The sequence below is a fragment of the Elephas maximus genome, chromosome 5, assembly GCF_024166365.1.
Source record: "Elephas maximus indicus isolate mEleMax1 chromosome 5, mEleMax1 primary haplotype, whole genome shotgun sequence".
NCBI classification, from domain to species: Eukaryota; Metazoa; Chordata; class Mammalia; order Proboscidea; family Elephantidae; genus Elephas; species Elephas maximus.
This window is the reverse complement of record NC_064823.1, coordinates 32,149,215-32,221,303: the sequence shown is the minus strand read 5'-3', so window position 1 is coordinate 32,221,303 and position 72,089 is coordinate 32,149,215.

Sequence of the window (72,089 nt, the reverse complement as noted above, 5' to 3'; positions counted from 1 at the left end):
TTAATTACCTTTTCAATCTCTTCTTTTGTTATGGGTCTATTTAGTTGTTCTACCTCCGTTTGTGTTAGTTTAGGTAGGTAGTGTGTTTCTAGGAATTCATGCATTTCTTCTAGGTTTTCAAATTTGTTTGAGTATAGCTTTTCATAGTAATCTGATATGATTCTTCTAATTTCAGTTGGGTCTGTTGTAATATCGCCCATCTCGTTTCTTATGGGGGTTATTTGCTTCCTCTCCTGTTTTTCTTTTGTCAGTTTGGCCAATGGTTTATCAATTTTGTTGAGTTTTTCAAAAAACCAGCTTTTGGTCTTGTTAATTCTTTCAATTGTTTTTCTGTTTTCTATTTCATTTAGTTCAGCTCTAATTTTTATTATTTGTTTTCTTCTGGTGCCTGTGGATTTCTTTTGTTGCTCTCTTTCTATTTGTTCAAGTTGTAGGGATAATTCTTTGATTTGGCCCTTTCTTCTTTTTGGATGTGTGCATTTACTGATACAAATTGGCCTCTGAGCACTGCTTTTGCTGTGTCCTAAAGGTTCTGTTAAGAAGTGTTTTCATTCTCATCGGATTCTATGAACTTTTTTATTCCATCCTTAATGTCTTCTATAATCCTACCTTTTTTGAGCAGGGTATTGTTCAGTTTCCGAGTGTTTGATTTCTTTTCCCTGTTTTTCCTGTTACTGATTTCCACTTTTATGGCCTTATGGTCAAAGAAGATGCTTTATAATATTTCAATGTTTTGTATTCTGCTAAGGCTTGCTTATGACCTAATATGTGGTCTATTCTAGAGAATGTTCCATGTGCACTAGAAAAGTAAGTATACTTGGTTGCTGTTGGGTGGAGTGTTCTGCATATGTCTATGAGGTCAAGTTGGTTGATTGTGGCATTTAGATCTTCTGTGTCTTTATTGAGCTTCTTTCTGGATGCCCTGTCCTTCACCAAAAGTGGTGTGTTGAAGTCTCCTACTATTATTGTGGAGCTGTCTATCTCACTTTTCAATGCTGATAGAGTTTGTTTTATGTATCTTGCAGCCCTGTCATTGGGTGAGTAAATATTTAATATGGTTATATCTTCTTGGTGTATTGTTCCTTTAATCATTATGTAGTGTCCTTCCTTATCCTTTCTGATGGATTTAACTTTAAAGTCTATTTTGTCAGAAATTAATATTGCCACTCCTGGTCTTTTTTGATTGTTGTTTGCTTGATATATTTTTTCCATCCTTTGTGTTTTAGTTTGTTTGTGTCTCTAAGTCTAAGGTGTGTCTCTTGTAGGCAGTATATAGACGGATCTTGTTTTTTAATCCATTCTGCCACTCTTTGTCTCTTTATTGGTGCAGTTAGCCCATTTACATTCAGAGTAACTATGGATAGGTATGAATTTAGTGCTATCATTTTGACGTCTTTTTTTTGTGTGTTGTTGACAATGCCTTTTTGCCACTTAATTTTTTGTGCTGAGTAGATTTTCTTTATATATTGTCCTTTCTTCATATTTGTTGTTGTTGATTTTGCTTCTGCTGAGTCTCTATTTTTCACCTGTATTTTATTTTGATGAGTAGGATAGTTTGTCTCCTTTGTGGTTACCTTATTATTTACCTCTATTTTTCTACATTTAAAACTAACTTTTATTTCTTTGTATCACCATATCTTCCTCTCCATATGGAAGGTGTATGATTACATTTCTTAGTCCCTTTATTATTTTAATGTTGTCTTCTTTTAAATAATAACATCGCTGTTACCCTGTGTTGGGCTTTTTTTTTTTTTAATCTTGCTTTGTTTTTTTTTGGATTTCCCTGTCCAGGCTGACTTCTGGTTGCTTTGCCCAGTGTTCTAGTCTTGGGTTGCTACCTGATGTTATTGATTTTCTAACCAAAGAACTCCTTTTAGTATTTCTTGTAGATTAGGTTTGGTTTTTACAAATTCCCTAAACTTGTGTTTATCTGGAAATGTCTTAATTTCACCTTCATATTTAAGAGACAGTTTTGCTGGATATATGACTCTTGGCAGACAATTTTTTTCCTTCAGTTTTTTAAATATGTCATCACATTGCCTCCTTGCCTGCATGGTTTCTGCTGAGTAGTCCCAGCTTATTCTTATTGGATCTGCTTTGTAGGTGACTTTTCTTTTATCCCTCGCTGCTCTTATAATTCTCTCTTTCTCTTTGGTTTTGGCAAGTTTGATTATAATATGTCTCGGTGACTTTCTTTTAAGATCTACCTTATGTGGAGTTCGATGAGCATCTTGGATAGATATCTTCTCATCTTTCACAATATCAGGGAAGTTTTCTGCCAACAAATCTTCAACAATTTTCTCTGTATTTTCTGTTACCCTTCCCTGTTCTGGTACTCCAATCACTCATAGGTTATTTCTCTTGATAGAGTCCCACATAATTCTTAAGGTTCTTCATTTTTTAAATTTCTTTTATCTGATTTTTCTTCAAATGTATTAGTGCCAAGTGATTTATCTTCAAGTTCAGAAATTCTAGCTTCTACTTGCTCAATTCTGCTCCTCTGACTTTCTACTGAGTTGTCTAATTCTGTAATTTTATTGTTAATCTTCTGAATTTTTGATTGCTGTTTGTCTATGGATTTTTCCTGCTTATTAAACTTCTCATTATGTTCCTGAATAATCTTTCTAATTTCTTCAATTGCTTTATCTGTGTGTTCTTTGTCTTGTTCTGCATATTGCCTCATTTCCTTCCTGATGTCTTGAAGGGTTCTGTATATTAAACTTTTGTATTCTGCATCTGGTAATTCTAGGAATGCACTTTCATCTAGAAGATCCCTGGATTCTTTGTTTTGAGAGCCTGTTGAGGTGATCATGGTCTGTTTCTTTATGTGAGTTGATATTGACCATTGTCTCTGAGCCATCTGCAAGTTATTGTATTAGTTTATGCTTGCTTCCTGTGTCATAGCCGTTTGCTTTGTTTTGTTTTGGTATACCCATATGGGTTGCTTGAGGTAGCTAGCTTGATTATTTTCACCTTTGGAGCTCTGGTATCCTGTCCCCAGCTGGCTAGAGCTGTTATCATGTATATCACTCTAGGGGTCCATTCAGTTTTCTTGTATGAATTCAGCTCAGGTTTCCAGGTAGCTGATCATCAAGTGCATGGTACAGGCTCTGTCCTATAGTCTTAGAAGGGCAGGGGTGATTGGCGTATATACTGGTATCTGATTGCAGCAGGGGGTCACGCTCTGAACAATGCAGGACTTGAGAACCGGCCCCCAAGTGTCTCTGAGGAAAACATGTCCCTGTTCCCTAGAGCATGTTGGTGGGTGGGTTCTGCAGAGGGACCATGGGCACCCAAAGTTTTTGGTTGTAAGGACTGGGAGGTACCAGTTATCTTTGGACCCCTGTCATGGGTGGCTGGATGACTTGAGTGGAGCTACCAGTCCTTAGGCCCCTGATGTGGGTTGGCAAGGACCTTGTTTAATAGGCAAAGCAATGTCAAATATCAAACACCCACCTCTCCACCACACGGCTGAAATGGTTTGAGTTTGCCAACAAGGGCCTATTCTCCAAAATAGGCTCACACAGGTTCATGCAGAAGGGGAAGGTGCTCCAGGTCCACGGACAGTTTATGCCTGGACAGGAGCCACTTCTGTCCTGGGCTCTCCAAGTTAATAGAGCTAGCAAATTATCTTTTTCCTCCAATTGCAAACTTTTTCCTTCCCTAAGTCCGGGAGGATGGCTTTAGGTGCTCAGCAGGGCCTAGCTCAGGCCCAAAGATTCAGCCACCGAAGCCGGCTTCGGGGTGGGGGAGGCACAGTAAAATATACGCAAGTACTTAGCTTTTACCTAAAGCGCCGTTTCTCTCAGGTTCCAGAGGTGTGAGTAGGTTGTGTGGCTGGCTGCTTCTCCCTGAGGTTAACTGTGGCTGAATGCTAGTACCAGCCCACTGCTGCCGCTGCTGGGGATGGTGCCTGAGGGCTCCCTACGATTCAGGTCTGGTAATTCGTCTCCACTTCTGAATGGTCTCTTCCTCCGTCTACCCTCAGTTCATTGTCTAAGCTTGCCTTTGATGCTCGGGGCTCCCAGCTTGTCACAAATATACTCACTTCACTTGTTTTTTTGGGTCTTCGCTGTAAAGATGGCTCGTCGGAAGTGCCCGTCTATTCTGCCATCTTGGTTCCACCTCTCAGGTCAAATTTCTTTGTAAGAATTTTTTCTAGTTCAAGTGGTGAACACAGTGGAAAAAAAAAGACTTCACTGGACATATCAAAATAGCAACTTAAACTCAAAAGAACCTGTACAGTATCATTCAACATCAACATATTGTATTTGTAATTTTTCTTTTTATTGCATTGTAAAAATTCATTATAAGTAATTGAGCTAGAACAAATAAAGTGGAAAAGATTTTTTTTTTTTTTTTTTTTTTTGCGTCTAGCAATAATTGAATTAGATGTCCACTTAGTGTACGTTTCATTAGAACAAAATGTTACTCCTTTCCGTAGTGGAAGAAATAACCTTACTAAGTCATCAAATAATACATCATCGAAATGGAATTTAAGGACCAATGACTGAAAAATTATTAGGGTTTGAAGTGATTTCTTATATAACTACAAATAAATGGTGATGTCATTAATATTCATCACAGAATATTTGTATATATGTTTTCTCCATTATTCTTATTTCATCACATAAAGAAATAGATTAAATGTACAACTGCACCCGGGGTTACATCACTTTACCGTTAGTAATAATATCAGCATGATAGTGCAAACAAAATGTTATACATCACATGTATTAAATTGAAATTAAGGTTTAATTGATTTTATTTTGTTTATATTCATATACATGAATATGTGTATACGTATGTGTGTATACTTGTATGTACCCTTTTTTCTTATACTTGAGTAAGAATTAAAAAATAGCTTTACTTTTAATGTAGTTATGCATAATAATAATTTTGAAAATGTTATCAACTTTTGGAAAAAAAGTGTTTTTGTTGTAGAGACTACTAGTTGCCCTCCACCCCCAATTCATTTTTTCCTTCTACCATAAAAAAAAAAAAAAAAAAAACCATAGTGGAACAATTTTTTAGGTGGGTTCAAAGCAGCCCAGTGATTAACACTATTTCCCAGGCTTGTGCCTGGTAGCCAAATGTCTAAATTCTGTATTACCTGATGTGAATGGAGGTGGTGTGTGAAATTTTTGTACCACGACTTCGAGGTAAGAGGACAGGCCCTTCTTTCCCACTTTCTTTCTTCTCTCTGGGAATGATTGCAAACCACGTGGTGTTCATAAGCCTCTTGTACAGCAAGAAAAAGGGCAACAAGTGCTGTTAGAGAAGCAGAATAGAAATGGTTTCCAACATAGTGGAGCTTCTGTATTAACTCTCTCCAATGCTTAATCCTATATTGTCACATGAGAGAAAAACAGAAAACAAACAAACAAACAAAAACTCTGTTACTTGAGCTATTAATTTGGGTATCTAACATAGCAGGCAGATACAGAATTTGGTACATAGTTTTAATACTGAATGGAGTAGACTTTAAAAGGGCCGTAAGGCCTTACATGTTGCAAGCTGAAAATTGATGACATGCTTTGCTGTAGAAAAACTACTGTTAAAGTTGCCATTAACAAGTTTTACACACTTGAGTATTTACAAATTTGGAACAATTCTAGTATTTGACAGATTTTTACAATTACTTTTAGCTGTGGGAGGCAGTTCTACTCTGTCCTATAGGGTCGCTATTTGTCAGAATTGACTCAACGGCACTGGGTTTGGTTTTTTGTTGGGGCTGGGAGAGAATCTGGCAGAGTTGGCATTGCCTGTGCCACATCTGGACCAAATGGAAAATTCTTCATTAAATTCAGCTATCCAAGCCTTAGAGCTGGAAGTAGTATTTGCGGGGAACCAAGGAATTAACTTACCTACTCAGGGTATGAATATATTTTAACTGTGAAAACAGTAACACCTTGAGGTGTAGCCCCTTAATATTTGGATAAACCAAAACCCTCTGCTGTCGAGTCGATTCTGACTCATAGCTACCCTATACAACAGAGTAGAACTGCACCATAGAGTTTCCAAGGACCACCTGGCAGATTCAAACTGCAGACACTTTGGTTAGCAGCTGTAGCACTTAACCACTACGCCACCAGCATTTCCAGTATTTGGTTAGCAGACGTTAATATTTGTCCCCCATTAATTCTATTACTTTTCAGCCATTATTGTAATAATTCTAGATGGCAGAGTCTTTCAACTAACAAGTGCAACATTTTAGGGAAGACAGGTAAACATGATGATAGAATCTGGATCCCCAACTAGTTAGAACTGCCAAAGCGGTAATAGGCTACTCACACCAGAACTTTTAATTGCGAGAGATATAAACTATTGAATTTAACCCACAATTATTCTAATTCTCTACCACAGTGTCTAAAGTATAGCACAGCTAATATGCATTTTTTAAAAGCATTCAAACATTACTCAAAATTATAATAATTTTAAAAATTAAAATTTCTTAGCATTTTTATAAATGTTTCATAAAACACAAAAGTTGCTCAAAAGCAAGCCCAAAAATGATGCTATAACAAGCCCTGTATCTAGTAATTTTATTATTACTAGAATAAATTCCCCAATCATTAAATAAATTTATTAAAGAAGAAGTGATTAACTGGATATGTTGTGATTCTGGGACCACATTGTCTATTTTAGGATCTGATGATATTTCCATTGTAAATACCAATTTTAATAGGCTTATTCATCTTGTTATTTTACACAAGATTGGCTTTTTTTTTTATGATGAATATGGGACTTTTTTGGTCCCAGATTTAATTAGTGCATTCTGATCTATTCTATGTGTTGTCAAAAATCACAGATGAATAGCCCTAAAAGCAAGCCCTAGAAGACTCTTGTTTATTACTTTGACAGGAAGAAAACCACAATGCAACCAATGTATAAGGTTATCAGGAATTTCATGTTTTCCCTTTAAAATACATACTTACATTATTTGAGAAATTTCTCATGGGAACAGTTATTCAAGTATATTTATAAGAGTATTGTTTCCAAGTTTGTTGTTATGAAAAATATATACTGATTCAGAAACTGGGAATTATGACACAAAATGGTAATCTGAAATATTGATGTCGTGTCTTCCTGACTGATGACTTACACATTTTCCAATAAATCCTGGCTAATAATCCATGCCTAATATATATATTTTTTAATATAGCCATCAAAGTGACTTTACTGACAAAATTACAGCATTAAAAGCTAGCCTAAGAATACAAGTAGAGGAGAGGTTTTAAAATTTTGGATACATATATGTGAGAAGGACATATAAGAAGCTCTATGAAAAGGGATACTACAGAGACATGTTACAAAAGTAGGTTCAATTTCTCTCCTCCATGCTTTAAACTTTAGTTTGGGAACATGGCTATATGCATAAAAAAGTATTGTTGTTGTTTTTATGTGCCGTCGAGTCGATTCCAACTCTCAGCGACCCTGTAGGACAGAACAGAACAAAACTGCCCCATAGGGTTTCCAATGAGTGGCTGGTGGATTCGAACTGCTGATCTTTTGGTTAGCAGCCAAGTTCTTAACCACTGTGCCACCAGGACTGCAAAAAAGTATTAGTTGATTTAAAAAAAAAATTGAGTCCTTATTTTAACAGAGCCATTAGAACAGTAAATATTATTTAAAATTCCAAGATATCAAATTAACAACTTTTAAGTGTCACGTGAAAAATTGGATTTGTCATGCCCAATTCTTGTTTTATTCAGATGTGTTTTAGCTTTTATGGGTACATATATTAATATATTTATTTAAATTGGAATGTGAAATCAGACTTTATATTATAGAAAGTAAATCCGATAAAGCTGGCTAATTTATAATGGGGACTGACTTTGCAAATTAGTTTAAAGAGCTGACACTTCCTAAATTGAATGAACAAAAGCTACCAGGACTTGATTTTAATAAAAATAAATGTAAAGAAATTGATAAGACAAAATCATCCAAAAATACCACATTGACAAATATGTGTTCAAAGCAACGATATTTCAGTGTTCAACACTCTTTTTGAGTATGTCGCCTTCAGTAAGATTTTTCTAAGAGAAAGTTCAATAGGTCATTTAAAAAGAGTAATAGTTCTTTGACCAGCTTTGGTAAAGTTGTTTGACATCCATTACAGGAATTGGAAGAGTGATTGAATTATTGTGAAAGAAATGTATTTGCAAATCAGGTGATTTCCAATTACTTGTTTACAAAAAGTAGAAAAATTAGGTATTAATTGTTAGCTAATAGATCATTGTATTTGTTAGGATGCAGTCAGTAGAAAAAAGCCCATGCTGGAGGGACCAGTAAAAGAAATTTATTATGGGTTCTAATTATGAAAGAGTTAGAAGATCTGAAAAGCAAAAGAGATAACACGGAACAATCTGGATATGAGGCGCATCAGAATACTGTTAAAACCCCTAAAGCTGGAGGACAAAGGGAGAAGTTTTGTCACTTGAGCTACTACTAGCTGAATCTTGCAAGACACCAGCTGTCCTGGGATCCAGAAAATTTCATTCACAGCAAGTATGGAAAATGAATCTGAAACAAATAGGCAAATTGCCAGCATAATCCATATCTTTCACTTCTCAACATCCATTTTCTTCCTCTCACCCTTATTTAACTCCCATTTAAAAAACATGAGGTAACTACCCTTCATACATAAAATTTCTTTCATGATTTACCACAAAATAGGGTGGCGTCTCCCACCATTTTCCCTGGTCTACAACATATAGCCAATGTAGCTCTTCTCGAGGACACTGCTACATCCCATCAAGTTATTTTTCTTAAATTTATACTATCATCATGATGTAGAGATCAATTAGATTTTCTGCTGTTTTTTAGTTTTTAATTTCTAACTTTATAAATAAATATTTCTAAAATTAGATTTCTGAAATGTTTTTAAATAGCAAAGCATCTAATATCATGAAGTTCAAATAACCTACATTTCCATTTCATATTTGCCCTTTTAACTGTTTCAGGTATGTAATTTCTAACAGTTGAAAATGTTCTCACATGGAAATATTATTTAGTAATCAATCATCTCTTGAATATCTTATTGTCAGTTACATCATATTTATGAGCAACAAACACTTTGTGAAGTAATCATATAGCTTTAGTTTGGGAAAACAACATCAGAATATGACACCCACATTATTAGCAAGTCATTATTTTTTATTCTTTTTGTTAATAATGATTGATACCAGCACAGTAGGCAACACATCAAACATTAATAGAGGGACATCTTCGCTCCTAACAGATTACTGATAATTGTATAACCTCTTTGTCTCTAATTTCTATAATAAATTAAGGCAAGACAAAACCAGCACAACAGCCAGGAAATGGGTAAATGGCAATGTCATTCTTCATATCAAAATCTAGTTTAACTTTGTCAATATTCAAAATGTTGGAATTTTTGTTGTTAAAGAAAATAAGCTATTTTTATAAAATGAACTTTTTGCTAGTTAATTAGCATAGAAAATATATAGGTTGCAATAGGAAAGTATGGATTGAAAAGGTGAGGTAAGACAAGTTGACAACAAGAAGGAATCTAAATAAATATCTTTAATAGCTTGGCCTATGAGAGTTTATCTAGAATTACTTTTTCTTTTAATGGTGTCATTTTAAATGAAATACTAAGTCAGGAAAGATAAATTAATTAAATTTTCAATAATTTGATTAGCATCTTCTTAACGCTTAATTTAAAATCTGAAAATCATTTGATTTTTATAAAATTGAGTTCCAGGCCCTTAAATGTCACTGGGCATTGACTGAAATATGTCAGGGTTAAGTGGGACAATCTTTCCAGTAGCCTATGTTTGTGTTTGAAATTACACTAAAAAAATTATTGCTTTAGATGCAGAGGATTTTCTTAAAGTAGAAGATCACTCATCGCGTAAAGTCAATTCTGACTCATAGCAACCGTATAGGACCCACAAGAACTGCCTCATAGAGTTTCCAGGGCTGGAGATCTTTATGGAAGCAGATTGCCACATCTTTCTCTAGAGGAGTGGCTGGTGTGTTCAAACCGTTGAGCGCTTTTCACTTAGCAGCTGAGTGCTTAACCACTGTGCCATCAGGACTCCTAGAAGATCACTACTATACATGTTTTTTTTTAAAAAATCGGACATTGTAATAAGCTTGTATTGTATGAACAAAACAATGTAGATGAATTAGGTTTGTAATCTCTAAAAATTTTTGATTTGTGAAGCATTTTTAAAAATTTTACCGTGTAAAATACATAGAACAAAATTTGTCATTTTAATTATTTTTAAGTGCACATGTTAGTGACATTAATCACATTCACATTGTTGTGCAACCATCATCACTACTATAAAACTTTTTCATCACTCCAAGTCAAGTACTTTCGAGTGCACAACTTCAACTGATAGAAAACCAAGCTGATAAGCCTTTAACCTCTAATGCAGTCAGGCAACCTTACGATATGTCTCAACGCTGTCCACTTTGGCCCCTTGGCTGATTCACACTTCACATAAACTTATAAAACAAAACAAAGAGCTTCCCATTGCCCCTTCCTGTGTTTGAAGAGGGATGTGCCTCATTCTATATGTATAAAACTTTATATATAAAAGGCCCTTTAATAATGTCTCTCTGTAGCTCTATAAATTATCATTCCTGCCCCCATCCCATAAAGCCTGGAGCCTGGATCAAGGTTACATACTCTCCTGGCACCTGTTAACCAGGCCCATCACCAAGCCAAAACAGACAAAAAGCTGCCAGAGGTTTTATGGCACCCTTGATGACCTGAAAATAGTCTTGAATGATTTATCTTACTTACAGTATGCTGTTAACTAGCATCATGCTTATGTTGAATAAAATGATTGTTTTCTGAAGTAAACCTCCATTGACAGATGGATGGTGGCTGGTATGAGGTACATTGGCCAGGGATAGAGCCTGAGTTCATTGCACAGAAGGTGAGAATTGTACCACTGAACCACCACTGCCCCACTCCCTCATAACAATGCAGCTCAAACAATGGACACAGAACCACAACTGGGCGTGTCAACAACCACAGCTGGAACGACCCCTCCTCATGCTCCCAGCCTATGCACTGCAGCAGCCAGACAGTGTTTTAAAAATTAATCTAACCAACTCATCCTCACTGAAGCCTCCCAGATTCCCTGGTTGGGTTCTTTCATGTTACACGTTATCACTGCTTCGTGAACCCCTCCTTCCTTGAATGGACCCGGCTGAAATTAGGCACTCTGATCTCTGAGTGGTTGAATAAAGTCCGGCTCTGAGCAACCCAACCTCCACCACCACAGGACATCTGCCAGGCACTTTACCGTACAGTGTATTGTTCACAAGTATCATACTTATCTTGGATGAAGTGATTGTTTTAAGAAAAAGCACTTTTAGTAGCAATAAGCAGCATGCAATATGTTTAGTATTCATTTCATGCAACTTTTAATTCATAAGTGAAAACGTACGTTCCCAAAGGAAATGGCTCACTTTCTGCACAAAGTATTACATTTTTGTGATTTACTGAGATATTAACATGGAAATGGTGATGTTAAACGATACTTTCGATAGCTCTGAAAGTATAGTGGGAATCATGATTTCATAAGAACAAAATTAGTTATGTAGGTAACATTATTTTATAATTTCCCACAGGATCTCTACATCAGGATAGGTTTTATTATATCCTAAAACAAGTTGCCTACATTCACTTTAGATATAAAGTAATGCTGAATACAACAATATCACAAGGCAGCTCAGAGTGTGAGCAGAGACATCTGTTAATGGTATCATGAATAGTTATGAACTGAGGTGCTCAAATGGCTTTGCCAGCAAAGCATTGCCTCCTAATTTATTTTTATAGCAAATGGAAGCCTCATTTTTCATGGTTGGGTAGTTTGCATTCAAATGTACCAATAACTTCAAATGCAATCACTTCTACACAGCATGTTTTATTGTAGAACATAAGATGGAATTGTTAATGGTTTGCTGATGGGTAGACATCTTCTCCATCAGCAATTTTGTCTCAATCTTTATTTTTCTGTTTTTAAAATAATTTTTAAACAAGATCTACTTATTTATACTAATATTTTTGCTGACTGATTTTGTATGAAAATTTTATAGTATGTCCAAATGTGTGAATCTGAAAATAAAATATAAATATTCTCTCTTGAAACCCTGAAACTGTTTAATATATATTCCATTACGCTACAACTGAAACTTAGTTTAAAGGTTTTTTTTTATGTAAGAAAATGAATCTACTAAAATATTTTTATGGTTTAAACATTACTGAAAGGAATTTGTTTATAAATAAGAAAGCTATGAAAATGACAATTTCATTCGTAGAACACAATTGTAGATGCTTGAACAAGTACACCTACTACTCACTTATCGACTGTCTCCTTATTTGACATTTCATATTTATTACAATGGTAAAAAAGATTGCTATCTATTTTGCACGTTTATGATGTACGGCTGGCAGTAGTGAATGCCAAAGTTCAAGGCAAGAGTAACACTGGCTGTGCTAGTTAAGGTTGTATGTCAACTTGACTGGGCCAAGATTCTCAGTGGTTCAGCAGTTATATAATGATGTGGCTTGGCAGTTATGTAATGATGCAGTCATCCTCCATTTTGTGATCTGATATGGTTACCTTCCATTTTTGCATAATGCTGATTTTCGCATAATGACCTGGTCTTTGAAACCTAACCATGTTAATAAGTGAGGAGTGGGAGTATTATATTATCAAAGATGCAAATTTAAGATATTTCAAAAGATTACTTCATCTACCACTTTAGAATCACTCTTCAAGAATAGTGATTGTAATTTCATATGTGTATATTTGTCTATATCCCTGATTCAGAAAATAGGAAAATAAAATAATTTTAAACTAAAGTATATAACTCATAAATTTCCAGTCAAATATAATTTGTTCACTTAAAGCATTCTATATTAAGGAATAAAAACTTTGGAAAACAAATTATTGTTATTTTGCCTATGAATTTGTAAAGTTAACCTTATTATTGGCTACATATTTCAGGATGTTTAAATATTAATTACGCCATTAAAAATGCCCAAAGATACAAATAGCAGTGGTTAAATTAAAACTAGAAAGGAAAGAGCTATCACACTCATCAGAATTTATAACAATAATGAAATGATGATAGTGTGGGGCACTTTTTTTTAATCAATAAGAAACTTGGCCCCGCATTTTAGGGGAGAAAGGAGGTAGGATGAATCTGCAAGTCAGGTAGATGGTGGAACACAACAACAGCAACAACAGCTATTACGTTTTACTTGTATTTCACACTTACCATTTGCTACAGTTGTAAATCTCACTAATTTACATCTAGTATCACAAAAAAAAAAAAATTTTTATCACAAAACACAGAAACCCTGGTGGCGTAGCAGTTAAGTGCTATGGCTGCTAACCAACAGGTTGGCAGTTCAAATCTGCCATTTGCTCCTTGGAAACTCTATAGGTTTGCTATGAGTAGGAATTGACTCAACGGCAGTGGATTTTTTTTGCATCTCAAAACATCTTAAAGAAAAATACCATTGTTATGCACACCATTATTCTTACATTTTATCTTCCTTTGAGAAAACCAAGGTTTGGAAAGGAAAAGTCACTTACCCAAAGATACACACAGGTGGAAAATAATGAAGTCAGGATTACAACCCAGGTGGACTGTTAGCAGAGACTGCCAAGAACCATGTGCTGCAATTTTTAGGATTTGATTGTATGATTTCTTATGAATTTTTAGTTTTCATAATCCCCAGTTCTAAACTTGCATCTGTATTAGGCTTCATAAGAACATTAATAATAATAACAAATGCTCAGAATTATGAAAAATTGTGTTTGACAATCAAATGAAGGCCAACACTGAAGAAAATAGAAAGTATATTCTCCATAACTACTTAACCTTCAGTATATACCAGAGAGATTTTGCAAGTGTTTACAAGATGCTAAATCTTTCAGAGAAAGATTTCAAATGAATTAAGTCTGACAGATTTTAAATAAACATTTTGATAGGATGAGATAAATCACTTCAAAATGGCTGAATTGACTTTATTATATGAACAGAAAGGGATTTTTTATCACATAAAAAAGATATCTGTAGTAACAAAAGTATTTTATTAACACTCTTTTTTTGGAATAACATTTTTAAACACCAAATGCATTGCTTTTCCTACCATGGACACAGAATTGACTTTCACGGTTTACCATAGCAGACACGTAAGAGCAGTTTTTAACCTTATGCATTAAGATTTCTAGCTCCCAAAAGACAAAAGCTGATGACAGCCCTGAAAAGAGAAGAGCACACACAAGAAGCAAAAGACTGACTGAAGTACCCACTAATGGTAACATATAGTTTAGAATTAGAACTATAATCCTGGGTAAACCTCTCCGTCTTTTGGATCAGAAAAATAAAAAAGGTAACTAAAAGTTAAAAAAAAAAAAAGCACACTTTGATTCAACCTTACTCTCAGTCTGTAGCCATTAGATATTGTTCACACTGCAAGAAAATCAGGTAATGTTCCATTTACCGCACTAGGTTATTTTCAGTGGTAGCCAGAGTTGTTGCCTCCTTTGACCAGAACGTTTCATTTTCTCTGTCACAGATAACAATCTCTTATACCCAATATAAAACACACTGGAGTATATGAACAGAAACACCTGGGGTATAGTTCTGAGAATAATTATTTTTGTGGGAGCAAATGTAAAAAGTGTCCTTCAAGCAGTGGATCCTGGGGCCCTAGTGTTTCAAGTTTCACACCAGTGTCATAGAAGGACCACAAACTGTACCTGGTTTTCTAGAATAGCTAGAGAATCTAATGGCCAGTCCCGTCTGAGTTCTGCCAAACCTTTGCAACAGGATGTCTGATAGGAATTAAGCTGAAAATTATGAACAGCAATTTTTACTCCCAGCATATGGTGAAGAGAGAACCAGACAGCAGCCAAATGAATCGGGCCTGGGATAAGGGAACCTCACTCACTCTCATTTGCAAATGCTTAGGGTGAAAACGCCTCTCTTTGTTTAAAGATAAGCAACTTCCTATAATGCAAGGTAGAGTCAGAGAAAAACCATGCCTCTTAAAATTAAGTACACTTGAAACATGCGTGGAACACAGATTTTTTTCTAGAAAAAAAAATTGCCTACATTTCTGCTTTAGTTTCTTAACCCCTGTATATTTTCTATATCATAATTGCCAGCCTTTTGACAGCATCCACAATGACTTAGAAGTTACTTAAGTCATGACATACTCCTTGATCCTTGTCTTTTTAGATTTCTCAGTAGCACTGCAAAGCTAGTGTAGACTATGCCCTGATTCTTGAATTTTTCCTTCGTTTGGGTGTCGTTGATGGGCTGTAAGGAGGACCTGAGTGTTGTCATTTGTAGCTCTATCATCTCTTGATTTTCACACAGATTTGGTGTCTTGCTAACCTTTAATATGCTGCTCTACAAAGAATATATTTTTAGGTAGAAACTTCACATATTTTAAAAATCTTTTGGAATAGAAAATGACACTGAAACTGAAGTAAACATGTTTTATTTTGATAGACCTATCTTGTTTGTATGCAGAAAAAGTAATTGGCTAAATTAGGGGGTTAACACAAATATTTTCTAAATAGTTCCACTTAATGTTTTGCCAGGTCCATTATACAGTTGAAAACTATATATAATCAATGGACTTTCCCAAACTTGAGCTGCCTACATTATGATTCTTGGAAAGAAAGCCTTGCCCCTAATATGATAAAGCTGTGCAAGTAATTTAGAACCGAGCTACTGGAAAATATCAATTGGTATGCAAAGGCTCAGGTACAAAAGCTAAGGTTGGGATGACATTTCTGTCATTGCTATTGTTGTTGTTGCTCTTATTATTTTCCAGTGACACAGATGCATCTTTCTTGGGTCTCCAGCAAAGCAAAGGGCAAGGTTGTTATATTGTGGAGAACAATAAGGGACAAAAACTAATCGGTGCTGGTGGTGGACACCTGAGGTATAACCAATAAGACAGGTAATGTGTCACATCTTAGTGCGCTGCAGGTCAGGATGTAGTCACTGCACTGGCTTGTGCTAACACTAGCAAGACATAAAATCTTTAACAGATTTCTATTAATGCTACCTTAACTGGATTTATCATTTAAAAAAATTTCAATCATCTGATATGGTCCCAAATCTTATTTTGTTTTAAAATTCGCATTGACATGACCAGTTTTCAGATACAATTTGTTTAACTCTCTACATTTTCATATTCCTGAAAACATAACTTAGAATTTCTAAAATATAGAGACTTATTATAAATATAACGAATCTTATTTATTTTATGCATATAACTTAAAAGTAATAAATCTAACCAGTCATATGCATGTTCTATATAATTATTATTTATAAATTTATAATATTACGTATGTATTATATTTTTATATATAGATTATGTTGTGTTGTGTTACATTGCATTGTGTAAAGTTATGTTGCATTGCTTTACATTACATTACAGTATATTATATTACTTATGGAGCCCTGGTGCCACAGTGGTTAAGAGCTCTGTTGCTATCTAAACGGTTGGCATTCAGATCCACCAGCCACTCCTTGGAAACCCTGTGGGGCAGTACTACTTTGTCCTATGTGGTTGCTATGAGTTGGAACTGAATAACTGGCAATTTTTTTTCTTTTATATACCATTTAGTATTTTTTGGGGGGGCTTATACCATTTAGTATTTATATACGCATGGTGTATATTCATATTGTATATTATACTGTATATATAATACTGGAAGCCCTGGTGGTTTAGTGGTTAAGTCCTATGGCTGCTAACCAAAAAGTTGGCAGTTTGAATCTTCTAGGCACTCCTTGGAAACTCTACAGGGCAGTTCTACTCAGTTCTATAGGGTCGCTATGAGTTGGAATCGACTTGGTGGCAGTGGGTTTTGGTTGGGTTATATGTAATACTATACATATAATTATATATTTAGTATATATAATAGATAGATATCGATTAGTATTTATATTTGCATGGTCTGTATTAGTATTGTACATAATACTGTGTACATAATGCTAATACAAACCAAAAAAAAAAAAAAAAAAACACCAAACCCATTGCCGTCAAGTTGATTCCAACTCATAGTGACCCTATAGGACACAGTAGAACTGCATCATAGGGTTTCCAAGGAGCACCTGGTAGATTCGAAATGCCAACCTTTTGGTTAGCAGCCATAGCTCTTGACCACTACACCACCAGGGTTTCCATACTTTGTTCAGAAGCTTCTTATTTTGATGAAAATTAAATCATAAGTATATTAAAGATGGTAAGATTTGAAAACTTAGTTTGTTCATACCTTTTATGGTAAGTTTTCCTAGTTAAGGACCAGCCATCTTCTGACTTCAAATGTTAGTTCTAATGTAACCATAGTCTTCTTAGTAGCATTAATAAAACCATTTACTCTAATGGCATGCATTTATGTCTTTTAAAAAATACATATAATTCTAGATACAAAAGATATTAAAGGTAAAGAAAGCAAATTTTAAGGTAACTAAATTCTGTACATTTAAATAGTAGCTTTGGAATTGTAGATACAATAAAATGTTTTCCAACTTTGTTTATTATTTGTCACTACATTTTTACAGTACTTTAAACATAAGTTTGATTCAAAAGGAAATGTATATTTTTCAGTGTTTTTCTTCAGATACAAAGAAAAATAACAGAAGGTACTTCATTCTGAGAAAGTGGACTTTTTTTCTGACTTATTTTCTACTGAGAAATACACATTCACATGACTATTTTAAATACTTTTTTTAGTTTACTTTCTGTCATAGTATTAAGGGAAGATTGTTAGTGTGTTTGTCAATAACCACTGCTTTTAATTTCCACCTTGCTTTATGCTTTGAAGATCTAAAGCCTTATATAAATATATATAACTTAGAATACTACTTTGCAATGTTACCAAAATGCAAAGCACAACATGAAATAGTCTAATTTTTGCTTTAATACTTAACAGTTTTTAGAATTTTAATTAACATTTTTCTAAATTAGGGCAAGATTTGTTCACATTAATTCATTTCACTACAACAAATAGAAGATATACAAGTAACTTCAATTGGATTCTGTCATAGTAGACAACAGAATAATATACTTACAGAAAGACTTCAAAAAAGGAAGAATTATAGGTGTCTGTCAAAGGAACATCAACACTTTTCTGAGATTGTCTTTGGTCAGTGCTGATAAAGAATAATTGCAATGTAGACAGCCCTAAAGGTAGAATCAGAATGGTGTTATGAAAATAGATGGCTGCTGGAACAGAAAATATCTCTTTGCCCTGCTACTTGATGCCCTCACCCTATTCTGACATCTACCTGTTCCTAGATAGGGTTTTTGCTCCTTCGGCCAGTGGAAAATAACTAGAGTACCGTCAGACTCTATCATTACACTCCACTCCAACAGAAAACAAATGTTTGGCTCATTAGATCAGACTCTCCAGGAACGTAGAACATTGTATATTGGAGTGTGCTGACAAAGTATTATACTCATTATCTTCATTTCAATCCAACATCCCCAACAACAAGGTATAACCTTTTGTTGAACAAGTAAAAAAAATGTTTAATGGAAGATTTGAGACTGAAGAGAATGTTAAGAAATGCAACACAGAGATGTGTTTTTTCTTTAGCAATTTTCAGCTGCAAAGACAGAGGAGCTCCTTTCTGACTAGTCAATTCTAACTCATGTGGACCCTATAGGACAGGATTGAGCTGCCCTGTTGCCATCGAGACAATTCCCACTCATAGCGACTCTATAGGTCAGAGTAGAACTGCCACATAGAGTTTCCAAGGAGTGACTGGCTGTGGATTCAAACTGCCTATCTTTTGGTTAGCAGCCGAGCTCTTTACCACTGTGTCACCAGCAGCAGATAAGGTAAAAAAAAAAAAAAAGAATTTGGGATATGTTGGTTGATGGTGAAAATGGTAAACAGTGAAACATGGTAAGGAAGACAAATGTTTTGGCAAGAATGAGGTTGAAGTGTTGAGCCACAATTGAGTAAGGTTAAAAGAAACTAGAGTCAGAAAATTAATACACTGCTTATGAACAGAAGGTTTTAATGCTCTGTAGAGCCTGAGTTTCAATCTCTTCAAATAAGGAAAATAGAACCACAAGAGCTGGTTGACATATAGGTTGAATTGTAAAATTTCAAAGATGCAGTGATTTAGGATTAAGGGATTGGAGGGCAAATTGAAGCAAAATCCTTGAAGTTTCATGGAATGTTTAGTCTAATGTCAGGAAAACATGCAGATGCTTGGAAATTGGCATATGAGATTCTTGACCTGGGTAGTTCTGAGTGTCACCTTCTGACTGGGCAATTTAAGTCTCAGTTGTGACAGAAATCAGCTTGTTGAGTTTTATGTTTTGGAGATACAAATAACATCAGAACACCTAACCCCAGCTTTTGTGGGTTTGGCCTTATTTCACATTAACCACTATTGTGTCCAACCCAGTAATTTTTTTCCCTAAAAAAAATTTTTCCCTAGAATGTATATATTAAATTGTGTATATAGATACTCAACTTCTTGAATACTTTTTGAATTTTAACACCTTACAAGTTTCTTCATAATTAATGAGCCAAATAAAATCTGTGACACATATTCATTTACTATTTGTCTGCAACACATTAACCACAGTCTTTCCATCTTCTTACCAAACTTCATATTGGAAAACAGAAGGTACAGAGGAATATAATAATGATCTTCACTCTCCTGTGGAGGAGAAAATACACATGAATTGTGAGTTTTTACGTGATACACAAATTCTAATGGTTGTACTTACATGGAGACATACACAATTTCATATCAAGCACACTTTGTTCATACAGTCAGCACAATCCACTAGTGGCCTCAGGGTTGTCTCAGATGCAGCGGGATTCATTTCACTTAGCAGCGATATGGTAATGCATTAGATAAAAAGATGGGGTTTTAGCACTCAAATAATATTTTGATTATATGGCCATTAATATTCTTTATGACTCAGAAGTATTATATTGCTATGCTATTAGGAACATTTTGTGTGTTAATAAACAGTAAATGATTGCTTTCATTGTTCACCAGTAGAGTAATAAGGTTGTTGGAGAAAAGATTGAGGATTATTAATTGCCACTTAAATTGTCTCAGCCTGAACCAGTCACTTATTTCTTATTCTCAGGTTTCTTATTATGTAACTGGGATATCCATGGTTCTTCCTCCAAAAATTCTTGTGAAAATAAATTTGTTTAATATATGCAAAGCCTTTAAGATGATATCAAACACAAACAAAGCTTCAAAAAGTTTTATCAGCTATTTTCACTTTAATTTTTATTCATAACATGCATTCCAATTTGATATAACACTAGTATCAGAATTAAGGGTGCTTTGCTATTGGCATGAAATATTGAAAATCTTAAGTTTAACAATTTCAAATGTATGCAGATGGCTAAACAGCAAAGATAAAGACTAGGAAAATATTTTCTGATGAGCTGTTCTTCAAAATGAAACCCTTGTTTCTGAATATCTTAAGTTTTAAGAAGCATAGATAAAAGTTCCCTAATTAGACTTTGATAAATATCATCATCCTATCTATAACGGAAGCTTATGGAACATCTTTAGTGTACGGCTTGGATCACTGCTAGAGGGAGGAGAGGGAAAGACTTTTGAGTATACCACTCTGACGACGTGATGCGGTGTAACATTTCTACATTAGGGTTTCATTCAGAGCAGTACTGGGAAATAAGTGGACACTGCAATAATACGAAATTGTCACTTTTCAGAACTTCTTTCATATTTTGTTATCACTAGTATTATCAGCTAACTTTTTCAATTCTCCTATCACTTTTTCTCACATTTTCTGTGCAAATACTGTTGAATTAAAAACATTATATTGCCATTTTGATTGAAATTGTGCCAATTTTCTAAGTTTCTTCCAGCTGACCATATAGATTTATAATATTTGGTCTCACTAGGGCAGAAATTACACTGCTACATTTATTTCAATCTTTAAGCATCTTTCAATAAGACTTTGTAGGTTTATTTAAATAGCTTCTGCTCTTATTTTTTCAGTGTTACTTAAGTATTTCAGGTTTTTTTTTTTTTTAATTCCCCATTGCTCCCTGTCCCCAGTCCTTGGTAACCACTAATCTACTTCTGCCTGTATGCATTTTTCTATTAGAGATATTTCATATAAGTGGAATTATACAATATTTGTCCTTTTGTGTCTGACTTATTTCGCTTAACGTAATGTTTTCAGCTGGAGCCCTGGTGGCACAGTAGTTAAGAGCTACAGTGAGCTAGGGCTGCTAACCAAAAAGTCAGCAGTTCAAATGTAACAACAGCTCCTTGGAAACCCTATGAAGATGTTCTACTCTGTCCTATAGGGTCGCTATGCATCAGAATTGACTCTACGGCAATAGGTTAATGTTTTCTTGCTTTGTTTTGTTTTACTGTTTTCAGGTTCACCCATGTAGCATGTATCAGAACTTCATTTATCTTTGTGAATGGATAACATTCCACTGTATATATACACCACTTCTTGTTTATCCATTCATCAGTCGATGCACACTTGAGTTATTTCCACTTTTTGGCTATTATGAATAACGCTGTGATGAACATTGGTGTACAAGTGTCTGTTTGAGTTTCTGCTTTCAATTCTTTTGTGTATATACCTAAGAGTGGAATTGCTGGGTCATAGTTCCGTACTTAATTTTTTGAAGAAACACCAAAGTCCTGTACACAGTGGCTGCATTATTTTGCAATTCTAGCAGCAATGGATGAGGTTTCTAATTTCTCCACAGCCTCAACAGCATTTGTTATTTCCCATTTTTTTAGTAGTATTCATCCTAGTGAGGGTGAAGTGCTATCTCACAGTAGTTTTGATTTGCATTTTTCTAATGACTAATGACCTTGAGCTTTTTTTCACCTGCTTGTTTTCATTTGAATAAATTCTTTAATGAAATGTCTGTTCAAGTCCTTTGCCCAATTTTTAGCTGAGCTACACTTTTGTTGCCAAGTTGTAGGAGCTGTATATATACACATATATATGTATATGTGTGTATATATATAAATATATAGTGAATATTAAACTCTTATGAGATATATGGTTCCCAAATGCTTTATTCATTTTTTCAGGTCGTCTTTTCATTTTCTTGATAATGTTTTAAATTTTGATGAAGACTAATTAATCCCTTTTGCCTTTGGTTGCTCATGCTTTTAGTGTTATATCTAAGAATCCATTCCCAATAAAAAGCCCTGAAATTTTAGTCTTATGTTTTCTTCTAAGATTTTAATTATTTTAGCTCTTATATTTAGGTCAGTGATCCATTTTGAGTTAATTTTTGTATATGGTGTGAGGTATAGGTTCAAGTTCATTTTTTTTGCTTGTAAAGATCCGTTAGTTGCCCCAGCAGCACTGATCGAAGTGACAGTTTTTTCCTCATTGAATGAATTTGGTATCTGTCTTAGTTATCTAGTGTTGCTATAACAGAAGTACCACAAGTGGCTGGCTTCAACAAACAGAAGTTTGTTCTCTCACCGTCTAGCAGGCTAGAAGTCCAAATTCAATACCTCACCTCCAGGGGAAGTCTTTCTCTCTTTGTCAGCTCTGGAAGAAGGCTCTTGCTATCAATCTTCCCCTAGACTAGGGGCTTCTCAGCACAGGGACCGCGTGCCCAAAGGACATGCTATGCTTCCAGTGCTTCTTTCTTGGTGGTATGAGGTTCCCATGTTTCTTTGCTCATTTCTCTCTTTTGTATCTCAAAAGAGATTGGCTTAACACACAATCCAATCTTGTAGATTGAGTCCTGCCTCAGTAACATAACTGCCATTAATCACATCTCGTTAACATCATAGAGTTACATAGGAAAATCACAACAGGTGACAGAATTGTGGACAATCATACAATACTGGGAATCATGGCATAGCCAAGTTGACAGATATTTTTGGTGGAAACAATTCAATCTGTGACGGCATCCTTTTCAAAAATCATTCAGTCATTGTCATGGATTGAATTGTATCCCCCCCCAAAATATGTGTCAACTTGGTTAGGCCATGATTCCCAGTATTGTGTGGTTGTCCACCATTTTGTGATTATAATTTTATGCTAAAGAGAATTAGAGTGGGATTGTGACACCACCCTTACTCAAGTCACCTCCCTGATCCAATGTAACGGGAGTTTCCCTGGAGTTTCTCTCAAGAGATAAAAGGAAATGGAAGACAGCAGAGAGTTGAGGACCCCATTCCACCAAGAAAGCAGCACAGGAGCAGAACGTATCCTTTGTACTCGACATCCCTGTGCCTGAGAAGCTCTTCAACCAGGGGAAGATTGAGGACAAGGGTCTTCCTCCAGAGCCGACAAAGAGAGAAAGCCTTCCCCTGGTGCTGACACTCTGAATTTGGACTTGTAACCTACTAGACTGCAAGAGAATAAATTTCTCTTTGTTAGAGCCATCTGCTTGTGGTATTTCTGTTACAGCAGCACTAAATAACTAAGACTGTCATAGATGTTTGAGTTTATTTTTGAACTTTTAAGTATTCTATATGTCTATCCTTATACATATACAAGTCCCACACTGGTTTGACTGCTGAAGCTTTGTAATACACTTTTAAATTAGGACATGAGAGTCCTCTTACTTTTTCTTCATTTTCCAGATTGTTTTGACTATTTGGGGCTCCTTGTAATTCTATATGAATTTGAGGATTGGCTTTTACATTTATGCCAAAAACACTATTGGGATTTTGATGTGGATCTGTAGATTGCTTTGAATTGTATAAACATCTTAATGATATTAAGTCTTTCAATCCAGGAACATGAGATGTCTTTCTATTTATATAGGTCTTCTTTAATTTCTTTCAGCAATGTTCTATAGTTTTCAGTGTACAAGTTTTTAACCTCCCTGGTTAAAGTAATTACTACGTACGTCATTATTTTTGGAAACCCTGGTGGTGTAGTGGTTAAGTGCTATGGCTGCTAACCAAAGGGTTGGCAGTTCGAATCTGCCAGGCGCTCCTTGAAAACTCTATGGAGCAGTTCTACTCTGTCCTATAGGGTCGCTATGAATTGGAATCGACTCAATGGCACTGGGTTTGGTTTTGGTTTTGGTTTATGTCATTATTTTAAATGTGATTGTACATGGAATCATTTTCTTTATTTTTGTTTTCAGATTGCTCAAAGCTGGTATATAGACACCCAACTGATTTTTGTGTATTGATCTTGTATCCTGAAACTTTATTGGATGTATTTATTAGTTCTAGTAACTTTTTTGTGGATTCTTTGAGATTTTCAATACATAGGACCATATCATCTGCAAATGGAGATAGTTTTACTTTCTGACTTATTGCTTTTTATTTCTTTTTCTTGCCTAATTTCTCTGGCAAAGACTTTCAGTACAATGCTGAACAGCAGTGATGAAAGTAGGCATCCTTGTGTCTCTGATCTTACAGTGAAAGCTTTCAGTCTTTCATCACCTGAGTATGATGTTAAAAAAATGATGTTAGCTGTGGGTTTTTTCATAAATGCCCCTTATCATGTTGAGGAATATCTTATCAATTTCTACTTTGCTGTTTATATTATGAAAGGGTGTTGGATTTTGTCAAACACCTTTCCTGCACTAATTGCTATTATGTGGTTCTTTTTCTTAGTTTTATGTGGTGTTATATTGACTGATTTTCTTATGTTAAACCACTTGTGCATTCCTGGGAAAAATCTCCCTTGATCATGATGAATATCCTTTTAACATGTTGTTGGATTCAGTTTTCAAGTATTTTCTTGAGGTTGTTTGCATCTATATTAATAAGGGATATTAGTCTGTAGGTTATTTTTCTATTATTACTTTTTATTGTGGTGTTTTTATCTGGTTTTGGTATTAGGATAATGCTGACCTAAAAGAATGAGTTAGGAAATGCTTTCTCCTCTTCCGCTTTTTGTAAGTGTTTGCAATTGTTAATTTTTCTTTTAATGTTTGGTAAAATTCACCAGTGAAGCTGTTTTATCCTGGACTTGTTTTGTTATTGGGAGGTTTATGCTTACTGATTCTCTTCACTTGTTATAAGTCTATGGCAGATTTTTAATTTCTTCATGGGTTAATTTATAGAATTTGTTTCTTTAGAATTTGCCCATTTGGTCTAGGTAATTTCATTTGTTGGTATACAATTATTCATAGTATTATTTTATGATCTTTTTATTTCATTGAGGTTGATGGTAATGTCCACACTTTGATTTCTGACTCTATTTATCTGTGTAGTCTCTTTCTCTTTTTTGTCAGTCTACGTAAAACCAATAAATAAATAAAACCAAATCCGTTGCAGTCGAGTTGATCCCGACTCATAGCGACCCTATAGGACAGAGTAGAACTGCCCTATAGGGTTTCCAAGGAGCGCCTGGTGAATTTGAACTGCCGATGTTTCGGTTAGCATTGTAGCACTCTGCCACCAGGGTTTGTAAATTGTATTGATCTTTTTAAAGAACCAATTTTGATTTCACTGATTCTGTGGTTTTTGTTTTGTTTTTTCTCTATATTTCATATTTCACTTATCTTTGCTCTAATCTTTCTTTTTGGGCTCAGTTTGTTCTTTTTTTTTTTTTTCTTTTCCCTAGACCTTCAAGGTGTAAAATTAGGGTTTTTATTTGCCATTTTTCTTTTTTTTTAACTGTAGGTAATTATAGCTGTAAATTTCTATCTGAGCACTTCCTTCACTGCATCCCATAAATTCTGGTATATTGTGCTTTCTTTTCCACTCATCCCTAAGTATTTTCTAATTGCCTGTGTGACTTCTTCTTGATCTATTGGTTGTTTAATATGGTGTTGTTCAATTAATTTTTTGATATCGTCTTTGTTGTTGGTACTGGAAAATGCACACAGGTATAGAAGTCCATCAATTTAAACCTATTTCTAGCTTTCATGGGACTTAAATTTTATATAAATGCAGTAATTTAGAAAAATCTCAGCAGAACAAAAAAGATAGAGTGAAAATACTCTTATACTTTATCTTGTCTTATGTGTTTTACTCTATATGCCTGTACGATTTCTAACTTAAAATATTCTATTATGAACAGCATGATAATTATTTAATCTATAAACAGTTTTCATGCTCAAATGTGCAGAATACATGTTACACTTTTAAAGCTAAGAAAAATTTAAATTGTGTTTAAAAACCAATAGTCCAAAGAAGTACTGCTTCCATCCCTATCCCATTAATCTTCTTTTCCTCCTTACAGGTAACTTTTTTTTTTTTTAATTAAGCTTTATTTCTCCACTATAATATGAGAGGGAGCCCTGGTGGCGTAGTGGTTAAGTGCTACAGCTAACCAAGAGGTTGGCAGTTCAAATCTGCCAGGTGCTCCTTGGAAACTCTATGGTGCAGTTCTACTTTGTCCTATAGGGTCACTATGAGTCGGAATCGACTCGATGGCAGTGGGTTTGGTTTTTGGTTTTATAATATGAGAAAATTATATATAATACTGTCTTAGTCATCCAGTGTTGCTGTAACAAAAATACTGCAAGTGGATGGCTTTAACAAACAGAAATTTATTTCTTCACTGTAAAGTAGGCTAAAAGTCTAAATTCAAGGTGTCAGCTCCAGGGGAAGGGCTTTTTCTCTCCATTGGCTCTGGAGGAAGGTCTTTGTCCTCAATCTTCCCATGGTCGAGAAACTTCTCAAGCACAGGGACCCAGATTGAAAGAATGTGTTCTGCTCCTGGTGGGTAATGGTGGTGTTACAATCCCACCCTAATCCTCTTAATCCATGACACATACATACATATATATAGGAACATGTGTGTATTCATGTCTCTCTCTTTCTTAGATGTATATAAACACTTTTTCCCACTGTGCTTTGTTCAACTAATAATATACCCAGATATCACTTAATATTAGTGCATAGAGATATTTCTACTTTTGTTTTTGATTGTTATAGCTGCACCATATTCCATTTTGTTGATATGCCATTGTTTGTTCAACCAGTTGCCTATTGATGGGCATTTACTTTGCTTCATGTGTTTTGTTATTACCAAAAGACTTACGTGTATGTGTTTTCATACTTCTGCCTGAAACAGATTCCTGAATAGGACTGTTGAGTCAAAGAGTAGATTGTAGTTGTTAGTTGTCATCAAGTTGGCTCCAGCTCAGAGCGCCCCCATGCACAACAGAATGAAACACTGCCCAGTCCTGTGCAATCCTCACAATCAATATGCTTGAGCCTGTTGTTGTAGCCACTGAGTTGATTTATCTCTCTGAGAGTCTTCCTCTTTATCAATGACATTCTGCTTTACTATAATGTCCACCTTGTCCCTCCTTGTAACAGGTCCAAAGTATGTGAGACAAAGTCTTACCATCCTTGCCTCTAAGAGCATTCTGGCTGTACTTCTTCCAGGACAAATTAGTTTGTTCTTCTGTCAGTTCAATATTCTTCTCCAACACCATAATTCTAAGACATCAATTTTTCTTCAGTCTTCTTCATACATTGTCCAGCTTTTGCATGCATATAAGGTGATAGAAAATACTGTGGCTTGGATCAGGTGCTTTTTAACACTTTAAAGAAGTCTTTTAGAGGAGATTTTCCCAATGAAAAAAGTTGTTCAATTTCTTGACTGGTGCTTCCATGGGCATTGATTATGCATCTAAGTAAAATGAAATCCTTGACAACTTCAATCTTTTCTCCGTTTATCATGATGTTGCTTATTGGTCCAGTTGTCAGGGTTTTTGTTTCATTTATGTTGAGGTGCAATCCATACTGTAGGCTGTGGTCTTTGTTCTTCATCAGTAAGTGCTTCAAGTCCTCTTCATTTTTAGCAAGCAAGTTTGTGTCATCTGCATATCACAGGTTGTTAATGAGTCTTCCTCCAATCTGATGCCACATTCTTCTTTATATACCCTAGCATCTTGTATTATTTTCTCAGCGTACAGAAGAATAAGTATGGTCAAAGGATACTACCCTGACGTGCATGTTTCCTGACTTTAAACCACACAGTATTCCCTTGTTCTGTGTGAATGACTGCCTCTTGGTCTATGTATGGGTTCCACGTGAGAACAATTAAGTGTTTTGGAATTCCCATTCTTCACAATGTCATCCACAATTTGTTATGATCCACAGAGTTGAGTGCTTTTGCATAGTCAATAAAACACAGATAAACATCTTTCTGGTATTCTCTGCTTTCAGCCAAGATCCATCTGACATCAACAATGATATCCCTCATTCCATGTTCTTTTCTGATTCTGGCTTGAACTTCTGGCATTTCTATGTCAATGTACTTCTACAACAACTTTGAATGCTGTTCAGCAAAACTTTATTTCTGTGTGATATTAATTATATTGTTCAATAATTTACTCATTCTGTTGGGTCAACTTTCTTTGGAATGGGCACAAATATGGATCTCTTCTAGCCAGGTGGCCAAGTGACTGTCTTTCAAATTTCTTTACCTAGACCTGTGAGCACCTCCAGCAGTGCATCCATTTGTTGAAACATCTCACTTGGTCTTCCATCAATTCCTGAAGTGAACGGAAGAAATGATGAAGTAAAAGAGCTGAACAGAAAACTTCAGAGGGTGGCTTGAGAAGACAAAGCAAATTATTATAATAAAATGTGCAAAGGTCTGCAGTTAAAAAACCAAAAGAGAAAAGCACACTCAACATTTCTCAAGCTGGAAGAAGTGAAGAAAAAATTCAAGCCAGGAGTTACAATATTGAAGGTTTCTACAGGGAAATATTGAACAATGCAGGGAGCATCAAAATAAGATGGAAGAAATACACAGTCACTGCACCAAAAAGAACTTGTCAGTGTTCAGCCATTTCAGGAGGTAGCATATGACCAAGAACCCAATGTGCTGAAGGAAGAAGTCCAAGCTGCCCTGGAGGGAATATCAAAAAGTGTAGGTAAATATGTAATATTTTAGGGATTTTCAAATTCCCTTTTCCTGGGGATTGTATTGTTTTTCGTATCATCAATACATAGTAATCCCCCATAATCTTTCCAACAAAGAACATTTTCAAATATTTTAGAGTTTTGTTAATCTGATGGGTGGGAATTGTTATCTTAATTTAAATTTGTATTTTTCTTATTATATGAGAAGTTTAGCATGTTTTCATGTGGTTTAAAGCCATTTGTTGTGTTTATAGTTCAAATCCAATTTTTTCTTTTGCATTAGTAGATTTTTCCTTCTATTTTTATCTTTTATATACTAGAATTGTTACATTTTTGTCCCAGATATAAATTATGTTATTTATATTTTTTATTTGGCTTATATTGATATTTGCCATGTAATTTTTGAAATGTTTATGAAATTACATTTACTAATCTTTGTCTTTACTCTAAATTTTTTAATGCAAAATAAAGTGTCCTCTACTTTTGTATACATTTTAAAATTTTCAACAATAAAATGATTTACAGAAAGAAAACCCTAGTTGAATTATTATAGCTCACATTTTTTCTTCCTTTGGGTAGGTTACTCTGCTGAGTGCTTTGCATAAATTATCTTAAAGTTTCCTCAGAAGAACTCTGCAAAGTGGATTCTATCATTGTTCACATTTACAGATGATGAAAGCAAAACTGAGGAATTTTAAATAAAATGTCCACAATAAGTTGGAAAGAAATGACAAAATCAGAATTTGAAAACATTATAACTAATCCGTATAACCTTCAGTATTGTGTGGGTAATAGAATCTGAAGCTTGTTAATATGCTATTTCCTAAGTTTCCTTTTTTAATGTGTTATGAGGGTTAATTTTGTTTCAACTTAGCTAGGCTGTGGTGCTCGTTTTTTTGATCAAACCCTGGTCTATATGTTGCTATGAAGGTGTTTAAAAAATTATTGGCATTTACTTTAGGTAAAGCAGATTTCCTTCCATAATGTGGGTAGGTCTCATCCAGTCAGTTGAAACCTTAAGAGAAAAGAGGTTTTCCAAAGAGAAGGATTCTGCCTTAATTGTAACATAAGATATCCTTCTAGAGTTTCCATTCTCCTTGGCCTACAGATTTTGTACTCAAGACTGTTGCGTATTTTAGCCTGTTGTCTGATCTACAGATTTAGGACTTTCCAGCCTCCACAATGACATAAGCCAACTCCTTAAAATATCTATTTATGGTCCTTGGGTGGTGCAAAATTTGCTCTCATTACTAATAAAAATAGTTGGCAGTTCAAATTCACCCAGTGGTGCCACAAAAGAAAGGCCTGATGATCTGCTTTTATAAAGATTACAGCCACAAAAATCCTATAGAGTAGTTCTACTCTGTTACATATGGAATTGCCATGAGTTGGAATAGACGCAATGGAAATCGGTGACTTTGCTGTTTGTTTTAATCTGTCTAGTTAATGTCCTGTTGGTTTTGTTTCTGTATGTTGTATACAGGAGATACAGTAGATTAAAAGGTATGTATAGGTTAAAAGTTAAATTTTGTGTCATGTAAATAACAACTGTAAGAAATCAAGGGAAGCTGTATTATTATAAAAAAGTATATATTTTAAAATAAGAAAATATTACTAGAAATTTAGAGACCTTTTATAAGAGGATCGATTCATCAGAAAGATAAAGCAAATTATAAGTATGTATTTGCCCAACAACAAAACCCAAAAATACATAAAACAAAAACTGACAAAAATGAAAGAAGAAATAGAAAGTCCAACAATAATAGTTAAAGCTTTCAATGCCACAGATCCAATAATAGATAGAAAAATTAGGCAGATCAACAAAGAAATAAAGGGCATGAACTATTTTAAAAATCAGCTAGACCTAACAAACATAAATAGAACATACAAATAAAAAAAAAAAATCTTTTCACATACACATGGCATATTCTTCAGAATAAAATATACCCTCAATAAATTTAAAATGAGTGAAATCTGCATGGTGTGTTACCCAAACAAAATGGAATGAAAGTAGAAATCATAAACAGAAATAAATTTGGATAATTCATCCAAACCAAAAGCCAAACCCATGGCCATCGAGTCAATTCCGACTCATAGCAACCCTATAGGACAGAGTAGAACTGCCCCATACAGTTTCCAAGGAGCACCTGGCAGGTTTGAATTGCTGATCTTTTGGTTAGCAGCCGTAGCACTTAACTACTACGCCACCAGGGTTTCTGGATAATTCATAAGTACGTGGAAGTTAATCAACACACTCCTTAAAAATAATGGATACAAAAGAGATCACAAGATAAATTAGGAAATACTTTAGGATGAAAAAAATGAAGACACAACATACCAAAACTGGTGAGATGCAGCTAAAGCAGTACTTATAAGGCAATTGATAATTTTGAACTCTTATATTGAAACAAAAAGAAGAAGCAGGAGAAACTCAAATCAACAGTCTAATCTGCCTCAAGACACTGGTAAAGGAAGAGTAAAAAATATACAGACCAGACAGAAATAAATAATAAACAACAGCAGAAATTAATAAAACAGAGAATATGAAACAAAAGAGAAAACTAAGGAAATGAAAAGTGGTTCTCTGAAAATAAATTAAAAAATTTTTAAAAATTGACATTAACCAAGAAAAAAAGAGAGATGATTCAAATTATTAAAATCAAGAATGAAAAAGGGAACATTGCTGCCATTTTTATAAAAATGAAAAGGCTTATAAGGGAAATCATGAACAACTTAATGCCTACAAATTAGATAACTTAGATGAAATGGACAAATCCCTAGAAAGACATAAGCTACCAAACTGACTCAAGGAGATGTGGAAAAACTGAACAGACCTATAACAAATGAAGGGGTAGAATAAGTTATAAAAAATCTTCCCACCACGACATGTCTCCAGCCAGCTTCACTGGTAATTCTACCATAAGTATGGCTATAGAGGAAAGCATACATTTTAGTATCTGTTACAACAGCAACATAAAATTAAAAGGAAGGACGGTGGCAATTTGGAAGTGAAAGTGGAGAGCTGTTTTGTTGAGTTTGGTGCTGATATTGCCATCTTGTAAAACAGGAAGTCAAATGATTCTATCTATCTATAGCTTATTTTTTTTTTTTCTAGAAAGAACTAGTAAAAATGTGCATATATTTTTAAAGTTATAAAAGCTAATAATGAAGGAACAAAGGAGTGATCTTTCTATATTGGTAGGATTGGGAAAGTGTAGGGTAGGTGACTAGTTTTTTTTTTTTATGATATATCTTTATAATTCAAAACATTAGTGTATAGTCAAGCAAATAAATGCATACGTATATAGATAAATGTAGTACAATTATAGTATGTATGTATGTCTTTCATTTTAAATATCAGAAAAAAACAGTAAAAGAGCAAAATCATGTTGCTTCTCAAAGCAGAACTTGGATTTAAGAAGGGTACATTTTTTACTAAAAAAGAGTGGGAAGCCTAGAGTTGTGCAAAAAGCTGTCATACTTCAAATGCTCTAATATTTTCAATATCCATTAATTTTAATCACAGCGGCTAAGACCCAAGAATGAAGAATTAGAGATAAGGCAGGAAAGGTTTTCTATGATCATGTCACAAGGAGACTTGTTTATAAGTTGATAGAGGTAGATGATGTTGACCACGAACCAAAGCTTAGCTGGAATGCTGATCCGATTTGAGGTTTTACAGTTTATCAATTGTGCATTCAAGAACTTAGATCTTTGGCTGAGGTATGCCGTAAGCGAGAGTCTAGTCATAAATAAGAGAAAATCACTGAGGATAGCTAAAGAAAAATGGGGCGTTTTGATCAGGATACATACAGAGCATCCCATGGAACCCAAGAATAGAGGTATATGAGGATCTTGGGAAATTGAAAGTGAGAACAAGAACAATACAGGAACTCAGGAAATAATATGCTCTCTGCCATGTTTCTTTTTATTTCTGAACTTGAATTTTGTTCATGTATTTCTATAGACTGACTTTATCTGCTTACTTTGCAGGGAGCCACACCAAAATTTATTTATTTATTTTTAAACCATTCAACAGAAGGAAAACAGAATCACTTAACAGTAATTCCAAAAGGCTGGAAGAGAGAGTATGATGAGACCCACTTGGATCTAATTCGTTGAAGTCAGGTGGGACAGTCACAGTACAAATGTATTGTGTACTTCATATACTCTGGGATTTTCTTCAAATTTTCTATTACCAAACAACTCATGTAAATGGCCTGCCTATTCAGAGGTTTCAGTTGTAAAAGTCAAATGAAACAGTAAGAAGTAAAATTCAGCAATTATAAAAATGCATCATTGAAGAATAGGAAAAAAAAATTCTTTTTCACAATGGGAGAATGGAATTTGAGAGTGGAAATTGATTTTTTAACAAAGCTATTTTACAAAAGCCAACTGTATAGAATTATCTATCAGAGTGAACATGCTATAAACAAACCATCATCCACCATCCATTGCACAATTTGGGTACCAGCTGAACAGAGTGAATGCTTTATGACTTCTAGGCCCAATGCAGATGTGTTACATATTCTACATATGTACCCGAATTTTTTAAATTACCTGAGCTAGAAAACGTAAAAGAATGGGAATTCCAGAACACCTAATTGTGCTCATGAGGAACCTTTACATAGATCGAGGCAGTTGTTCAGACAGAACAAGAGGATGCTCATTGGTTTAAAGTCAGGAAAGGTGTGCATCAGGGTTGTAGTATTCTTTCACCATACCTAGTCAATCTGTATGCTCAGCAAATAGTACGAGAAGCTGGACATCAGGATTGGAGGGGCATCAGGATTGGAGGAAGACTCATTAACAACCTGCATTATGTAGATGACACAACCTTGCTTGCTGAAAGTGAAGAGGACTTGAAGCACTTACTAATGAAGGTCAAAGACCACAGCCTTCAGTATGGATTACACCTCAGCATAAAGAAAACAAAAATCCTCACAACTGGGTCAATGAGCAACATTATGGTAAATGGAGAAAAGATTGAAGTTGTCAAGGATTTCATTTTACTTGGATCCACAATCAACAGCCATGGGAGCAGCAGTCAAGAAATCAAAAGACACACTGCATTGGGTAAATCTGCTGCAAAGGACCTCTTTAAAGTGCTGAAGAGCAAAGATGTCACCTTGAAGACTAAGGTGCACCTGACCCAAGCCATGGTATTTTCAATTGCATCATATGCATGTGAAAGCTGGACAATGAATAAGGAAGACCAAAGAAGAACTGACACCTTTGAATTGTGGTGTTGTCAAAGAATATTGAATATCCTATGGACTGCCAAAAGAGCGAACAAATCTGTCTTGGAAGAAGTGCAACCAGAATGCTCCTTAGAAGCAAGGATGGCGAGTCTGAGTCTTACATACTTTGGACACATTGTCAGGAGGGATCAGTCCCTGGAGAAGGACATCATGCTTGGCAGAGTACAGGGTCAGCAGAAAAGAGGAAGACCCTCAGTGAGGTGGATTGACACAGTGGCTGCAACAATGAGCCCACACAAAACAATGATTTTAAGGACGGCTCAAGACCGGGCAGTGTTTCATTCTGTTTTGTATAGGGTCGCTACGAGTCGGAACCAACTCAACGGCACCTAACAACAAGAACAGAAAAGATAAAAGGTGCTAGTATAAAGAAACAGAAATATAAATGCAAATAAATTCATACATACATAAATAAGTAACTATCACTTTAAATCTAGTTTAATTCGGCTACTAAAGGCCAAATGCTAATTTCTCCTCTGCATTTATAAGTTACTGTCGTGTCTGAGATCTATAATGAATCGCAGGTGGTAGAAGAATTATGACAAGCTTGTCAAACTAACAATCAACACGAAATGTTATCAAATTTACTTACGTTTTTATTCTAGAATATTTACAAACTAAGACATGTTATTCTTACGAAAATAGCTGATAATTTTTTTTATTAACTTTCTCATAGTCCATCTTCGAGGTTAATGAGAACATTTTCATTAACTAAACTGAGTTCTTCAATTTAGACAGGTTTATAAGGTCAAATTACAAGAAGTTTGAAAATATTATTCTGATAGTTAACAAGGCAGCAAATTCCTCACTGTGTATATATTCTTAAACAGAGATAGGTTTCCAGGGCAGAATTAAAGATAATGATATATGTTGTTTTGACTAATATAATTTTATGCTAAAATAGATTTTTTTAATGACTAGGCTAATTTGGCTATTCTTTAATAAGGTAATATTTCAATTAATTGTTTATTTTGATAATTTTTATGCTTTAACAGCTTTGTAGAAATAAAACAGCATTGTAAAATGATTAGGAGCCCTGGTGGCTCAATGGTTAAGCACTCAGGTGTTAATGGAAAGATCAGTGGTTTGGACCCACCAGCCACTCCTGGGGAGAAAGATGTAGCAGTCTGCTTCCCTGAAGATTACAGCCTTGGAAACCCGATGGGACGGTTCTACTCTGCCCTAAAGGGTTGCTACGAGTAGGAATCAACTTGATGGCAATGGGTTGGTTTGAGTTTTACAACATGGTCAAGGATTTTCTTTTTTAGAAAATACATAACTTGAGATGTATATGCAACATCTTTTATCTAATTTAATTCTTTTTGATGTAATATAAAATTTCTGATATATATTTTTTTGGTTGATCCCAGATGGTCTCAGTTTGACAGATGGAAATAATAAGTAAATAAAGCAAAGACTTTTTGCTCTAGTGTAATATTATTAATAAAACTCCAGAATACAACAGGAAAATTAATGCATTGCCGTAAACACTGGCCCTCTTCCTGAATTTTTTCTTCATGTCACAAAATTATTTAGTTACAGTCACTGAAATAGTCAATGAAAACATAAACACAGATAATATGGTTCTTACTCTAGAGAAATTAAAATTTTCTCATTCATTTCTCAGATCTGGTTTCCTTTCTTTTATAAAGAGTTGTGTGTGTTTGTGTGTGTGTGTTAAACAAATGTTCTTTATAATGTATTTTTGAAGGTGTTTTTTACCTAAAATTTCACCCTCATTGCTTTGACACACTGTTTGAAGACACCACCTGTTGCAACCCTCCTATATATTTTTTACCAGGGCCAGGCTTTTTTATATAGAACACTAACATAGGTATAAATTCATAGCATAGATAAACTTTCTTAATAAATATCACATAAATCTCTCTGTCAAGTAGCTGAGAGTTTGATCTGAGGATAATGAGAGTTTAACGGAAGGAAAAGGGCAAAGTTTCACAAATCGATGTCCTTTCCAGGGAAGTTGGATTAGGGTGTTGCCACAAGGAAATCAACTGCTGTTTTTTTTTTTCACTGAAAGTCCAAGAGTACTAAAACTGAAAATCATCAGTTGGTTGCAGTGTATTTGGAAGGAGCATTCACGTTTATGTACCTATCTCAGAAACTGAGTTTCGATCCAGAAAATGAGAATTAATATTGATAATTAATATCAATCTACATAGGAAAATATTATAACTAAGTTTACAAGACTTCCATCTTATTCACTATTATGGATACATTATATAAATCGCTCCTGTTATGTCTCTTTTTTTTGCACTGCACGAGCCGCTGTAAGTACATTTTAAAGCTAAATATAAAAACAGATACATGGTTAGGTTCATCCATGATAACTACTATAGTCGAGCATGTAACATCTAAAATACTTTCCAAAAGCATGTGAAAGCTGGATTTATCTGTCTTTATTTAATATTTTACACTCTTAATTTTAAGAAATCTGATTGAAGCCAGAAGAAGTTACTTGTCATTATAGTGTGAAATTGTTTTTTCTTACTTATCATAGGAAATGTAAACCATGGGTGCTGCAGTAGAGGTCATCATAGATAAAGAACAACTTTTGGGCATCATGTTTTGGTTTCACTAATTCCTTCCTACTCAACGTTTTTCAATTTTTACTTTAGAATCTGTCTTATATTTAGTTTAATATTTTTGTTCTTAAGAGCCATCTTAGTTATTTAGTGCTACTACTCTGTCCTATAGGGTCGCTATGAGTTGGAATCGACTCGATGGTACTGGGTTTTTTGTCTGGGCTGGGATATAACAGAAATACCCAAAGTAAATGACTTTAACAAAGAGAAATTTATTTATTGTTTCATAGTCTACAGGCTAGAAGTCCAAGTTCAGGGTGCCAGCTCCAGGGGAAGACATTCTTTCTCTGTTGGCTCTGGGGGAAGGCTCTTGTCATCAACTCCCCCTGATCGAGGAGCTCCTTTGCCCAGGAATCCTGGGTCCAAGGGACTTGCTCTGCTCCTCATGCTACTATCTTGGTGATCTCCCTGTTCTCTGTTGGTTTCTCTGTTTCATATCTCAAAAGAGATTGGCTTAAAACACAACCTAATCTTGTAGATTGAGTCATGCCTCATTAACATAACTGTCTCTAATCCCACCTCATTAACATTATGGAGGTAGGATTGACAATACATAGGATAATCACATCAGATGACAAAATGGTGGACAATCACACAATACCAGGAATTATGGCCTAGCCAAGTTGGCACATATTTTGGGAAGACACAATTCAATCCATGACAATCACTCTTTGAGATTTTTCACTCAGACATAAACTACTTACAAAAGTAGTAAACTTGCATATTTTCTAGCTTGGGTTATATTTTTATGCATGGCTGACAGGTTTGTAAATTTTGGAGAAAATTCTATAAAATTCCTACCCAATATATTCTAAATAATCAAAATTGTTAGAAAGGCTAAAAAAAAAAAAAAAAGCCAATTATAAAACAGTATTATTTTCATGGTGATACACAGACTCGGTTTGCAATCATAACAGTTGCACATTGAGGTACTGAGGCCAGCCATGCATGACGAAAATAGTAGTCTAGTGAAGCAAGACATGAAGCTCCTCTCCATAACGGCATGCATCACACATTCTGTAAATTCCGAGGTATAATACAAAAAAGAAAGGAGGCAGAATGAAATAAAAATAATTATACAGCGTATTATAAACTTCACTGTAATAACACATGGAATATTTTCCTTTGCGTATAAAATCACTAGTGATGTTCAAGAACAGTGTCACTTAAGACTGTTTTTGCTTTTAAGGTTAAAGGCATGTAAAATATATATGCCTGTAATAAGCTAGATAATACTCACTGGGTGCTATAATGAATGAAATAAAATGTTTATCTCACACAATTTTCCAATGAAGTTCACTTGACTCTGCTGGATAATCTCCAGGCTCCAGGAAGTGACTCACAGAAATTTCTACATTTATTATTACCAATATAAATAAAAGCAATTTTAATTTCTTGAGTAACTATGATATGAAGCAATAGCACATTATAAAAATTTATTTCCAAAACAGTCCAGCAAGATAATTGTTATTATTTCTACTGTATAGCTTGGAAAATGTTTGCTCAAAGTAGTTGTATGACTTTTTAAGGCACCAAAAGCTAGGAAGCATGAATTTTTATAACTTTCTTTAATAATCTAAAACCTAAGCTCTTACCAGGAATATTATGTTGCCTGATTGGTTAGACCATAATTTCAAATTGCTGAATTTTACCAAAAATATACTATCAAATTAAATAAGGAGTAATTAATAATTTCTAAACTTCCCCCTAAATGCATGTAGAGAGAATTTAAATTGAAGGTTTGAAAGAACTTTTTCTAGTTGAAATAAATGCAATCATTATGGTCGTTCTATGACTAATTTATCTGTACATCATATACATATGACTTCATATGGATCCTTCTTTTATGGAAATATGTGTGTGAGAAAAAAATGTATTGTGCTGTAGGTGACAGTTTACAGAGCAAATAAGTTTCTCATCAAACAGTTAATACACAAATTGCTTTGTGATATTGGTTGTCAACCCCTCGAAGTGTTAACCCTCTCCTCTTCTCCACTCTGGATTCCCTGTTTCCATTTGTTCAGTTTTCGTGTCCCTTCCTGCCTTATTCTTTTTGCTTTGGGGCTGGCATGCCTATTTAGTATTATGTACGTGATTGAACTATGAAGCACGTTCCTGACACATGTTATTTTTTACCCTACAGACCTGTCTAGTCTTTGGCTGAAGGGTAACCTCAGGAGTCACTTCAGTGCTGAGTTAAAAGGGTGTCTTGGGTTTTTTTTTGGGGGGGGCCTTACTCTTGAGGTCTCTCTAGTCTCTCTTTTTTTGTGTGTGTGTGCATTTGAATTTTGCTCTACTTTTTAGTCCTGCTCTGTCCTGTACCCTCTATTGTAATACCTGCCAGAGCATTCGGCAGTGGTAGCCGGGGACCATCTAGTTGTTCAGGGCTCAGTCTGCTAGAGGTTGTGGTAGTTGTGGTCCCTTAGTCCTTTGGACTAATCTTTCCCTTGTGTCTTTGGTTTTCTTCATTCTTCTTCCCTCCAGGTGGAATGGGACCAGTAGATGTAACTTAGATTTAGAGCTGAAATTACTTTAGAATTTGTCTTTCCTTCAAGGAAGAGTTGATATGAATACATGTGAAGTTTCTGTTTCTTGTGTAAACACACAGTTTGACCCCTCGATCAGCTACTGAGTTATCGTAAGCAAAGAGGAAAACTGGAAAAATGTTTGCACAGATAGCATTTCATCAATCTGACTTGTTAGCCACACAAATTTAATGAGACTAAAGTTAAAAAAGATAATAAGGAGTTTGAGAAAATAGCTCCAATTACACTATCCAAAAGTGAAATCACTTTTGTTTACATTATTTGAAACATGCTTGAGTTTTTTAACAGAGTACAATTCTGAGTGGTAAATAAAATGGATAGATTTTACTTGGCCTTTCTTTATTTTACCTGATTTGTCTTCACCAAATAACAAATAGGAGTTGTAGTCCCTTAAGATTTTTAATTGGGGAGAAGGTATGGAACAAAACACAGATTGAATATACGTTAATTTTTAGTTATGGCAGAAAACATACATTCACACTAGCAAAAAGTATGATTCATTGCAAGTAAAGGTCCATGATTATGTTTAAAATTATGTTACAAAAACTCACAACATAAATAATATTGGAATTTTTTAGGGTAAACACTGATTGCATTTTGGTTATGCGAACACTGAAAAAAATTTGATTGCAGATGTAACTTATTTAGTTTTATAACTCCAGTTATTAAAGTTCTTTTCATTCATTTATATGATTTAAAATGTTTATATTGGTATATAAACCAGGACTATATTGTGGATACTGTCATGCTCTATAACTAAACAGCCAGATGGCATATTTATCATTAAAGATTAGACATTATAAACTATACACAGTGGGAAACATATGTTATATGATTGCATTAAAGAATAATTAGATAGTAAATACAATATTGCTTAGGGGAACCAAAAAGTTTGGTAAACAACATGAGCTGATTTGGCATTATAAAACGGATTCCGAATTAATATTCACTGTTAAAGGTAGTTATTGAATATATGTTTACACACTGTATAAAAGCTTAATTAGTAAACACAGTGTCTTTTAAAATAATGAAATATGACTGTATAATCAATGGGGATATTAATTCCCATTCTCTCTGCAGCAAGAAATTGGAAAAAGAAATATGAAATTGTAATTATTTTTCTATCCCTTAGAAAGATACTAAAGTAACCCAAACTAAAACCAAACCTGTTGCCTTTGAGTTGATTCTGACTCATAGAAACCCTATAGGACAGAGTATAACTGCCCCATGGGTTTCCAAGGAGCAGCTGGTAGATTCAAACTGCAGACCTTTGGTTACCAGCTGAGCTTTTAATCATTGTGCCACCAGGACTCTGAGTTCTTGGATACTGAGCATAAAATAGCCTGAGGCAGGAATAAACACGGGTTTCTAAAAATGTCACGAACCTATGCACCAGAGTTCTTGATCAGTGTGCCTTATATTGGGGAGTGGGGTAGGATAGCTTCCTGGTAGGTATAAAGAATTTCATCTAAGCAAAATTATTTATGCCTAAACTTGGTTCAGAAGGAGCCCTGGCGGTACAATGGTTAAGCTCTTGGCTGTTAACTGAGAGATTATAACCTAGGAAATCCTATGGGGCAGTTCAACTCTAACATGTAGGGTTGCTGTGAGTTGGAAACAACTTTACATCACACAACAGCAAGCTTGGTTTAAAGCTAGTGGAACACTTTTCTATCAAACCATTCACACACGATCAAGGGAAACCTAGAAGAGAAATAATAAAGGATTGAAGAGAAGAAACAATTTCCCAAACTTATCAGGAATGGATATTCTAGTGTGACCACAAGACAAAGGGAAGAATTCTTTACAAAACATCCTTGAAATTAAATCCCTAACCTATTGAGTGAAGCTAAGAAAATGTTATGCAAAATGGGTATCAAGGGTTTCTTAATGAAAACCCTAAAGAAGATTGGAATAGAGGGAAATCCCTCAATATGATATGGGGCATATATGAAAAGCCGACAACCAATATTATACTTGATGGAGAAAGACTGAGTGCTTTCCCCTTGAAATCAGGAATAAGACGAGGGTAACCACTCTTACCACTTCAGTTCAATATTGTATTGGAAGTCCTAGCCACACCAATAAGACAAGAAAAAGAAATAAAAGGCATCCAGATTGGAAAAGAAGAAGTAAAAATTACCTCAATTCAAGGATGATATGCTTCCTATATAGAGAAAATTCCAAAGAATCCACAAGAAACTTCTCGAGCTGATGGAAGATTTTATCAGAGTTGCAGGGTACATGGTCAACAAACAAAAATCAGTTGGGTTTCTATATACCAGCTATGAGAAATCTGCTAAGAAAATTAGGGAAAAAATTCCATTTACAGTAGCATCTAAAAGAATAAAATAACTAGAAATAAATCTAACCAGGGACATGAACACATAGGATGAAAAGTATAAAACACTGCTGAAAGAGATTAAAGAAGGCTTAAATAAATGGAAAGATGTTCCATGTTCATGAAAGACTTACTCTTGTTAAGATGTCAATACTACTCAAAGCGATCTATAAGTTCAATGCAATCCCGATCAAAATTCCAACGGCCTTCTTTACATAGAAAAACCAATTCTCAATTTTATATGGAATGGTAAGAGGCCCCAAATAGCTAAAGCCGTGTTGAAAGAGAAGAAAAAAGTAGGAGGACTCAGGCTTTCTGATATTAAAATATACTATACAACCACAGTAATCAAAACATCCTGACACTGGTATAATAATAGACACATAGAACAATGGAATAAAATTAAGAGTCCAGAAATGAACACATGCATCTATGGTCAATTGATTTTGACAAGGGTGTAAGTCCATTCGACAGCATGTCTTTCAATGTCATGCTGGTGCCTCCTCTAATTGGGGCATTGGTTCACTAGAAAATATACTTTTGTTTGACTTTGCTCTATTTGGTATTTAATTAAAGCCCAGAACCTGTGAGTTTACGTGTTAAATTTTGTACAATAAAAAAGATATCTCACCTAAAACTGCTCTCAAAAATAAAGTATATTCATTTTTTTTTTTTTTAATATTTCTCCAAAGGTTATGGTTTTATTGCTCTGTAAGACATTACCCAGACCCCCTCCTCCTTAGGGTAATCCATGTGTTTGTGAGTAATTTATTCACAGACCCAAGATAAAAAGACCAAGACGTGTCATCACTTTGGTCAAGAGAATACAAGGGATGTTGGTTTTTCCTCTGGAAATCGTTATATATTGATATGAAATGGTGTAATCATTTTGCTGCTGGACTGAGGCTGACACTGACATAGGAGGAAAGACAGAGTAAAAGATTTACAAAAAGAAAAAAAAAAAGCTGAAGCCTTGATTGAACCATGGCAGTCCACCATATTAAAGACCTTGTTAGCTGACCTATCAAATGCATGTGGGTTAAAAGGAAGAAAAATAATAATTTGAAATATTTTTAAAAGCCCAAAACATTTCAGAATGTAATTCTGAATTTATGTTGTTGGAGGCATTTACATATATATTTTGTTTTACATATATATTTTGTTTCTCTTTGGGTGAACTAGAAAAGACGTTACAATGAAAATATGTTAGCTTAAGCACTGCTGTTACCTTCTTTGGCAAAAAGTAAATGTCTTCAGTTTTTGCTCCTGAACTTTCTGTAGCTGTGTAACAGATGTAACCTAAATTTAATTCTTAATATTGTAATGAGCAAATTCAGGTTTCATTAAAAAAAAATTATTATAGGTTCTTTTTTAGTTTAGCATAATTTGCATGCAACTTAGTTCTCAGATATTTTATAACTTAATCATTTTTATGTAAATAAGCTATTTTGATCCTGATTTTCAAAGTTTGTCCAGAGTAAGTATAATACTGCCATAAAGCTAAATCTCACAATATAATATCTTCTTTTACCTTTTTTTATTTTTGGTAACACGTATATCCTGAGTAACGCCTGCCCTTAAAAGGTGAAGACAGAAAACAGAGACTGGCTATGTTATCGATATGACTAAAGATTTACAGCCAAAAGCAACGTTACGATTTCAAAGCAGGGATGAAGAACTGAAAGTCAGACACCACCAAGACCGATCTAGGTGTAATTAAAAGTTATCCTTAAGGCATTTTTCTTTTTTTTCCCCCCAAATCCCCAAATGCCTTGCTTCTGCCACTTACTACCTATCATCAAAATGTATTTTGTTCTAAGTTGAAGAAAATGAAGCTGAGATCCAGTCTAACTTAGTAAATAAAGAGATCCACAGCCAAACTGATATTTTATTTCTAAAAATTGAAAATAATGTTTTTAAAGAATTGTTTTATTGTATTGATCCATTCTTTTTTTCTTTTTTCCGGAACTACTTTTCATTTCCCTTTTTCCAACTGAGGGTTCTTTTAAAAATACTGACATTTCTCAAACACTTAAAACTAGGCTTCTATCTATATGGAGAGTTGGGAAAAGTTTTCTTTTTTTATTTTGCTGGTTTGGATACACTAATCTATGCTACTGTATTTAGTCTCTTCATTTTAAATGTGAGATTACGACGTCTGCCTTAATTAACTCATGAGTTATAAAAATATATAAATAATCAAAGTATAAAATCTTTGTAACAAACCAAAACCAAACCCATTGCTGTCAAGTCAATTTCGACTCGTAGCAACCTTGTAGGACAAAGCAGAACTGCTCACATAGGGTTTCCAAGGAGCAGCTGGTGGATTTGAACTGCCGACGCTTTGATTAGTAGCCAAACTCTTAACCACTATGTCACTCTTTGTAAATGAGAGACATGTGTGTGTGTATAATTTTTTTTTTCTTTTTTACCCTTAAGAATACCCATAAGAATATGCCTCCCCCAGGGTTCATTATGATTACTGCAGTAAGCCTGAGGAATAATTTGAAATCTTCCTTTTGGTTAACTGTTTTATATGTTGAACATTAAATTGATGGTTTGATTTATGGATTGAAAATCTACGTTAGTAAGACAATACAGTTGAGAAAATAATATCAGTATAAAAGAAAATTTCTGAGGGAATTCATATGCTGTGGACTGGATATGAAGGTGAATCATAGTCACTGGGAATTTTATTGAATAAAGAAATTAATGTTCAACTAATCAGATAATTTCAGACAACTGCAATCCACATTTCTAGATTAATGAGATGTCATCATTTCATCCATATAGACTATAAATATATAATAAAAATTATTCATTGCCTGTGACCAGTCCTGAAGAATTTATGAAATTTTAGAGCACTAATTTCAAAATTATACTTTAAATTTGTATAGCTCCAGAAGCCAAGAATCATCCATTTTCACCCAGATGTTTGGCATTGTAGATGAAATTTCACAAGTTACATTTTGATAATAGTTTTAAAATCTCAGTACTTCCAAAATTTCTTTTTCAACAGAATTAAAACTGTTCTACAGTAAGTTCTCCAGTGTTCTCACTTACATAACTACTTAATCATATTTAATTTTCCTACATGTTGTCTCCTGCCTTAAATCATTTTTTCTTAAAATAATCACATTCTAATCAATAATATATGTATACATATATTAAGCACAAATACATTGAAGTATTTACTTTAAATTTTCTACATCTAATGTATAATTTAATGTTTATTTTAAATTTTATAATTTGATATATACTTTTGATTTTTTGTTTAAAACTATGAAAGACTGAAATTAGCTTAAATAGAAATGAAAATCACAATAATACATGTAATTTCTCCCATGTTTCTATTGTACATCTCTGATTGGAGGTAGAGAAGACTCGTATTTCTTATTTGAATATTTCTCAAGAAGAAAAACTAAAATAATTAAAAAATTTTCTTTCGTACTACTTATTTATCCAAAACACATTAAGAGCTTTCTGAATAGCGATAACATCTCTCAAAAGATTTCAAATTACAGAAGAATATCATAGTCCATGGATTCAGTACCATTATCTAAAAAATTTGTTATTTTCGAATTGTCTTCTAACTCATAACACCCTAAAGCAGATAAAGCAGTACGGGGGAAAATATCACAGCTAGCTTTACATGGGTTTCGACTAAAATACTTGAGTGTACCTGTTCCCTTCAAGCATAGCATTAAGGCAATTGCTCTGTGCAACTCAGAATTCAACAGAACTGTCACAAAGGTTCCAAGTGCAGTGTTATAAAAAATATTATATTTTGCTCATGGGACCTTAAGACTTCCTGTAATTTTTATAACCTCCGTCAACAAAATTCTCTTTAGTTAAAAGTACTTTTCAAGACATATTTTGACACAAGTTTTTAACAATTACAGGCATGATAAAATCTGAATGCAGCCCAATAAATAAATTCAAATATTATAACTAGTTTAAACTATTTAAAGAATCATTCATTATCCATGCAGGAAACTCATAGTATTTTCACATACGACTTTTCTACTTATGGCTGTAAAAAGTCACACCGCAGTAATTGTGTCTCACATTTTGGGATAATGATGTGTTACTTTGCTTTCCTGAAGCGTTTATATTCTGAACAATGTTCTTTATGGATTTCTATAAGGCACCAATAATGTTACCTTTTTTTGTATCCTACTTATTTCATTCAGCACTCTAGTCTCACTCTGTAATTGTTTTGTATCACAAGTTTTGGTACTAAAAATTTGCCAGTGAACTTTTGCCTGACTTCTAATATATCTCAAGGAAGGTTATACCTGCCATCTTTGTCTTTTCTTGATCTGACAGCAACAACTCCAAAGGACTGTTTTTAGCCTTTCACTTTCCTTACTTTTGGCTTCTTCTCCATTTTTTTTTCTCTTTCATTTCAGGATTTTTTTCCCCTTCCCAAAATGCCTGAGAAGTACAGCTCTGGGCAGTTAACTTTTAAAATCATCTTCAAACTCTAACTTAACCATGTTAAGAAAAGAAAAGAAAAAAAGCAAATGTAGTAGGCTGTTACTTAGCTTATCCCCAATGAACCTCCCAGTGTTCATAACCTATGTCCTCTCCCATGTTCATTCTAATCTATTTTAGTCTGTTTCAACAGTAGCATACAATAGAAGTGATACTGTGCCAATTCCAGGTCTAGTCCTTAATTGGCCTGGAAAATTCTGCTTCTTTTTGACTATACTTACTCTAAGAATGCTCTCTCATGTAGTCCTGAGTCACTTTATATGAAGTCCAGGCTTCTTCATGAAGAGAGAAGCCATGCGGAAAGGCCACGGGGAATGAAACACTCTAGGGAGAAAGAGGTCACGTGAAGAAGCACCAGACATCCAGCATCAGATCCCAGTCTCGATCTTACTCTACATAAGAGATGTCAACAACACCTTGTAAAGGAATTGCCCAGCTGAGCCCTAGATGACCCACAGTATCATGAGATAAAATATCGGCAGATAACTGAGACAGCATTTGGTACTTAGAAGCAGGGTTCTGCCATACCAAAAACAAAACCAAATTCATTTCCATTGAGTCAATTCCAACTCAAAGTGACCCTTTCAAATACCTTAAATATGTGCTATTGGCTTTGGGAAGGGGTAGTAGGCAGAACTGAAAGAACCTCAAAGACTGGAACAATGGGCTCGAACATACCAAGGATTGTGAGGATGACACAGGACCAAGTGATGTTTTGTTCTGTTATGCATAAGGTCACTATGACTTGGAACCAACTCAATGCCAACTAACAACAACAGTCTGAAAGCAGGAGTTTTTCTGTGTAAGGAATAATGAGGACTTGGTTTGCACCAGTAGCAATAGGAATGAAAAAAAAAATGGGGAGACATAAATGGCTTTGCAGATTTCTTAGAAGTTAAAAATCTATTCTTTCTAATGACTGGATTCTCAGAATGAAGAAGAATTATAAACCAACTTTCTGGATTGAGCCACAAATTTAATGGTGAGGAATTTAATTGCACTAAAAATGCGATAAATATGTAGATAAGTTAATTTGAAGGTAAATTAATGAAAACTATGTGGTCATGTTGACTCAGGATAATATATTTTACCTGTAGGAATGCTAAGACTATATGTCCAGGATAGCCAATTAAGTATTCAGTTTGTTTAAATCAGTTAATTATGTAGGAAAGAAAACACCTGTCTCCAGAGTGTATGTCACTGTTCAGTTCATCATACAGGTTAACCTAAAAGCCTTTCTTAAACAAAACATTCTTCATTTCCTCCTGCAATAGCTCTTGGTCTCTTTATCAAGGCAAAATGGAAAGGTTTTCTCAGCTTAGCAGCAGAAGAAAAATAGACTGACATTCTCAGGCTGGACTCACCTGGCAGCTCACAGTTTTATCATTTTCAAATAAGCCTCTGATTCCCAGATTTCACCAGCAAATTTTTCTCTCTTCTTTTGATACTGATGAAATGTCTTTAACCTATGCTTTGGTATTATTGACATTTCTATTATCCAAATATGAGATGACTTTGTGGGATAATGTATATCCATACCAGTCGACTGTAGTAATAATTCATGTGCAGAGGGATTGTTATGCATCAGAAGTACAATTCTTTGAAACCTTGAAAGAGGCTATGGAGGCCAATGTGGAAATTCTTGTAAGGTAATTTTGCATATTTATTCAAATATTGAATATGTGTTCAATAGTCCTGGAATGGTTAACAATCACATTTTAGGGTAAAAGTCAGAGAAAATAATGTGTTTGAAATGGTGGAAAGAAATGACCTTAGGTAGGTTTAAGCTATTTTCCCTACTAATTTTACCATTCCACCTAAGTACAATTAGTGAAATTTGAATACCAACTACAGATTAGATAATGGTATTTTACCAATTTAAATTTTGTGAATTTGGTAATTTGATGCAATTAAATGCCCTTTTCTTTAGGAAAAACTCTGAAGTACTTAGAATTAAAGAGCCATGAACTCTGTTACTCATTACAAAATAGTTCAGAGGAAAGCAAACATATATACACACACACACACATATATACACATACATATACATGAACATAAATCTATCTAGTAACATCAGGATAACTGGAGAAAAGATTGAAGTTGTCAAAGATTTCATTTTACTTGAATCCACAATCAATGCTCATGGAAGCAACAGTCAAGAAATCAAACAATGTATTGCATTGGGCAAATCTGTTGCAAAAGACCTCTAAACTGTTAAAAAACAAAGATGTCACCTTGTGGACTAAGGTGCACCTCACCCAAGCCATGGTATTTTCAATTGCCTCTTAGGCATGTGAAAGATAGACAATGATTAAGGAAGACTTAAGAAGAATTGATTCCTTTGAATTATGGTTTTGGTGAAGAATATTGAACATACCATGGACTGGCAGAAGAATGAACAAATATGTCTCAGAAGGACACCAAGAATCCTCCTTAGAATTGAGGATGGTGAGACTTCAGCTTGTGTACTTTGGACATGTTATCAGGAGGGACTGGTCCCTGGAGAAGGACATCATGCTTGGTAAAGTGGAGGGTCAAGGAACGAGAGAAAGGCCCTCAAGAAGATGGATTGACATAGTGGCTGCAATGATGGGCTCAAGCATAGCAACGATTGTAAGGATGGCACAGGACTGGACAGAATTTTGTTCTATTGTACATAGGGTAGCTAGGAGTCAGAACCAACTCGATGGTACCTAACAACAACATCTAAAAAAAAACAACAACATCTACCTTCACAGAAAAATGTACAGGAGCTCTTTTTACCATTTTTTGCAACTTTTCTGTAGATTTTTAATATTCCAAAGTAAAAATATAAACAGGAGATATAATTTTAATTGCTGAATTGGGCAGTTTTACTTTAAAAATTCAGTGGCACAATTTTTGAAAATATTTTTAATATTGTCATCAATTAAACACTGAAAATTTTTTTTTTTTTTTTTTATTGTATACTGATTCATGGGCTGTGGCCAATGGTTTGGCTGGATGGTCAGGGACTTGGATGGAACATGATTGGATAATTGGAGACAAGGAGGTATAGGGACGAGGTACGTGGATAGGCCTCTCTGAATGGGCAAAAGAAGTGAAGATACTTGTCTCATGTGAATGCTCACCAAATGATAACCTTGGCAGAGGAGAATTTTAACAATCTGGTGGACAGGATTAAGTGTTCTGTGGAAACCATTCATTCTTTTTAACCAAGCCACTCCCATCATTGCCCAATGGGCTCACGAAAAACGTGGTCATGGTGGCAGGGATGAAGGTTATACGTGGGCTCAGCAACATGGATTTTCACTCACCACTTGGCTATAGCCATTTTTAAGTGCCCAATACACCTGCAGCAGAGACCAACACTTAGTAACCAATAGGCACCATTCCTTGAGGTTCTCAGTCAGCAATCTGGTGGCAGGATGATTACACTGGACTGCTTCCGTCATGGAAAGGGCAGTGTTTTGTTCTTACTGGAATAGACACTTACTGTGGATATGGATTTGCCTTCCCTGTATGCAATACTTCTGCCAAAACTACTATCTGTGAACTTACAGAATGCCTTGTCCACCACTGTGTTATAGCACAAATCACTACCTCAGATCAAGGGACTCACTTCACAACAAATGAAGTGCAGCAATTGCTCATGGAATTCACTGGACTTACCATACTCTCCATCATCCTGAAACTGCTGGCTTGTTAGAGCAATGGAATGGCCTTCTAAAGACACAATTATGACACCAGCTGGCTGGCAGTACCTTGCATAGTTGAATCAATGTTCTCCAGGAGGCTGTATATACTCTAAACCAGTATTCAATGTATGCTGTTGTTTCTCCCATAGCCAGGAATCAAGGGGCACAAATGGCAGTGACACCATTCACTATTACTCCCAGGGACCCTCTTGCAAAATTTTTGCTTTCTGTTCCTGCACCCCTGTGCTCTACAGGTCTAGAGGTCTTAGTTGCAAAGGGAGGAATGCTCCCACCAGGAGACACAACATTGATTTCATTTAACTGGGAGTTAAGAATACCACATAGACACTTTGGGCTCCTCATATCTCTGGATCAACAGGCAAAGAAGAGAGTTACTGTATTGACCAGTGTTATTGATCCTGATTACCAAGGAGAAATTGGATTGATATTACATAATGGAGGTAAAGAAGAGTATGTCTGGAATACAGGAGATCCCTTAGAACATCTCTTAGTACAATCATGCCTTGTCACTAAAACCAATGAAAAACTACAGCAACCTAATTCTGACATGACTACTAACAGCCTAGACCCTTCGGAAGTGAAGATTTGGGTCTCCCCACTAGGCAAAGAACCATGACCAGCTGAGGTGCTAGCTGAGGGCAAAGAGAATACAGAATGGGTGGTGGAAGAAGGTAGTTCTAAATACCAGTTATGACCACACGACCAGTTGCAGAAATGAGGAATGATATTATTTTTTAGTGTTTCCCCCTTGTTTCATCATACATGTATGTGTGTGTAGCAAATATCTTTGTTTTCTTCCCTCCTTTATTCCATTACTTATTATAAAATACATGATGTAAACAGGGCTAGTGCATTTTCAGTTGTACATGTGTTAGTTGTATCATATTAAGCACAAGTAAGACTTTATAATTCTCTTTTTTTGGAGATTATGCATGGTTTAAGTAGATATGTACTGTCACCAAGTTGACAAGGGGTGGAGTGTAATGCTACTTGTCAACTTGGCTAGGTTGTAATTCTCAGTGGTTTGGCAGTTATGTAATAATGTAACTTGGCAGTTATGTCATGATGTAGTCATCTTCCATTTTGTGATATAATCACTTCCATGATGTGATCAGCCAATTTGTTGTAAGGGAATTTTCATTGGGGTCATGATCTGCATTCAATATATATGGACGTTCTGGCAAAGCTCACTGGCTTTTGCTCACTCTGAATCCTGAATGCAGCTCATCACCATCTGACCTTGGCCCTTGAGACCTGAGCCAGCAGCATGACATATTGCCTACCGATTGTGAGTTTCATCAGTCTCCACATCCTTTGAGCCTGCAGCCTTACATCTTACCTGCCGATCTTGGATTTATCAGGCTCTGCAGCTACGAAAGTCAGGGTATACCTCCAGCCTGTGAACTGATCCTTGAATTTTGGACTTGCCTGCCTCTGCAACCCTGTGAGTCATTTCCTTGAGATAAATCTGTTTCTGTCTCTCTCTCTATATATATATGTCTATACAAACTGATGGAAACCCTGGTGGGTTAGTGGTTAAGTGCTATGGTTGCTAACCAAGAGTCAGCAGTTCAAATCCACCAGGAGCTCCTTGGAAACTCTATGGGGCAGTTCTACTCTGTCCTGTAGGGTCACTATGAGTCAGAATCGACTTGATGAGGGTGGGTTTGGTTTATATATATATATATATATATATATATATATATATATATATATATATACACACATACGAACTTCACTGGTTTTGCTTCTCTAAAGAACTCAACCTAAGACCTTGCTCATAATCTTATGCCCTAACTATACTCAATACTTGATATTATATATTATAAGCCTGAAGATTACTGGTATGGAACAGAGAATTATGTGCTGTTTGTAACTCGTTATAAATAATTGTGTTCTTTCTCTTCCATTGTCTCCAGCTAATACCAATTCATATGTCTATAAGTCTGAAGTTGATTGAATATGTGATAAGGATGTATTGATAATTAGTGGTGATTGGAACGTGAAAGCTGGAAACATATAAGAAGGATCTATAATTGGAAAATACGGCCTTGGTGATAGAAACAATGCCAGAGACTGCATAATTGAATTTTGCAAGACCAACCACTTTTTCATTGCAAATACCTTTTTTCACCAACATAAATGGTGGCTACATGTGGCTCTCACTAGATGGAATACGCAAGAATCAAAGTGGCAACAGCTGTGGAAGGAGACTATAGAAAAGCTCAATATCCTCAGTCAGAACAAGGCCAGGGCTCACTGTGGAGCAGATCATCCATTGCTTGTGTGCAAGTTCAAGTTGAAGTTGAAGAAAATTAAAACAAGTCCACAAGAACCAAAGTACAGCCTTGAGTTTATTCCACCTATCTCAGGAACAGATTTGTTACATTGAAGACTAATGACCAAAGACCAGAATATGTACGGAATAACATCAAAGACATCATACGTGAAGAAAGCAAGAGGTCATTAAAAAGACAGGAAAGAAAGAAAAGACCAAAGAGATGTCAGAAGAGACTATGACACTTGCTCTTGAACATCAAGTAGCTAAGGAGAAAGGAAGAAATGATGAAGTAAAAGAGTTGAACAGATTTCAAAGGCTGGCTGGAGAAGACAAAGTAAAGTATTATAATGACATGTGAGAAGGCCTGAAGATGGAAAACCAAAAGGGAGAAACATGCTCTGCATTTCTCAAGCTGAAAAACTAAAGAAGAAATTCAAGCCTCAAGTTGGAATAGTGATGGATTCTACAGGGAAAATATTAAACAACTCTGGAAGCATCAAAAGAAGGTGTAAGGAATACACATAGTCACTATACCAAAAAGAATTGGTCAATGTTTAGTCATTTCAGGAGGTACCTATGAACAGAAACCAATAATACTGACAGAGGAAGTCTAAGCTGCACTGAAGGCATTGGCAAGAAACAAGGCTCCAGGACTTGACAGAATACCAGTTGAGATGTTTCAACAAATGGATGCAGCACTAGAAGTACTCACTCATCTGTGCCAAGAAATTTGGAAGATAGCTATTTGGCCAACTGACTGCAAGACATCTATATTTATGCCTATTCCCAAGAAAGGTGATCCCACCAAACACAGAAATTATCGAACAATAGCATTAATATCACATGCAAGTAAAAGTTTGCTGAAGATCATTAAAAAGCAGCTGCAGCAGTATATTGACAGGGAACTACCAGAAATTCAAGCCCAATTCAGAATACGATGTGGAACCAGGGCTATCATTGCTGAACTAACGTAAATAATGCAGCATTATTGCACATTACTTACCAAGTGAAAAGGGGGACAGAAGAATGTTAGCAGAGCATAAAGAAAATAAATAAGAAAATGATGTAAAAATTTAGCCTCAAATTGTGTATGACCTTCCATGTTCTTTGACAAGCTTGCAGGAGAACGAGTTAAAAGAAGTCCTTATAATGAAACGTTGTACTTTGTTTTAATAAAAATGCAATTGCCATGATAAAAATTCCTATATTTTTCTCCTTCACAGATCTTTTTGCTAACTACTACCAATTCATTTCTAGTCTGCAGTTAAAACTATAGAAAATTACTGTAGTATATCAATTTAATTTTTAAAAAAGTATGTACTAAAGTTTCACTGAATTGCATTTTTTTAATGTTAAGTATCATATTACTTCTATCTGAAAACAATTTAACAGAAATAGAGAAATTAAAAAAGAGGTCATTGTGTATACTGAATATCTGATTTTCTTGCCTTATGGAACATTAAATTATTTTACATATGAGTCATTAAAAAATAACATATTGCTTTAAAAAATACCTTGGTATTTAAGAAATTGAGTCTATATTTGACACAATTTAAGAACCTATGATTACAAAATTGTTTTGATGAAATAGAAAAGTGGTACTAAATGCAGTATTTTAACTGAAATTAAAGACTATTTCAAATTAAGATAAAGCTTATATTTTACAAAGAAGCAATATGCCATAGGGAAAAAATGGACAGTTCTGAGCTTAAATATTGAGTATATCATTTATTATCTGCTTAACCATAGATATTTCCTTAATTTTTCTGTATATCAAGGTGTTTCTTTTTGTTCATTTTGTTTTTGTTTTAAATCTGGGCCCAGAATGATCTCACAGGTTTTTGGAGGATACTAAAAATGTCTTTAAAGCACCCGGTAATGCCTGACATATTCAGTTAACACATTTTGTTGTGTATTAGAAGGTCTCTTACCTTTCATTTATCTTTCTCATTTCACTGACCGATACTATCCAAAGCAGAGGAGGGGACACGCGCTTGCCCATCAAGTCGACCTCAACTTTTGATGACCGCATGCATATCAGAGTAAAACTGTGCTCCATTGGGTTTTCAATGGCTGATTTCTTTTCAGTAGATCATTAGGCTTTTCTTCCAAGGTGCCTCTGGGTGGACTCAAACATCCAACCTTTACATTAGCAACTGAGTGCGTTAGCACTTTGCACTATCCAGGGACTCACTCGTCCCTCTGTAAAACAAACTGAATGCTTTTTAATATTCTAATACTCCAACACTTCTACTTCCTCCAAAATTGGTTATGATTATTCACAAACCCTTTTATGCCAGTTACACTTTTTGCATTACATAACTAAATAAAATAACAGATGGTTAGAATATGATTGTAAAGAGAAAATGTTTTCTTTTGGCATTAAGTCAAATATTTCAGAAATGCAACAGGATAAAAGTACATTGCATTAAATGTGGACTAAATAATGCTAAAAGTCTGAAAAAAATCTTTAAAAGTTAATGAAATATTCTATACTTGTACTAATTACTAGATGGATTTAACTTCTCTTCAACAAATTGAAATCAACTGAAACTGAAAATTATGGACGATACATGCTTGGTTAGGCTCAGCTGGAACTTCTAACCAGAAACCCATATTTGGGCAAATAGCCTTGGTTCCCAAGGCAAACAACGTATTAAAAAAAAAAAAAAAAAAAGACTTTATTACTCTCACTTTCTTGAATTTTTTTTTTTTTTTTAATTTAGCTTTCAAGACATGTTATTTTCCTTTTTAAAAATCTATGCCTTCACATACCTTTTTCTGGCTCCTCCAGGCTAAGTCTCAGGGACTGAACTCTCAGCCATGTGCTGGGGGCTATCTAGTATGCTAGTCCTGACTCTTTCCGGAAGGCTCATATTCCAACTTCCTGTGCAGCATCTTTGCTTGGATGTTTAATTTTTGTGTTTTATTTTGCTCTACCAAGAAAAATAGGCTTAATAAAAGTGACCTGGAATTGGGCTACGAATACTTATTTTTTACTTTTAGTTATATCTGGCACTATATTGCTATTCATCTTTAAATTTTATGTCATTTCAGTTAAATCATAAGCCAGAGAAATACTTCTAAAATATGCATTTATAGTGTTATTTCATGAAAAATAATTGTGTAAGTTATTTATTTTTCAGATATAATAGGAATGATTTAAAATTTTTTTAATTTTTATATTACTGTCTGTGTTGTTGTTTAAAGGTCTGATTGTCCTCATGTCACGACCTCCTTCCTCCCTCCTCCCTCCTCTGTTGTGCATCAAAGGGGGATGACCCCATAAGCAAGGGTCCCAGTTAATATGTCAGCCATTTCCTAATGATTCAGCCAGTGGGAGGCATCAGAGGGAGAGCTGAGAAGAAGAAAAAGGAAAAAGTCAAAGTTCCTCCACCCCTACCCCGCCCACCTTCTTGTCTGCCTCTGATGGTGCATACCATGATATTTGCTTCTCTTTAGTTGCTGTGGTCTTGCCCATATGCCTGCTATGACCTGTGCTTCCACAAGTGACCTTGGTCTCAGATATACTTCTTCTCTTTGTTCTTCCTGCCAAATGGTCATGGTACTCTTGTCCTTATTAATTTCCAGGTAACCTCATGGGCCCTTATTTAGCATCTCAGTTTCTCCATTGCCAGTGTAATTGTGGCTGTTACATACACTCCATTTTAAAGACTTTGAGGGATTTCTGTTTCCCCGGTTGAAGTCCAAGTGACATTCCTGTTAAATACTAGTAAATTCCTGTGGTTATAAACTTCACAGTTGCATGTTGGAATATTATTTATATTTTACTTCCAAATAATTAATTTTGCTGAAATATTTTTAAACAGATTTTTGTGTGCATATAAGGAACCATTTGGTCTTTTTGCATTTTCATAATTTTTTTTTTTTTTAACTAAGCTGTTAGCACTTTATATTTCACCTTAACTCCTCTTTCTCTCTTTGATTAAATGACAGGGCAATCCTCATTTGTAGCAACCTGCCCATTCCTTTTACTTATATCATTAAATATCATAATTCAATTGGCATTCTCTGTCATCTTAATTCACTGAATTTTCTTTTCATTAGCAAATCCAACACAATATTAACTCAGCTATTATTATATTTTTTAGGTAAACAACTATCTAGTTGATATTAACATGCTGGCATGTAAAATTTCAAAGACAGTGATTTCTGAGAAATTTGGGCAAAAATGCTTAATAAAACAAATTTTATGGAAAATTGCTTCATTTTCAAAATGTACTTTAAGTAGATTGTACTAAATGGAACTAAAATAATCTTCACAGCTTACATATCAACACGATCCTTCGTCTTTTTTTGAACAGATATATCTGCTGTACATTTAGTGTCCCTGCATGGTGCAAAAGGTTAATTTGCTCAACTTCTAAATGAAAGGGTGGCAGTTTGAGTCCACCAAGAGACACCTCGGAAGAAAGGCCTGGTTATCTGTTTCAGAAAAATCAGGCACTGAAACCCTATGGAACACAGTTCTACTCTTACACACATGGGGTTGTCATGAGTCAGACGACTTGAGGGCAACTGGTTTTATATATATATATATATATACAGGTGGTCTCCAATTTATGACATATTCGAGGTACTACAAACTACACTTACTGTTGTTTTTTTTTCTTTTTGTATATCTTATCCTTAGTCATATGAACTACATTAAATGCTAAAATATATCTGTAAGTTTATATATAATGTTTCCAACCTCTAAAGACAAATAAAGATTGGATTTATAAAGATACGATAATAAAAGGCAATAATAATGACAACTAAAAAAAAAAAAAGAGGTATTCAACTTATGTCAGAACTGCCTTAGGATGTAGTCATAAGAACAACAGAACTCTGTTGTAAGTTGGGAACTATATATACATATATATATATTTGAAATCTCCTTTTAGCTGGTAATTATACTTAAATGTATCTATGATATTATACGTTCTGTCATTAATTAGTGAGCTAAAATCTTTGACACATGTTCATTTATGTCATTTTATATTTGTATAAAAGTCATAATTTTATCTTTCTAAAAAATCCTATAATAGAACTTAAGGCAAAAGTGAAAAGAGTAAAAAATAAAAGACAAGAACTTAAAATGGTAAACACTAAAATATGTGGTAGAAAACCAAAAGATAGAAAGAAATATGGGTAAATGGTTTAGGTAAAGAGAATTCTGTTCAAATCAGACTGAGAGCCTTTGAAATAAGAGTGGAAAGGAGAAGAATATGGCTGAGGCAGGGGAGGAGCCCTGATGGCACAGAGGTTAAGAGTGTGGCTCCTAACCAAAAGGTCTGCAGTTTTAATCCACCAGCCAGCCAGCCGCTCCTTGGAAACCCTATGGGGCAGTTTTCCTATGTCTATAGGGTTGCTGTGAGTGGCAATCAACTTGATGGCAATGGGTTTATGAGGCAGGGTAGGGGATGGGAAGAGGAGGCAGAATAAGGAGGTACTAAACGAATTATAGAAGGGTGCAATTTATGTTAAGTGTTTTGGTAGCATGGGATAAAAAGGGCTCAATCAAGGTAACTCAGATAACGCTCACAGGGGGTTGACAATCAGTGCACTGAAACCTCAGACTAGAACCTGCAATCTGGCTGAAGCTGAAAAGGACGGAAGCTGAGAGGTGCTTCTCTACCGAAGAAATTCTCAGAATCTCAGTAGAATTATTTCCTGAATCATGACTCTAGTGACTCGGCTAATAGACACACTTCTGCTTACCTTCTACTGTATCTAGTGGATTCTTTCTGTAGATAATTTTTTTCAAGCTACCAACACCATAGCACTGCTCCTTTCTTTCCCAACTGGAATTTTACCACCACCAAAATTTCTTATTACATTAAGAGCCACAGCAATATATACAAAGTGTTCAGAGGAGCACAGCCTGGTGCAATCAAACCATTTCTTCTAAAGAGGTCAAAAAAGGCTTCACAAAAGAGATGACATTTAAGTAAATCATAGAGTAGTATTTAAAAGCAGAGAGGGAAAATTCTAGGCAGAGTTTTCAGCACTACCACTCAAACAGGTAGAGTGATCCCTACATTCACGAACATACATGCACCAAAACCAAAAAAAAAAAAAAACAAAAAAATTGCCATCGAGGGGATTGTGACTCATAGCGACCCTGCAGGACAGAGAAGAACTGCCTTCTAGGGTTTCCAAGGAGCAGCTGGTGAATTGAACCTGCTGACCTTGCACACAAAACTCAGGAGTCTAGTATTTAAAATGGAATAGTCACAGTGTAGGTTTTCAGCAAAACTCTCCTGTTTTAATGTAGAAGTTTTCCATTCAGCATATTTCATGGCCGCCTACAATGCATCAGACCCTGTGTATAGGTACTGTAGGGAATTCAAAGAACATTGTAAGACCACAGAAACTGAAGTGGAGGTAGAATTGGTACCACGTGGAGGAAATTCTGAGTGAATTACAAACGCTAATGCTGTAGACATAAACTGGTCTTTCAGTCCTTAAAAGCACTTATATTTAAATGATTTCCATGAACTTTGCAGGAAAGAAATTACAGGAACAACAAAAACATAGAAGAGAATATGTGAGTCGTGCTAAAGAGAATTTGTAAAGTTCTTATTCTAAGGCTTGCTGAAGTGGTTATAGAGTCATGGGTGAAAGCATAAATGGATATTGAGAACCACTTTAAAAAAAACAAAAGGTTAAAACATGATTATTTTATGTTTTCTTTAAGATTTTCATCAAGACTAATATTATTCAGAATTTGAGAGCTGAGCAAATATAAAAGACCCTTCATTGTGAGCAATTTGTAGACACAGTAGCATAGAAGCACTGTTTAATAGTTAATTCCTTAAGTAAAATGAGTGTGAATAAGAGCAGTAGCATGAAATAGGAAACTGCAGAAAGTACATACTGAGAATTCTACATACACACTATACACCCACACACAAAAGAAGGAAGCCATAACAGCTGTAAGGACAGAAAGGAGATGTTTTCTAATCTTCTTGCCTCATATTATGCATTTTCACACAGTTCAAGCAGATTAAGTACTGAGACCACAACTTGAATTTCCCTTCTGCATTAGAATTCATGTTTGTGCCCCAGTGAAACTCCGAATGTCCTCAACACTTTTAGTTGTTTTCTACGTCATAAGAACTTGGAAAGTTTTTTCTCTAAACACTGTTTCAGGGATATCCAAGGGTGGAGAAAGTGAGGAATTTCTGAAAAGTTTTTTTCAATCCCAACTTCCTGAAAACATAGAATTTAATCCCTTTAGAGGATATAGGCAGAGAACTTCTTAAAGAAGGGAAGCATTTAGGTGGGTTATGGGGAAATAGGTGAGAGATTTCAAGGCAGAACCATAAAAGTTATGCATTATAGTCATAGAAAGCATGAATGAATTATAGGCAGGAAATGACAGTTTATGTAAATAGTTATCATTCTATTTCTAAAAAAAAAATAACCAGCACGGCAAGTCAGTTCTGATTCATAGTGACAGAGAACTGCCCCACAGGGTTTTCAAGGAGCGGCTGGAGGATTGCAAGGATGGACCTTTTTGGCTAGCAACCAAGTTCTTAACCACTATGCCCCCAGGGATCCATTCTACTTCTGTTGACAGTTAAGTGATATGCAGGAGAGTTTGGAGTTTGGAGTGGTAAACTTAGAAAACCTGGTAATGTTTTACTGAGGAAGACGCTAGATGCCTAACTGAGAAGGTCATGTTTGATTACTTAGGAAGCAGAACATCACTGGCTGTTTCTGGACTGCAAGATGATCAACCTCGTGTTGTGGTTTCAGAAATTACATACAATATTAGATCAGTAGAAGACCATGAAAAGGGACGAGACCAGAATCAAGGTACCCTATGGAGACTGTTGCTATAGTTCAGGATAGATTTAACAGAGGTTAAATCTACCCTTAGACCTGAGCAAGAGGGGTCTCTGCCCCAAACACTGTATTTACAGACTCCAGTCTAGCCCTTCTCCCTACAAAGCTCATATGCCTGCTCTTCTATACCACAGCCAGGGTATCTGGAATGTAAGAAGCTCTGCTCCAGTGTTCCAAAGCCACTTCAAGGGCCTCTTCTCTAAGTCCATACCCACAATGGACCACCAGGCTCTAACGGGTGCAAACTCCTAGTCCTGAAGGTAGTAAAATGTTGACGGTGTAAGCAAAGGCATGACTTAGATGAGCAGGCTGGTATGTCCCCACTGATATGCACAAAGACCCTTTGTAGAGTGGAACCAGAGTAAGTAGAGAAGAGGATGAATAGGGAAACCTGGGGATCCAGAACTCTTCTTTCCTTATCAAGGTATACTTGTCAAAGCAGGAGATAGAGCATTAAAAATAATACTAATGATATTCTAAAACTACTGATCACAAATTTCCCACTATTTTCTGCAGTCCTACGTAATTAATTTTTGTTCTATTGGAGAGTTGTCAAAGCAATGTCAATTTAAGCTCAAAAACCTGTACGCATGCATCTAATTCTTGAAATACCAGTAATTCTAAATACACGGTGAAGTCTTTTCTCAAGCATTTGAGACTGTTCTTTATCCAAGACTAAATTTCTTATTTGTTGCTTACAGCAGAGCCTATGTGTAAACATGGAGCCCTGGTGCCACAGGGATTAAGAGCTCGGCTGCTAACCAAAAGGCTAGCAGTTCGAATCTACCAGCTGCTCCTTGGAAACCCTATTTGGCAATTCTACTCTGTCCTATAGGGTAGCTATGAGTTGGAACCGACTCGACAGCACCTAACAATAACAGTGTGTAAACATGAGGGAAAAACAAAAACTATCTATGCTGATAAGACCTAATATTGGTAGTTAATTTATTACAATGACCAATAATACCAGTATTATATTTCAGTAAACTAAAAGTCTCTATACATCTAAATGTAACCTACAACTATTTCATTATGATTGAATTTATCCCTAAGGATAAGAACATATTATGGAGAATGAGGGCCTTTCTCTATAGAGGACACTTTCAGAAACACAGTAATATTAATAATTTTTCTTAAAAAAATAGTGTATGGAAAGCTGAGTTTCTCCTTCGAATAACTTTCAGCTTTTACAATGGTGTTAAGCTAATTAAGACATATGAAATATACCAAATAAACCAAATTATTTCCATCATTTCTTCTGTTAGTAGGTGAAGAACACATCTTTGTAGTTTTCCAGTGGCCCTCTGGGAAATCTCAAATATAATTTAGGTATGAATATATCTTTTTGTTGTTGTTGTTGTTTCTGAATTTAGAGTTTGTCTTAGAAAGGGAGAATCAAAAGGAGATTGGATACTTGAGAGAAGCATAGGTGCCTGAGAAAAATGAATGTTTTAACTTGGTTTCCTGTTATTCAAAGTGACAATACTGTATCTAAATTAAATATAAAAACAAGTGTAACACACTTGCAATGAGCCTTAGTTCTTTCAAAAGTCAGGAACTTTGCTGTTTATTTGTTATTTTTCTTGTTTAAAATAACCAAGGCCACAATAATGTCAACATGAATTATAGAAAGTTACTCCAGTGAGATAAAGAATGTTTCATGTTTGAGGAAATTGCACATGAGGTAAAAAATCACTTTTACTATCTCTTCTTAAGAACAGACTGAAAAATTAATACGCCTCAAAGGAATAGCAATCTATAATGTATGAAAATATGAAGCTGATGTGTATATATTAAAATTATGGTTTTGTGAAGTGTTTCTGAATTTCATATCACATATTATTTAAATATTATCTACATCTTCATCCAGGTCTTACGATCAATTAAGAATCTTGGGAATGATATTTAACCTGAAAGACTACAGTATATAATTACTGTTGATATAAAAAATTCCAGCAAAGTAATTCAATATAAATGAATATAACTTTATATCATTCTTAATATTAAGTATCACATGAAGTTAATATCAATTATCTGGTCTATAAACAATACAAGTGGTTCAGGTAGTTCAGATTAACTAGGCTCTTCATGGAAAAAGTAACATAATTCTCATTTAAAAAATAAAATATACACTCTGATAAAAATAAAAGACAAATCAACTGTTTCTGAATTTAGAGCTTATGTTTGAAAAGTAAAATCATAAAGAGACTGAAGTATCAATTCAGTTTGATTTGTTCAAGGATCTACAGGGATTATGTGAACTGGGGTTCTAATAGAAAAATGATTCTGAGCTAATAGCTTCTGAAGAATTTTTTTTTTCCTCCAAGGTACATTTATGTATTAGTGGAGTTCTTGGCAGGGACCTGGTAGTGTCCATCTGTTTCTTTACATTAGATTTATTTTAGCCTTATTTGCCATATGTCAGAATTGACTTGATGGCAAATGACGTGTGTTGTGTATCAGTCTTAATACACTAACCAAAACAGAGGTCCTTTCCTTTAAAATAGTTTATATCATTAGAAAAGTATTTTACTTCCATTCAATGAGAAATAACGGCTTTTATCAATTGTAGACTTATAGAACAGTTGTGTTTGCCATATAAAAAATTGTCCCTAAACTCAGTGCCTTCAAACAAACACTAAAACTGAACAACATAAAGATGGCCTAATCAAAATATGTGCAAAGGACTTGAACAGGCATTTCACCAAGTTGTGGCTGTTGTTAGGTGCTGTCAAGTTGGTTCTGACTCACAGTGACCCTACGTACAACAGAATAAAATACTGTCCAGTCCTGCCAAGTAGGATATTCAAATTGTCAACAAGCACAAGAAAAGAAGCTCCAAATCATTAGCCATTAGGGAGATGCAATCAAAACCATGATGAGATAACGTGTCGCTCCCTTTAGAATGGTAATGATAGAAAAAGGAAAATACTAAGTGTTGCCATGGTTGTGAAGAGACAGGAACCCTTATCCATGCTGGTGGGATTATAAACTGGTATAGTCATTGTGGAATATGCTTTGGCTGTTCCTCAAAAAGTTGAACAAAGAACTTCATATACCCAGCAACTCTACTCTTAGGCATATACCCAAAAGATCTGAAAATCTTGACATGAACAGACATGTGTACACCAATACTCACTACATCACTATTCATAACAGCTAAAAAGTGGAAACAACTGAAATGTCCATCAACTGATGAATGAATACACAAAATGTGGTATATACATACATACACCCAAAAAGATAAATACAGTCCTGATGCATGCCACAACATGGATGAACTTAGAGGACATTTTGTTTAGCAAAATATCAGACACAATTAGGCAAATACCATATGACATCCCTTATACGAAATAAGCAATTATATAGAAACTATAAGTGATTAGTGGTTACCAGGAATGGGAGGCAGAGGAGAGTAAGGGTTTTTGTTTAGAATACGTTGAATGTATGTTAAAGATGGTGGAATATTTTGGAAAAAGAAAGTGAGAATTCTTGCTTTCTTCAGGTTTGAAGGAGGTAACCAAAATCACTGAGTGTTCCTGTACAAATTGATGAAATATAGTATGTTGTGTTGCATGTATGTTGCCACATTAAAAAAAAATACATAGTATTTTTTAAAAATTGACTATGCTCACAGGTTCTGTGGGCTAGAAATTTGGACAGGGATTGATATGGATAGCTTTTCTCTCCCAGGATGTCTGAAGTTTCAGAGAGGGAGACTCAAATGCTGAGTATGACTTAACAGTTGGGGGCTGGAAAAGCCTGGTGGCTCTTTCACTCACTTTTGTCTCCATGAGTAGGATGACTTGAAGACTGTCAGCTGACCACAGCACAGGGCCTTCCCTTATGATTCTACTGGTGGAACTTCTAAAATAGTAAAAAATAAATTACAGAAAAAAAGTTAAAAGTATGATTTTCATACAAATTTAAGATGAACTTGTTTCAAAAATCCATCTAACATATTAATGAGGGTTCCAGCAGATGATAAAGCTGGTTCCACGAGGAGTCATTTTCTGAAGTCGGCCTAGCTCAAGATATTAAAGAGTCCATTTAAAGTTGAGAGTCTTTGTTTTGGTTAAATAAAACTATAAACACTATGTACCAAATGGTTATCTTAAGGATACATGTTTATTGGCAATGTATTTTATTCTAAATTTTCCTTTCCTTCTGTGTTATGGATTAAACATGCTGGTCACCAGCCCATGGTTCCTGTGTGAAATTATAGGTTGTGATCCAAACAACTGAATTATAAATGGAAATCTGGAGCACAACCATTTTTAATTTAATAACTTTTTTATTTTACAACTTGTGGAACAGGGAAATAATTAATAGTTACTTTTTTTTTTATTATACTGGAGTCATGAAGAAATCATTTGTATATTTTACCACCTATTAATGTAGTTGAGTCCTTATTAAATTAAATATGCACCCTAGTAATTAAGAAATTTATGAATGGTTTCATTCCCATATCGTAAATCCTTTATAAACCTTATTGCCAGGAGAACATAATTTATAGGTAAAAAAAAAAAAAGAAAGAAAAAAATAATAGCATTATATTTTACCTGTATCTGAATAGACTCAGACTGAGTATTTATGTTGAATGGAGAGAGGGGGAAAAAAAAGCAATATCTCAAGTTTTTCAGGCTGCCACAGCGCTTTATGCAGTTGATGTATAGCTTTTAGGATATTGAATCTCACTAGGAATTCTAGTTACCAAGTTAGGACGACTTGTGGAGAGCCTGCTTATCTCAGAACCATTAAGAAACATGGATGTTCTTATCAAAGTCCAGCAGTTTTGCAGAAAATGAATATGTGATTAATCGAAAATGCTGAATCACTTCTTTCTTTCAAATTTTTGGTAATCTATTATATTCAGCTTTGGATCCCCGATCTTAATTTAGTGTGCATGTGATAAATCAAATGCTTCATTTGAAAATACATGAAATTTTAATAGGTAGTATTTCACAAATGGTTGACTTATTAAATGGCTTAAGAGTGCATGTACAGCAGAACTTTAATACCACACTTTACATGAAAATGCTCACCTTAAGAATTAAAAAAAATTTTTTGCTCTTAAGATAGGAGTATCTGGCTCAAAAAAAAAAAAAAAGAGTAGAAAATGAATTCCTTTTTATTATAAATGTTTCAATTACATTAAAAAAAACTATATCATAAAGGAAAAAATCTCAAAGGTTAAAATGCATGTAATTATTTACAAGGTGCGTCAGTGGAAATGGACGGGGAACGACTGGCAGCCATGTGAATGGCCCTTACTGGTGGTATTCAGTCAAACTAGGCATGAGTCAGGTTCAAGGGATCCACATTTGTTATTTACAGGTAGTCTCTGACTTACAACTGGGTTCTTTTCCAACAACACCATTGTAAGTCAATTCTCACGTAAATCAGACACTTCATTTTTTTTTTTTTTTTTAGTTTTCATTGTTACTGCCTTTTATTATCAGTATTTTTTATAAACTCTATCTTTGTCTTTAAGAGTTGGAAACACTACACCTAAACTTACAGTTATAATGGCATCAGCAAGTTATGCACTGCAACACTGCATGCAGTACGTATTGCTAATGATAGGATGTTAAAAAAAAAAAGACAATAGCCAGTGTGGTTCCGCAAACATGAATATGCCATAAATTGGGGATTACCTGTAATGTCAAGAAAAGAATTAATTTGACTACATCTTGTTATTGTTGTTTGGTGCAGTCGAGTCTGTTCCAATTCACAGTGACACTATGAACAACAGAACAAAACACTGCCCGATCCTGTGCCATCCTCGTAATTGTTGCTATGTTTGAGCCCACTGTTGCAGCCACTGTGTCAATCCACCTCATTGAGGTTCTTCCTCTTTTTTGCTGACCCTCTACTTTATCAAGCATGATGTCTTTCTCCAGGAACTGGTCCCTTCTGATAACATATCCAAAGTATGAGTCAGTTTGTCATACTGTGAAAGCTTGTGTGTTGCATCGATGTTGGAAGCTATGTCAACAGCATTTCAAATACCAGCATGATCATCCATGGTGGACAGGTTTCAGCAGAGCTTCCAGACTAAGACAGACTAGGGAAAAGGACCTGGTGATCTGCTTCTAAAATATTGTCTGATATTGTCTGATATAGTGCTGGAAAATGAGCCCCTCAGGTTTGGAAGGCACAGAAAATACGACTGGAGAAGAGCTGTACGCTCAAAGTAGAGTCAACTTTATTGATGTAGATAGAGTAAAGCTTTTGGAACCCTCATTTGCTGATATGGCACAACTCAAAAGGAGAAAGAACGGCTGAAAACATCCATTAGTAATTGGAACATGAAATTTATGAAGTACGAAACTAGGAATATCAGAAGTTGTCAAAAAAACGAAATTGAAGGCAAACAGATGGATATCCTAGGCATTAGGGAGCTGAAATGGACTGGTATTGGCCATTGTGAATCAGGCAATCATATGATCTACTATGCCAGGAATGACAAATTTGACTGCACACCTCGTAATGATTCATTCAGCTACTGTTCACAGGCACTGGCACCACCCCCGGTTGATACAGGTGCTGGCACATATTCTGCTCTCCAGGAGCTCACAGTCTGCAGGGAGAAATGGTAAAGCAATGCACACATTATCATAAAACTGTTGTACCTGAGTTGATTCAGATTCATGGTGACCCCATGTGTGTTGGAAACCCTGGTAGCATAATGGAGAAGAGAACTGTGCTCTGTAGGGTTTTTAATGTCTGATTTTTCAGAAGTAAATCGCCAGGCCCTTCTTCCAAGGCACTAATGGTTGAGCTTCCAAGCATTCTTTTAGCAGCCAAGGCTTAACTGTACCATCCAGGGACTCTACAAGTTATCACAGGTGTTTAAATTATGGACATATTATATACAGTGGAGATTCTGCAAAGTTTCTCACTAAGTAGTTGCTTAAAGAGATAAATAAAGGAGGGTGTGTGTGTGTTTCAGGGGGATAAGTATTCAAAGTGTGAATAAAAAGATTAAATTATTTTGATGTTTATAGAGCAAAAGACAGAATACTGGTATATCCAAGAGAAGAGAAACAAGAAATTCAAATGAAGTATAAGGAATTTAAATATTTTAATAAAAGCATAATTCTGGAAAGTTGGCTATCATTTTAGAAACATAAACTTCCAAATGAGACACAAATATTAATAACAGTATATTTCTTAAATTTCTTTTGGGATCGAGAGATTTGATCATAACATGCTCTGCTCTCACTGTCCTCATTAATGAGATCTCCAAATTTCTGCTACTGAAGACAAAAGAACGTTCATATGTCAACTGTTTCAGAAGCAATAAATTGTAGGTGAAGGTGCAAGTCGATACTTGTTTATGGATTTTATTGGCTTTTTTTTTTTTAGAGCTTTTCCTATCCCATCCTTTGGAGTCACATCCTGGCCTATGTTCTCCATGCTTTCACTGTCTCTGCTATTTCCTGTGGTTCCAATCTGACTGGAATAAGTTACCACAGAGAGTCCTTCTTTATTGCCCTCTGATCATCTAAAGCCTATCTGGGTCTGCTCTGCCTTCAGTTTTTCTAATAAACATTATACCACCCATTGCATCAAAACCAGGTCTGCTGTTGCTTCCAAATGATGTTTCTTAAACTCAAAAAAGAAATCACATTATCTCAAATTTAAGCCTAGCTCTAGGTACACTCTTGAATAAAATGACTCCTGTATTTGTAGTTTACTATTAAGGAATAACCATGACTGAAAGTGCTAGACCCTGTAGGAGTAAGGGAATGCATAATAGTAGGTCAGTGGGAGACAATATATTGATACAGGAAAATCTCATGGCATCTTTCGAAGCAAGATTCATTGTTTTCACCACACATAGATTTGGCTCCATGATTAAAACAAAACAAATTATTTAAAAAAAAATGATGAGGATATAAGTTTGTAAAGATTCTTTCTCATCCATGTATCAATTGTACTTGTTACAGAAGGAAAAAAAAATTATAAGGTACTTAATCTGCAAAATAATTTCTTCACAGAGTAAAATGACTAAAAATATCAAGTTATCTTCAAAAAAAAGATATTTTCAAAATATCAATTTCAGTCATTTATATGCTGGATTTTTTTAAATTATAACATTCTCTTCAAATGTTATAATAATGAGGTTAGGCCAACATTTGCTGAATATATAATCTGAGTGCAATTGTGCCATAATTAGATAAAAACCTGGGAGGTAGCAGAAAATAGGTAGCAATGGTTTACACGAGATAGCTTTGAAGCCCTTTTATAATCTTCAATGTCTGTGATTACAAAGTCCCTTTAAGTACAAAATATACAGCAAAGGTAGGCTTTTTGTACATTTAAGTACTAAAAAAAAAACTCATTGCTGTCGAGTTGATTATGACTCATAGTGACCCTACAGGACAGAGTAGAACTGCCCCATAGAGTTTCCAGGGACTGCCTGGTGGATTTGAACTCCTGACCTTTTGGTTAGCAGCCATAGGCTTAACTACTACACCACCAGGGTTTCCACACTTAAGTATACACATCAAAAATTAAAATTTGCTTGAATGCTTGATGCTATCAAGTTTTACTTAATTTTCCATTTAACTCACTTGCTGTTTTGACATTTTATTAAATATTTTTAATTATATCATTTTGATGAGAAATGTGGAGAATGAAAAGAATTCAAAGAAATGATGAGTGTCCATTATACTTTCAAAATACCTTCAAAATAGAAAGATTCTTATATGGTCAGAAGCCCTCCTTGACTAAAAAATCCCTTTCCTTGATAATCTCTAGTATTTTCATGATTTTTTTTTTCTAGTATCTTTTGTCTCCCTGAATTCCTACTGAGAATTTAAAATGTTTGCTAGGTAAAAGTGTCTGTTAAAGACAGGCTGATAGATAATTTAAAAATAACTGCCTTCAGTTGTCTTGATAATGAAAATTAATATTCTTCCATAAGAAACCAACAACTTTTAGGTCCTTAGGAATAAGTTGTTTCTAACAGAATCTTGACTTTTGTTCAGGTTCTTATAATTATGTTCACAGTGGTGTGCCTCATACACATTACTCATTTATTGCCTGTAGACACCGCTGAGGCTAGTGCTCATATGTGCCACATCCTGTCTTTTCTGCAGACAAGCATACTCAACAATTGAACAATATTCCAGAGTTTTGTAGAATTTTAAGGAAATATTTTTTTTTTTTTTTTGGTAACAGTTGGTGAGACTACCAGTGAGGAAGAACTGCTGAAAGTGTTCAGGGAAAGCACCTCCATTTTGTTTCTGAGAGATGGAAAACCATTATTACAATAAAAAAAAAAAAATCCCAAGAAACCAATATAAAGCTCTTTTAGGTACTTCTGCTATCAAAACCGTATGTTCATAATTACTTAATTCCAACAGTGATAGTCACATGATCTTGAATATGAGGAATGACGCTCATGTTTTACTTAGCCAAGCCTTACTACTACGATGATGGTCACATACTGTAAAACACACACACACAGCAAGGACTGAGAAACTATAATGAAACTAGCCAGGTCTTATTTCATTTTCCAGTTTTTGTGCTATATTCAATAGTAACACATATTAGATTTTCAGTAAATAATTATTAGATGCCTATTAAATATCAAATGACAACATAATAAGCTGCAATTAAAAAAAATCTATTTTCAATATTCTACTTAAGTCCTAGCCATCCTAGAGCAAATCGATTTTGAATGTCCTCTTATTTTTAAATTTGTTGCTGAATAAATTTAGCATAATTTTCTCATCTGTTCCGTGACTATAAGAGAGAGAGAAAGAAAGAGAGAAGGAATGCATTAAAAATGAAAAAGAGGAATAGATTTTAGGAATGATTTTTTCACTTCTTCCTGTAGATATTTATGAATTTCATACCTCAACAGATGCCATAACAGGTGTTCAATAAATATTTGTTAACTAAATTGATGAATTACAATGGCAAACAAAAATTCATTTTCTGTTTGTGGTCGTGTTGTTGTTAATGGCTGTTGAGTCATCTCCTACTCATGACAATATTATGTAGGGTGCTCATAGTTTTGTTTTTTACCTGAAACTTTAGTCAGCAATGACATGTTCAGAAATATCTAAGTTTGGCAGAAAACAAACATATATTTACTTACTATTTTATTTATTAAGTACCACCTAATTGCCAGGCTAGTTAATAAGAAAAGAAGAGATTCAGGAAAAATAAGTTCTATAAGATGGAGGAATGCCAATTTTACTAAACTAATGAACTTCCTGTTTGAATACCTTTAAAAACTATAATTTTTAATATTACTATTAATATTTGATATTTATCTCTGTAAATGTTTATTTCAGTTGTAGATTCAAAATCAAGACTCAAAGAACATTCAGAAGGCGAAACAATGTGAGATATTAGATGACTTTTATTACCTTTGGCATTGCTTTACTCATTTTTTAAAATTTCTATCTTGACCTATCAACCAGAGGATAAGCTTTTTTTTTTTTTAACTTATTATAAAGTGCATAATACAGTGTTTATTTCTAAACTAATGTTTGAGAATTTGAGCTTATTATTGGGCAGAGGCATCTTTATTTTTGATTCATTTAATAAATAACTTAGAACACTATATAAAAGGCACGCACTGTGTTAAACACTAAAATATCTGCTCATTAATGCAAATTTTAATGCTGTTTTCTATACTACTGTGTTGTTTGTAGTCTTTACAGGAAGAATCCCTGGTGGCACAGTGGTTAAGTGCTTGGCTGCTAACCAAGAGGTCAGCAGCTCAAATCCACTAGCGGTTCCAAGATAGAAAGATGTGGCAGTTGGCTTCTGTAAAGATTTAGTCTTGAAAACCCTATAGGGCAGTTCTATTCTGTCTTATAGGGTCTCTTGTATGAACCAGAATTGACTCCACAGCAATCAGTTTGTTTTGTTTGGCTAATAGTTACCGGAGCAGATTGTCAGTTCTTTTCTCCCGAGGAGAAGCTGGTGGGTTCCAACCTCCAACCTTTCGTTTAGCAGCTGAATGCTTAACCTTTGTGCCACCAGGGCTCCTATTTTCTATTCTAGGGGTCGACAAACTAAAGTCCACAGGTCAAATCTGGCTCGCCTCTGGTTTTTGCAAATAAAGTTTTATTGAATCACAGTCACACCCACTTATTTAAATATTGTATATTCTTTTCTTTTTTTGCTAAAGCAGTAGAATTGGGTAGTTGAGACAAAGTTGAAAATATTTCCTATCTGGCTCTTTTTCTAAAATGATTTCCTACCTTTGTTCTATACCATCAATTCAAATAAAGCTAAAATTAAATTTTTGATTAAAATTTAAAATTATATTGAAAAAGTGAAATATTTGAATATGCTTGTCTATATTTAAAGATTCAATACAGTTAATGCCTAAACAAAAACTAATTCAAAACTGTATTTGAACACCATGTTTCTCAGTTAACACAAATAAAATATCAACAAATTCTTTCAGCGCAATCAAATGACTTTCAATTAGCTAACAATAACGTGTATATGCAAATTACTTATTTAAGCAGCCTAATTGGAAGTGTTACCTAGGTCTCTTTATTAATTAGACTAACAACTTTAATTGCATATTTCATCAGTTTTTGCTGTCTAAAGCAATAGCAATAATCTTGGCAGTTCAAATCCACCAGCCACTCCTTGGAAACCCTACGGGACAGTTCTACTTCACCCTATAGGGTCACTATGAGTTGCAATAGGTTTTTTTCTTTCTTTTTTTTTGCAAAACATAAATGCCTAGAACATCATTTCTAAAGAGATAGATAATGGTCATACCCATACATGAATCATTCCTGATTTAACCAGGACCACGCCTACATTTTTTAACTCATTCAAAGAATATATAGTAAAACCCCGGAAAGCCAGAGCCTGTGTAAGGTACAATTCTGTCAGAGAAGGAAAAAACTAAAATATTTTTCACTAAGATGAGCAATAGAGCCCTCACGGTGCAGTGGCCAAGAACTTGGCTGCTAATCCAAAAGTCAGCAGTTCAAATCCACCAGCCACTTCTTGGAAACTCTCTGGGCAGTTTACCCTGTCCTAATAGGGTTGCTATGAGTCAGAATCCACTCAAAGGCAACGGGTTAAAACTAGCAATAGAAAAGTGGTAAACCTATACCCTGTCAAACTGGAAAACTTGTAAGACCCAGAAAAGCAAGGTAGTCCTGATGAGTTTCTC